The following is a 63,655-nucleotide window of genomic DNA, read 5'->3' as shown; positions in this document are numbered from 1 at the left end:
AAAGCTATATTTTCATGTTACATTTAATTGAGAATTCAGGATGGTCATTTTGAACTCATTGACAATTTCAGGAATATTCCAGAAACACTCAGGTCTGGATCATCATAAATTTTTTACACCTGAAATTTATTTTTCGTACAGCTACAATAGTATATTAATATGCTAACATTTTTCAAATAAAACTCGGAACAGCTTTGGTTCTCCACTATATAATTTAATATATACTATTTAGATTTCTATAAATTGTATGAAGATAAATTCTTTATAAATGTTGTCTGTTATCGTTTTCTTTATTTGGGAGCTAGAAAGTTATCATTCCTCGATAAAAATTATCATGACTTTCATGAGAAGAAATGTTGGCCACTTTCTTTTACTTCGTGAGAATGAGCAACTTATGAATGGACTATATTCGTATTATCTTGAAAGATCCTGATCCAAAAGGATGATAGTCCTTCGATATCTTGGTGAGTCAGTCCTTGCTCACTAAAGAAACAGACTCCGAGGATTTAATATAGAAACTCTTTCCGAAGAATAAAACCTATTATGTTGTTACCTAAACCTTGTTCTAGTAGTAACATTGACTAATAGAATGATTCGTTTTAATGAATTTAAATCCAAATTGTAATTCAAAGACTACTAGAGAGAGGAGATACGGTTCTTATATTTTTACTTCATTGATATCAGATATGTATATTACCGTTTATTATTGTAAATCAGTGTAGATTGTGGTGAATGTATTCAATATTAATAATAATATTGTACAATACAATTAGACAATCACATTTTTATGAAGGTTGAAGAACATTTTCAATATTACGAATGAAATTAATCATCCTTATGATCCCCATATACAATTTTTGAATCCTTTATTCTCTTTAGTTTTTATAAAACTTATCTTTATATCTTTTTGAAAATTATCCTTTACTGCAGAAACTAGTTGTTTTGTCATGCAGTTGAAAATTTGTCCGAAATATAAAATATCCGATTGATATACTTAAATTATAAGTATTCTTTGACTCAAAGTGGTTCTTCCAAAGATGAATTGGAACAATAATATCTAAGCAAGAGAAAATGATAAATCTCACGACACCTCACACAACAAGCTACTCATCGGACATAATAAAATCACCTCATGACGTCTCAAATAATAATGAATAATAAAATTAAAGGACTTGTGTCAACATGTAACTGAGTGTATATAAAGTGTATCTGTATGAAATTTCTTTGCTTCTGTTTACAATTATGCAGGCTATTTGAATGACGTCACAGAGGAGTCAATTGAGGAAAAAAATAAAATATATAAATGGATAAAATTAATATGTTAAAATTATAAATAATTGTATTAGTACATCATATAATAGTATTTTATTTTCTTAGCAGACAATTTTATTTGTGAAATGTTTTACCCTCCAACGATTACGGTGCTAAAATTAGTTAAAAAAATAGATTAAAAGTTGTTTAAATAAAAAAAAATAGTTTAGTACATACATTTTCAAATAAATATAATATAAATCAATAAAATATTAAAAATAAGTGGATATTATGCACTAAATATGAAATGCTCATTTGAAAACATCAACTTGTGATTTTGACTCTCCTCTCTAGATATATATAAATATATATATATATATATGTCTTGGGAAATCAAGTTTTCCAAAGCATCCTACTTTTATATAATAGAGAATAGTTAGTAATACAGAACAACAATAGTTATTTAACTAATTATAGGAATGATTTTGAAGTCTCTACTCGCCTGACAAGAATCTCAATAACGAAATAGCATTTGAAAGTCCAAAATAAAACCAAATGAATTAAATAATCGTAATATAATTTTGATACATTTTAAATATTGTCTTTAATCAAACAACTTATAATTAGCTTGTATGGCATACAGTTAGTGATTTATCACAGATTTTCGAAAGAGTAATATTCCAATATACTAGAAAGCAATTTAGCTACTTAGAAGGGGATTCCTGAGTAAATAAGTTTGGAAATTGCAACGACATTTAAATATTCTAATAAAATCTACAGAAGTTAATAAGTCAGTTATATTTTTTTAACACATAATCACTTAATAGTTACCATAACTATTTGTAAGCAATATCAGAATAGAATATGCATTGCAGAAGACAAAACTATCAAAAAATAACAGCCACATCATCTGTAAAGTCTGTAATAATCTTCCACTAGTTTTCCAATCACAAAATGGACTCCCAAGTAATTAAGATGAAGGATGATAACAATCCATGTTCAAAAGATCAGAAGACGTATTGATTATCCAAATGGGAAAAATATGAATTCCTAGGAACAGAAAGGATGGGTGGATGCGGAGGAATATATCCGAATCCTTCATACGAAAGATTCATCAAAATAACAATAAATTAGAAATAAATGTCGGGTTGTAAGGTTCGAGCGACGGACTTATCGGTTTTAGCAAAATTAGGTTCGGATGGTGGGCTTTCGGGCTCAGGCCTAGACCGAATCCACCTCTAGAGTGGACAAACGAGCGGTAATTAATCCTTGATTATAATCAATGGACAATATCATAGTCAAATTTGTTGTCCGTTTACGTCAAACAGCGCCAAGAGGTCCAATGTTCAATCCACGAGTCTATCGAGGCCAAGAGGGATGTATTTCCACGTAGTTCACAACTTTTTTGTCCTTATTCGGCTTTAGTTGAGTATAATTAACACTTATCAACAGAGTAACATTGAACTTGGGTCAGTTGTGACGGCATCAAAAAGTTGCCAGCAAACGTCAACCAGACTGCGTTGTAAGTTTATTGTCGACACACATAATATATATAGTCACTTTGGTCTGAAGTCCTTCTATAGATAGTATTATTTGACCGGATAATCTTAATTATTATTCAGGAAGGTGTATTATTTTTCCGCAATGATCACTGGTACCGTGTCTACTAACGAATATTACTTATGAATTAAATATTAACAACGCTCATCCCTTGTTATCCTGTATTGCAACTCTCCTCGTCTCCCCTAGATGTTAAGTATGTAGTGATGTTACGTCACAATATACTTAATTGATTTATCGAATCCATTTGCATCCACATATTATTTGCGTTTTATAAATAGCCCCATTTGCAAATTTGAATAGTTTTTATTTACATTTCCATATTGAAAATGTTGTTAAACGTATTCGTAAATTTTTAACTTTGATATGCTCATTCTTGTATCTGAATTTTTAGATATTCGATACATCACTGATGTATGCATACATCTTACATATTCGCATTTTAGAAATCCATGAATTGTTTTCGATCACATCTAATGTACGTGATTATCTCGTGAGTTCAATCTATACTTTCATAGATCTCTGCTCTTTGTATACGTATTATAATTTATTATCAAAGTATGTACATTATGAACTGAAAATTATGATGAAAAGTCACATCTGTAGAAAAGTATACATACCAAACTCTCAAATGAAAATTGTGTGTACTATAATATGTAATTAAAAATATAACTGTCCCGTTTTATAACTTTTTTTTTTCAATTTACTAACTATTAATTGATACTGTTCTAAAAAATAAATCATCACTCAAGAGCAAAATTGTTATTGGAGTGTAGCAATTAGACTCTATTCAAGGATGAAGACTGGTCCATTGGCACAGGGGATTATACAAGGACTTAAAACTAAACATAATTTATTTTGTATTACACTGTTTAGAAAAAGGCCAAATAAAGGCTCGTCCTAAAAAAAAAATATTGAGAACTCAATTCTAAAAAAACAACGTCATTAATTTAACTAATTATTTAATAAAAAAGGAAAGCCTTTTAGTATTTTTGGGAAAATGAAAAAGCCCAATATTTTATTTTTTGACAAAAGGTTATCACATATTAGGGTCAGAATTATTTTTTTAATCTACCACTGTCTTCGATAGAGATATATTTTCTGGTTCATAGCTTTGTTAATACGAATTCAAATTAGCTCTTGTAAGGCTGTAAACAATTCCAGGTGATATTCCAGACTATTCGAGGCACAGGTTGTGCTACAAATGAAAATTGTATTCTGTTCACAGGCAATTTGAGAATTGAATTACTAAAATGAAAAGATATTGAAAAAAACATAGTATGGTATAACAAAACGATTATATTGATGTATACCTAAATATTAGCTAAAACATAGTCAGCAAATTTTAAACATCCTAGCTTGAATACATCTGTTCAATTAAAATTAAAGATTAAAACATCTTTACTTTAATACTGATTCTCTTGGTAATATATAAGTCTGCAAAAATATTTTCTGCTCAATATCTCTAAGTAAGCAATAAATGAAAAATTATTTTTCCCCAGTTTCATTATCTTAAAACCCGTTGAGTTGTGAGGAAGCCAAAGATGATTATATTTGAATGTGAATACTACAATCAAATGTGGGATGTCCGGGATAAAAGAGCGGATCATTTACCTCTTATGGGAAGTATTTGGCCAACTGTGTTTCTTTGCATAGCTTATACTTATTTTTCCAAAGTATGGGGTCCAAATTATATGAAAAATCGACAAGCCATGGAATTTAAAGGTTTGATGAACCTGTACAACACAGTTCAAGTTGTTTCATGTATGATAATGTGGATTAATACATGGAAAGGTGGATGGTTTAAGGAGTACAATTGGTGTAAGTTTAGTTTGTTGAAATTTGTTAAATTGTACGTGAGTGTTATTGTGTGGATCAGAGGCGCAGAAAATTTTTTAAACAGGAGGGGCATTTTAGGATGTCCTCACATAAATGATGTAAAATTTGCGGAAACTTTCTGTGTTTATAAAAAATCTTTAGGGGAAAGAGGACCTAGAGCCCGTTTTACCGTGGGCAAGGCCTAGGGAAAAGATAAATGTGCGGGCCCGTTCCTTTTTTTTAATTTTAATTTTTTTAATGACTTTTAAAAAAAGCTTTATTAATTTATGAACAATTCTATAATTTCCGGGCTACTATTTGTGGGCAAATGACTCAAATACCCTTCCCCTCCTAACACCTTGTAACTTCACAAACGGCACCCATGGTATATATAGATAAAGTATGCAATGAGGAAGTAAATTTATATTCTGATTCTAATATAAAATTATGTATTAAACCTTAGGATTTTGTACCAGTAGCAAGATCATACAGTTTACAATTTGTACATCTCATAACGTCATTTTTAATTATAAAAATATTCATTTTAGACTAGTAATTCCTTATTATAACTACGTATTTCACATATGCTCGTAGATATATTTACGAGTGATGGAACTATGGACCCAGAAAGTATGTACCCCAGAATACTTATCAATTTGTAATGTTTATCGAAAATTACTCCATTAACTTTTTGAAAATACAATTCAATTCCATTTAGGGCATTCAAGGCTGGTTTTACAGTGAGCGGAGCCAATGGCAAATATAAATGTGCAAGACTTTTATTCTTAAATTTTGACCTTTATTGTATCACGCAACTTTTCATACGAAATGACAAAGATAAATAAGAACCCAAATAAACTGTTAATCCGTCAATTCTGGACCATTTCTTCCCAACTATTGAACTATTATTTAATAACTATACAGAAGTGTCTACAGTTTAACAATAATTCATTCTAACAAACACTGATTAGGGGAAAGAAGCAAAAATATCGGTAACGGACAATAATATTCACTGTATTAGTATATTTTGTGTTAGTGAGGTAACGCCGTGATGAATTTAATTTCAAATGTATTTTTCTTAAATAAATAAACTTCGAATCTTTTTTTTAAGAAAGTAATTTATAATCTCTGTTAATTAAAAAAGAAAATGCAGAGCACTTTTTTACTGTCGAGTTGACATTTCAATATCATTTTTGAATATTTAACAATTTATTTTCATATGATTTTTTTAGGAAACGAAAAATTTATGTTCTATTTTTAAAAAAAATGTATCTATATATAACCTGTCTGGCCGCTATTTCTTATAGTCAAGCTCGAGGGCGGGGCATGTTCCCCCGTGGCCTCTCTGTCTACTAACGTCCCTGATTTCATTATAATTATGATAAGTACAAGGACCTCTTTAATACAAGGGCTTACCTGGGTTGAATCCCTGGGCCAACCAAGTTTAGCAGGGGGCGTCTGCAGGATTGTATTTAGGAGGGGGCTTAATTTCTGAAAAAAAATTAAAGTTAGTATTTTTGCAGCGGGTCTGAAATCCTTTTCCTATTTCCTTCGTAGGGAAGCAATAATTTGTGGATGATAGAGAAAAAAAATTCTTGATTTGGGGCCCACACCCTTCCAACGTCCCTATTTAGGGACCCACGTATGAGTTGAAAATTTATTTATCCCCTTCCAGGGCCTACAAATCTTTTCCTCTGCGGGGCCTGTAATCAGGCTGAGGGGCTTTGCATGTACAAGTTAAATCCAAAACTTTACACAAACATTATATATGAACAATAGTTATAATAAAATTATAAATATTTTACAGTATGCCAAAATGTTGATCGAAATCCAGATCCAAATAGTTCTGGAATGCTAATGCTTATGACTTGTTATTATTTTTACCTCAGCAAAATCCTAGACTTTGTCGACACGATATTCTTTGTTATACGCAAGAAAAATAATCAAATCACAAATCTCCACGTGATTCATCATGCAATTATGCCTGTTTACACATGGATAGGAGTTCGATGGATCCCTGGTGGCCAGGAAACTTTTCTTGCTCTTATCAATGCATTTATTCACGTCCTCATGTATAGCTATTACTTCCTCTCATCTTTAGGACCAAAAGTCAAGCCTTTTCTTTGGTGGAAAAAGTATCTCACGTCACTTCAAATGCTCCAATTCATACTCATAGGCATTAAATCTACTTTAGTCGTATCTGGAGTTGTAAGCTGTGGTTATCCTTGGCAATGGTCTCTTGTCACTCTGATTCTTATGGTTATGTTTTATCATTTATTCAATGAATTTTATAAGTCTGCTTACTTCGCTAGTAAGGCAAAGCAAAACGGTTTAAAATCTAACTAAAAGTTTTATTCAAATACATAGTATATCATAAACCCAATGAATATGTCAATATTATTTTAATACCTACTTTTCCATTTGAGTCATTGTTAAAATGTAAAGAGTTAATTGAGTCTACTTTATCAAATTTGAAATATAGAATATAATATTTTGAAGGTGCCTAGTTATTTACCAAATATTTTGAGGATGAATATTAGATTGTTCCTAAAGTTTTGTAATAGTCTATATAGACAGAGGATTAAAATCTCATTTCATTACCATTACAACGGCGTTCCCTTAAATTGAACTGGTAGGAAAATTAATTTACATCAAACTAGTGGCATGATGTTGATTTGTTTATTTCATGTAACACTAAGATGTAACATTCTTTCTTTTACGGCATAGAAATAAGGAATAATAAAATAAGAAATATTACCTCCAAATTTTATTCATTAAAATAATTTATGTTCAACTACATATCATATTTGCAATATACCATGGACCGTGAGATGGGGGGTAAATTTCAAACAATTGCAGTCAGTATTTTTATTTGTGTTATAAATTATTTTAGGAGGGTAATGGGCATACCCTCCTTCCCCAATGAATATAGGGTAAATACTTATAATTTTTGAGTAGAATTTAATTATAAAATTTCGATTTCTAATCAATTTCCAAATCAATTATTTTGTTGTTTACTTGTAACCTACTAGTATATCGAAGTGTGCTTAATGACAACTGAACGTAATTGGTATTTTTTGGTACATAAGTATATCCTTTAATTCAGTTTTCTTACCATAAAAACTGATCCAATTTGAGTATAAGGATTCACTCAATTTTAAATTTCTAATTTTTCATGGGCATCATACGCTAAGCAATAGTTCAGTCTCCCACTGTTTTACCACAAAGGTTAATGTCAAATTAGTAACTAAAGTAATTAGTACTTAGGATCGAAGGAGTTCTTGAATAATGAATAGACTTATGAAAAACTCATGGGCTTATTAAACAAACTACTTGCATCCCCAGACATGGAACAAGCAACCCAACAGAAGGAGATGTTCACCTTGCCTTCTGTGGCAAAATGTGAGTTCGGCCCTCTATAATCAAATCTTCAAGTCGAATTGCCATACTGTTCCATGTCCCAAGTATTTTAGAGCTCTGTCTACTGTAATTACCGTAGAGACTGGACCCCCGTCATATATATTTAAATATCTTGAAACAAAGAACAATCACCTTAACAGCAGAGAGCGTAATATCAATTCATATAATCGATTAGGTCTACTCGGCAAAAAGAGTCGAGTTTGTTAGAGTTCAGTTCTTGCACTGCGAGAACAACCAAAAAACTTAAACGGTCCTTATATTTATGATCAAATCTGTTAGAGGAAACTACATGGATGTAGTAGCACTTATACCGGTTGCCAAATTAAATGCTGAATTTCTCTACAGCAAATATACTCTAATTATGGAAACTCTCCACGAAATTGGATTTATCGTGGGGGCCGTATTAGTTGATAACCACCTAGTCAACAGGAAGTTATTAACACATTTTCTTTGTGGTGGTGAGCTCCAGACTTCAATTACTCATCCACACAACATCAATAGAAAATTTCATGTCATCTTCAACCCTGCTGCAGTCTAGGAAAGATTTCATAAATTATCTTTAACGTGATGGGCAAAAATTTGGTTTATAACTCAATGACAGTATCCGACAGGAAAGCAGAAAAAGATCAACTGAAAACAAGCTCAAATCTAGAAAGGTTGCCAAACTTCAATCTGATAATGTTTTAGTTATGAACATTATTTTTTCTGATGTTTGCTTCTATTTTTGAAATTGTCTTATTATATTTATAGACTTTAACTCTTACAATCTGCATTGAAAACCCGTATTAACATATTTGTGAACTTCTTCAAAGCACGCATTCTCTAGTTTGTTTTCCAGGTACTTAAGACGTCCATGGTTTTGAGGAGAGAAAGAATAATGCTTATGACGTTCCAATAGATTAGCTACAATCAGTTGTGAAAAGAGAGGAAAGCAAAAACAATATAAACAAGGACATTTGCTACTCCAATGTTGATCCCCATTTCTACTCTTAGTCTAACAAGGACTTACAATTATATCTCTGCAACAAATCCTCAGGGTTACGCATAAAAAGCTTGCTGTTCGTAAGTGCTCATAAAAGATTGGATTGTAATTGAATTTATTTAGGAAAGGATGCTCACTACTCAAGAATGGAATAATACTGACAACTGCTCAGGAAAATACCAATTACAAATTCATCAATATTTATTTGATGTGACATCGCATTCCCCTTAGTGGGAACGACTTAAATTCCACGAACTAAAGAAAATTAAAAAATAAGCTTTACCTTATAATGTACATGCATACCTATATTGGAATATTCATGATCTATGTGAGATAAGTAATGCTATTTTTTCGTCAAAATATATACTCGCATTTAAACATACATTTACAAATATTGTAAGTAAAAAATGCAAAAAAAAAAAAAAAACAAACAAACAGTTTCTCGCTGAAATGCACATTTTAAAATATGTAACAATTCAAGTTATCTAAATTTGACTTACATATCCTAGGAGGTTGTTTACGTTTATGTTTCTATTTCTGAATTTGATTAAACTCTAGAGAATTGTTGAGTCGCTCTCAGATTTGAATGATTTTTGGCACACAAGCTCAAATGTATAAGTTGACTAAGTGTGCCAAATTTCAGCACATCATTCTAAGGTGATCATGAGATATAGATACTCGTCCAAGTACCTTTTTGGACCAAAATTACGATTTTTTTACGGGACGCAACTGTTTCTTGTATATTATTTGATCCAAAAGAAATTACCTCTTGAAATTTGGTATTTGACTATTTTAAAGTGTGAGGATTCTAAAAAGGAAGCCAAAACTATAATACTTAAATGTTTGATGACCTCAATTTTGATTTTAATAAAAAAAGAAATGAAAAATTGAAATATACCGGCAAGTACTTGATCAAGAATAAACTAAATTGCCCAATTCTTACGATAATGAAACTTTGGCAATGTGTTTTACATATGTAGGGGTATCATTGTGCTATAAATCAGCTTGGCTTTTTTATAATAGCCCTCAGGATGAAATTTCAAAGTTTTGATACTTTTCTATGTAAATTTGGTTAATTTTACGTACATGTTGAGTACTTTTGGATATTTAAACACCTCAGTATTCAAACTAGTTTATAAATTAAATATCTAAATTAGAATTTATATATTTTTTGCTAACGACGCTTATGATATCTAGATAATATCTTATTTTTATTCTTCTTTAAATATGAAGTTCTTTTAAAATGATAATTTTATAGATTTATTTATTGAATTTAATTAAAAAATGGTGTACTTAGCATGCCTCCTTTTCTTTCTTGTTTACATAATTAATTTGTCATCTGGTCGCATATGTGAAGGGATTGACATGGATAATTGCTGTATTGGAAAGGCTTTAAATGATAATTGTCATAAAGAAACATATGTGAAAAAATGTGTTCTCAAAAGTACAGATAAATTCAATGAAGAAACCTTGAGATTTTACAAATTACAAGTAATATAAAATTTATTATAAACATGTGCCTCCAACATGAGCATGTATTCTTAAAAAGATAAGCTAGTAAGCAGACAAGTTGTTGTGCCCCCTATGAAAAGCATAACAAGAGGAAAAAGAAAAGAAAAGCCACACAGTGCTTGAGAGAGATTTCAATAGATCTGTCAAAAAGACTGCATCAATCTAAGATTGTAACTATCCTGGTCAAAAGTTATGTACAAACTGCCGGAGCTTGTGTAAACAAAACGCTTTACATGATCCAGAAACATTTATGGATAGTGATCAAAATGGTCATAGTGATTCTGACTTTACTGATGAGGATGTTGAGAAAGAACAATTGAATAAAACACTGAAAGAATTGGAACTCTTTCCTCTAAAGCTTCATCAGGTACCACAAAATTCCTGGGTCAATAAAGGGAAGAGGAAATTAGAACAGGTGAAAAATAAGCTTACTGAAAAAGAAGAAAAACTTGCAAACTCATTATCTGAAGTCCTCCTAGAACCAACAAAGGATATTACTATTGATTTAGAGGGCTGTGATAATAACTTCCAGTTGAAGGAAAAAGGTAAAATTTTGGTGTATTGGTTGGTTTAATCATAGAAAAACTGAATACATCAAATCGAAGAGAGAAAATTGAATTATTGACAATGGTACTCCTTTTGTGGTCTGCTGAAAAGGTTATGAAGACATTCCCGAATATCACTAACCATATGGTACCTAATTCATGACAATTTTTGAAGGAAAAGGGTATTTTGGCAGTTCCAAATGAAAAGAAAGGAAAGCAGCTTGCAGTAACAACAATGACACAAATGAAAAATTTCTATTGCAACGATGAGTATAGTAGGATTAGGCAAGGCAAAAACGATAAAGTCAGTATCTCAAAGAATGTATATCAGCAAAAAAGATTTATTCTTTGTCACTTGAAGGAACTTTATCCTGAATTCTGTACTAAGCATCCTAATATATCTATTGGTTTTTCCAAATTTTATAGTCTCCGTCCAAAATGGTGCATCTTGGTTGGCCTCTGGGCCGCATTCTGTTTTTGTGTGTACGTCCCATTAAAACACGAACTTTTTAGTTAATGCTGCAAAGATAGAGCAGAGTGTTTGTGATCTTACAGAAATGATAGTTTGCAGTAGAGAGTCTCGCGAATGTATCGATGTCAAAATTGCCCAGGTGTCGATCGATTGCGAATTTTTTTTAAAACCTAACTAATTGGTGATCATGAAGAGGAGGAGGAGATCAACATAACTTTCAAACTTTGGACCTCAACTAATAGGACTGAATTAGTTACAAGAATAGAAACTGTAAAATACTTTATTGAAATTTTGATTGACCATCTAGATAAATTGACAGTACACTCTTGTGTTGTGCGGTCTCAAGCAGGTCACCACAGAAATTTGAAAGAAAACCTTAACATTAATAAGGTTATTGTTTTAGTGGATTTTGCAGAGAACTACACATTCCTTGTAGAGGACGAAATTCAGGGAATGCATTGGAACAAGTCACAATGTACTTTACAACCGATTGTAGTTTACTACATGAAAGAAAGAGAACTCGAAAGGGGTTCAATGTGTATAATTTCTGATGACCGAGCCCATGATATAGAAATGGTCCACGAAGCGATGAGAGACTGTAAATTTTACAAAGTATTTTCTACTTAAAAACCATCAGTATGCCCATTACTATTCTGATGGATGTGCAGGTCAGTATAAGAACTGTAAACATTTTTTTAACCCTTGCCAACATTTTGATGACCTTGGTGTTAGATGTTCCTGGTCATTCTTTGCTACAAGTCAAGGTAAGCCACCTTGTGATAGAGTTGGTGGAACTATGAAAAGACTGGCAGCAAGAGGTAGTCTGTTGCGACCATTACAAGATAAAATACTTGCCCAATTAGTTTCATCAACTTCTGCAGAGAGGAGATAACAGATATCACGTCTGTTTATCTGGATAAGAGGGATGCGGATCATGTGCAAGAAAAAAATGAAGAAGAGGTATATGAATGCAAATACCATTCCAGGTACAAGGAGCTTCCCCTATTTTAACCTATCTCTGGCAGTAAAATTGGTGTCTTTCAGAAGAATCTGAGTACTGTATTCAGTTTGATTTCACTTGTCCCCCTAGAGTTGTTTCAGTCAAAATATCCCAATTTGCTGCTTGCACTTATAACAATAGATTGGTGTGGTTATGGATGAAGACTATGGAAATAAAGATGCAAAAAAAAGTTTTCCCCGTCGTTATTCTCCATCTCCCTTTTATCATTGGCCTCCTAGAGTTGATATTTGTTGGGTTCCCAATAACAATGTTATATGTACGGTAAGAGCACCAATATGAAATAGGACGATACTACCAAATCTCAAAAATGACAAACAAAATATTTTTAAATTATATCAAGCTTTATACACATGTAATAATAAATACTAGAAACTAGTCAAATTTTATTTTAAGTTGTCAACTTCTAATCAATATTATGAATTACTGAAGGTTTTCATTTGTAAATCTATTTAAATCATAAAATAGATTTAAGATATAAATACGTACGTAAAATTAACCAAATTTCCTTAGAAAAGTATCAAAACTTTGAAATCCCACTTTGAGGGCTATGATAAAAAATCCAAGCTGATTTTTAGCACAATGATACCCCTACATATGTAGAACACATTGGCAAAGTTTCATTATCGTAAGACTTGGGCAATTTTTTTATTCTTGATCAAGTACTTCCCAGTATATTTCAATTTTTCACTTTTTTTTTATTAAAATCAAAATTGAGGTCATCAGACATTTAAATATTATATTTTTAACTTCATTTTTGGAATTCTCACACTTTAAAATAGTAAAAATACCAAACTTCAAGAGGTAATCTCTTTTGGATAAAAAAAATATACAAGAAACAGTAGCGTCCCGTAAAAATACATGAAAGCGACGTTCAAAATTGTGGTACAAAAAGGGGCTTGGACAAATATCAATATTTCATGTACACCTTAGAATTATGTGCTGAAATTTGGCATACTTAGTCAACTTATGTATTTGAGCTTGTGCGCCAAAAATCATTAAATCTGAGAGGGTGGGGTGACGTATTTTGTTTTTTTGGGTTGATTTGACATGGAATGACCCGGATTTTCTATCGATCTGTGAGTAGTTCTTCTTGCCTCTACTCAGCTTCTGGGATGCATAGGCAATATGACTGTCCTCTCCATTCACCAGATGGTACAAAACGGCTATATTGCCAATAAGTGATGCGTCATTTATAGAGGAACAAGGGCGAAGCTGGATAATAGTAGACAAAGATAGGTTCATTAGTTAATATTTTTTTGATTTTACTAAAACTCACCTTAGCCTCATCCATCCACGTAAGTCCACACCTTCCCGTGTAAGTACATGTAGAGGAGTGGCGATCAATGAGAGATCATTAATGAATTGGCTGTACAACTGAAGAAGTCTGAGGAATACTCGTATTTGACCACAGAGACTATAGGAGATACCCATTTAGCAGGCTTGATTTTTTATAGTTCTTTCTTGACCTTATCCTCGAAAGTAACAGGGGTAGGACAGTCACCTAGATAGTGAGGTAATACCTCGCCTTTTATGTTGATCGTTGCTTGTGTAGGAGTGACATTTTAGGCTCCATACTCCAGGAAAATATGATTGAATTTAGTGTTGAGTTCCTTGAGGTCAGGCTTTATAGGTTGGACTTGATTGCAGAATAGTGTAGGCTTATGTATGAGACAAGACTAAGGTCCAGACCGGCCTGTGAGCCGAGGATAGGCTGCTCGAAGTCTGTAATGAGGAAGGTAAGAGTTTTGAGGGTAGAACTCTTCAGACTAAGTTGAAGATAAACAGGGCCACAGATGGGAATTTTGATGGCACCAAAAACAGCAATATGACTCCATATGTAGGGTGGACTTTGTCTGGGACGAGTCGACTAGGGACAATATTGACGTTGGCTCCCATATCGAATAAGAAGGTGACCCATTTATCATCGAGCCTTGCTCTGACAAAAGCTCTCTTTGATCTGTTAGGGTGGGCGAGTTTACATAACTCCGCCACAACCATTTAATTCTGCCCACTCCTGCAGCAAGGAACGAAGTGGTTTGGGCCCCCACATTTGGAGCGGGTCTTTCTAATAGCTGGACAATGGGACTTAAGAGTAAGGTTCATCGAGTTGCAAAACTTACACTTAATAGTCTTTCTTTTCCCATTTCTCGAGAGTGATTCTTGCTACAGAATTGAGCAAATGTCCCAGTTGAACTACTTCATCAAGTTTGAAGAACCTCATCTAGAACACGAGCTGCCTAAGTTTAGTTGAAGTAGTGTTTTTAATAATTGACCAAACTATCGAATCGTCTTCGCACGGAGAATTCCATGAGGAGTAAGCTAATTCGCAAAAGCGTCCTTGAACATAGAGTTGATCGACAAAATCGTCTTTTCACTGAGGCGATACCTCTCAAAATGGACGGACTATATGTGAAAAGGCATCGTTTAGCGACCAAAGTACCAATTTATGCGAGTCTTTTCCCCCTACAGGGATGACTTCCAGGGTCTGAGGTGTTCCTTCAGGATCTGAACCAAGTAAGCTTTTCTCTTGCCAACGAGCTCTTCATTGCTTGTAGCTACATCCATAAGGAGGCACACTGTCTTGAGTTCGGCAAACGTAAGGTGCGGGAGTACCTTCTTCATATTCGTCGCCAGATTTGGTGTTTATAAGCCAATCATAGGATATACCTAAGGGGTTATAATCCTATACTTGTCCCCAGATGTGGTGTTTATAAATCAATAGGCAGATATACCCAAGAAGATTTAATATGAGGGGTTTGGATCCTATGCTTGTTGCCGAAAGAAAAAAATGTAGAGAACATTGTTAATTGAAAATGTCGAGGTACAACGTGTAGTTGGACAGAAAAGGTATTATATGCTTATTTAAAATCATGACGTGAATACACAACAGATTATTATATAACAAGAAAATATATTCCATACAGAACATGACATCTCCTACTCCCCTTCCACCTTACTTAGCATAAGTATAGTCTGGTACGACACATAATAAAAACGCATAATAAGCTTCTTTGAAACCTCAATAATTAATTTCAAAATTGGTTAGTAATTCAGAAACTAATGAAGAACTATAATATAAAAAAAAATGAATACAAGAAATATAGTTTATTTAGAAGTTTTATCGAAAATGTGACACACACAAGAGGGCTGAGTTCTCAAATAAATAGAATTATATCGAATATCTATTATTCATCTGTAAATGTAATTAATTTGTCATTTATGAATGACATATAATTACTCCTGCTAAATGAGCTTCTACAAAACTTAAGATTAATCTAATACAAGTAAATGGAGAGAAGTTATTTCATTGATTTCTCTCAGTAGTGGGAGCAATATATATATATTTTTTTGTTATTTATATTCAAAGAAGTGTTGACAACAGTTTTTACTTACCTTTATCGGAAATCATGAACCAAAATAAAATCATTTCATTTATGTCTATTCATTTCTTATTTCTAAGTGACGAGATTCTTGCAAATGGTGTTGAAAAGGTAAAGATTGTAAACACTTCAATTTTGGTCTTAAAAGTTAACTCAATTATTAGAAAAATGTAACTTACGAGTGCGTATACATAATATGTATTAATAAATGCTAACGAATATGAATCCCTAATAGATTCATTTTCGGTTTTTTTTTTCATTCTTGGATCTTTTGATTTATAACCTCCGCGTGAATTAATAAAACAATATTAAATGGTGTAAGATACATATGCCGACATATATATCTTAACACAAGCCATTTTGCTGTAGGAAGAAACCTAGAGTCAGGCTTCGATTTGAAAAACCTATACTGGTCGACACCATTATAATTTTTGTAATACCGAACAAATTATGTTTGGACCGGTCTTGTAGTAAAATAGATTTTAAAAATCAAGACATTGCTCTACAGTTTAAGACCACAGTATGGACTGAAAATAAGGTTTAAAGCCAAAAAGAAAATCAAATCTTTCTCAGATCGAGTTTCAACACTTGTAATAATTTGTTTAAGTCATTTTGCTTCGATAATATATCGTTCCAATACATAAGTAATTGAGGTATAACCTTCGTTATTGTGTATTTTTGATTGAATTATCGTTAGAGAAATGACTTTAAGGTCAATTTTAGTAGTTTGATGCGAATATACCGGACACAATCTCAGCCATCTATGAATATTTTGTTATAAATTAAGCAATTTTTTAAATATTTTTAATCGATTTTCAAAATATACTTTATTTGTTTTCTTTTATGTTGTGATAACTCCAGAAATCAAAATTTAAAAAAAGTAATGCTTTTAAAAGGACTTAACATAAAAAATGAACTATCTAACCTAGAATTTACTTTTCTTATAATAATTAACATTCAAAACTAAAGTACCTCTCATCTTAAGTTATACCTACGTATGGGATTTGATATGGCATATTTTATAATTTTCAATTAAATAGATTGATCTTGATATTACCAACATTATGACATTTCAACCAAATATGGATCTGGAGGATGATAAAGCTATATTCAATGCCAATGCTGTATCTTTCCATCCAAGAACTACACATTTAGACCTTATGTTATTTTCTTTTTCTTTTTGCTTCGGCTATACAATTGATTTCTTAAAGACACAAAACTTATTCCAAGGTGGACCCTTTGGTTTTAAAATCATTGATCCCATTGAGGGCACTGGTTTCCTACAATTGAAAAATGGAAAAAGTTATCTATTTGAAGCGAATGAAACAATTCATCCTGCAATTTGGCATGGTGTTTGCATTAGTAAAGTGCCAATTAATGAAGGTAATACAATTTGTGACTTACTTTTAATGAACCTATGTGTTTAGTAGTGATGTACTGGTTGTCGTTTTTTCAAAACTCAAGGTTTCCACTTCTTTTGAATCTTGTAACCCAACCCCACCTAGTACTTTTTATCTAAGAGACTACTTACTGTTGTAAAATATTTTAATGAATTTTTAAGAATAAATCTCATTTGCACTTATATTATTTAATTCAGACCAACTTGAGCTTTGAACAGCATAAGTTACTAACTTTTGTTTTTTCAGTTCAATCCATGTTCCTGCATTCCTATTTTAAAAAAAATTCAAATTAAATGATATTTTCAAAAAAAAAAGTTCTTTTCACTTCAAATTCAAAGTTATTTTTTTCTTTCTTCCACAAAATATGTGCTTAGAAACGTGGAAAAGAGTGAATTTGAATAAGTTTATTGAACATTATGTGAGAATTGAGAGTCCAGGTAGGGAGAAATATTTTCCTAGCAAGAAATATGTTTTTGAATTTTTAAATAAAATAACTTGTTACAAAATAAACAATTTGAATTTTTTTGCGACTGCTGGTTGATAAGTGTGAAAACATAACCTAAGCGGAGGGCTAAAAGTGAAACCACTCATCATTAGTGTGTAGGTGTATAGATTATGAAAAAATGTAATTCTTAAAATTAACATGATTTTATATTTATAAATTGTCAAAATATTTTTTGTCGTTGTACTTATTTTAGGACAAGGGAGTAACATCAGATTATTTCATGATAAGAAAAAAAGTTTTAGACCTTGAGTTTCCGGACGAACCCTACAATACAATATTGGCCGAGTTTTATCAAATCGTATTTGGAATTGGCTCTATGTTACTTCGGTCCACAGTTGTAGAAGATTGTGTCTTTGGTGGCACAATCTCTTATATATGTTTAACACCTAGAGCTCTTTTAACAGAAGAAATATTGAAATTTACATCGACATGTCAACCCATTATTCAATGTAATTTAATGAATATGGACAAGATAAACTTTATTTATTATTCAAAGAATTCATCTGTTAGGGTGGTAAGAATAATTTATATTCCTTTAATGTATGTATGTAATAGATACATGTATCGTATAGTATTTCATTATGCTTGAAATGAAAACATACACATTGAAATGACAACTACTATATATTTACTTTAAATGGTGATGAATAACTTCGTGGTGATATGTTTTAGCTTTTAAGTTCAAAATAAACTTATTAATTAGTATAAACTTTTGTGAAAATGATCAAATCGAAATATGAATTAATTTCGAACCAAAAAGTTATTTTGAAATAGCTTCGTTAGAGGTAGTACGGACAGTTTCTTCAGAGATATTGGCCCAATCCCGGATGAAGGCACACTTCAGAGTGTCTTTGGCCAGAAGGATGGATCACAAAGAAAATTCTAAGTGATTCAGGTCACAGCTGTTTGGAGGTCACATACTATTTCCCCAAAAAGCCCTTAAAATTTGCTTTTCACCAATCCTGAACACTTTTTGCAGTGTGAGAGGGTGCCCCATTTTGACTGAAAATATAAGGGGTATTTACCATAGGTATGTGTCCTGAAGCCAGGGAAGATGTTGTCGATCAACATGCCTTTGTAGATGTGTTGGTTTATCTTCAACCCTTCTCAATCAGATTATGGGAATATTCTTCTTGTTTGACATAATAGGGGCCCAGACCATGACACTGAGCGGCTTCGGCACCAGATGATAAGGTGCACCTATGCGATGCTATCAATCATCTTGCCTAAAACAATATCATTTTGGGTGTTGTAGATGACTTCAATGGTGAAAAACTTTGTCTATGCTTCCTCTGCCCTAGTTCCTTTTCGTCTCTGCCATGTGACCCGGGAAAAGGGTGGCTATTTTAAAGAAAAGTTTTTTTAAATTAATTTATATTACAATTTGATTATTTTCAAAAAAGTTTTTGCTAAGTAATTTATAAACTAAAATATATTTTCCCGAACTTATACATCACCCTGTACCTGCAGGTAAAAAATTATTTTCTTCATATCTTTTTTATAGATGAAGCAATACAGCGTTAAAGTTTGCTCGCAATATAGGATCGCAAAAATACACATAAATAAATATGAGAATCAAGATCGAGCAAACAAAGTTTGTAAGCTCATTAAAGGATTTATTACCAGACCCCCTCTTGGATCGAGTAAGAACTTATTTTGGACAAGTTTACGTAAGCACAATTTATCCATGCTTGAAGGGGATATAGATATAAATACAATAACGTGGGAATTAGGACAGCCCAATGGTAGAATGGACCAAGCATGTATTGTTTACGTATCATCAAAAAATATATACCATGACATGGAATGCAATCAAAAGATGGAATTTTATTGCGAGGTCGTCAAGTTTGGCTACTTTGTTCTTCGTGGAGTGTGTGATGATAACTTGGAGATTGAGTCATATTACTATTTAAATGGGGATAAAAAATTAGAAAATATGATTTTTAATGGGTTCAAAAACAATATAATTGATTATAAAAATAATACTTGGAGAATTACCTCAATTTCCAATCCAAATAAGATTTTAGCCTTTTATAATGGAACTAAATATTTTCCAGTTGGTTTGAATAATTGGTACGTTACAGGAAATTGTAGAGGAGAATTTAAGACCGAGTCAAAAACTTCACTCAAATTATCAAAGGTTTGTATACATATTATATATAATGTATTATTAAGTAAAGTTTGCAAAAGATATCAATTACCAATTTATATAGGTCATACCAAAAAAAAAAAAAAAAAAAAAAAAAGTGAAACCAAACTAGTCTCGGAATAAAAACATTTCATTCTAAGATGTTAACAAATATATTTCATATTTAATAAATTTATTTTCTTTAAATTATTTTTTTTATAATTTTTTTTCTATTTTGACATTTTATAACAATTGGTTGGCAGTCATATTTTTAAATCTTTTGGAAATATTTAGCTCTCATATTCTTAAAATAAGCATTTGGATAAAACATAATCACGGACAAATTTTGAACAATTTGGAAATAGTTTTAGAGGTCGCCCACAGCCTTGAAGTTTAAAAAATTTACGGGTTTTTTTTATATATTTTTTTTTATGAGTAAAATATTTAATTTCACTGTATAAATTTGTCCATATTCTAGATAAATTTTTATATTGTTATAAAAATAACCCTAATACCTATGGATTCGCTTTAATTAAGGATTATATTTCTTTTTAAGTGTGATGAAAATAAGGAATTCACTTGTAATGATGGAGATTGCATTAGTATAGGTCGTATTTGTGATAATTTCCAAGATTGTAAAGATGAGAGCGACGAAAAATATTGTTCTAATATCGAAATGATTAATTATAAAAAGGAATTTGCTCCATCTCAACAAGACAACTATGAAAAATTACCTATTCAGATTAATTTTTCTCTTCACTCCATCAGAACAATGCAGGAGCTTGAAAATATATTTACGATTTTGTTTCGTGTTCAGTTGGAATGGGAAGATCCTCGCCTCAATTTTATGCGGCTAAAATCAAACAAACCAAGCATACTTACTGAAAAAGAAAAAACTGAAATTTGGATACCCATGGTAATATTTTTGAATGTGGCAGGGAATATTTCATCTATTCTTGTGGACCGATTTGCTCGGGTCACCATTCAAAAGAAATATTTATCCGTAGGAAAATTGAGTCCAAAGTCTAGAATATACGAGACCTTCAATTTTAATGGAAATGAGGCAAGAATACAATACAGTCGGCACTTTGAGTTCCCACTTCATTGTAACTTTATGTTTGAATTTTACCCATTTGATACACAAATTTGTAAAATCGAGGTAGCTCTGTTCTCACGAGTACAAAAGAAGGCAATGTTGACTCTGATGAATGGGGAAAACAGTGTTATAAATGATTTGGACAGTACTAATCATCTACAGTTTTATATAGCAGAGATGTTTACGAAAGTTGAGACAGTTTCAAGGAATAAGAAAGTTGTTGTATATATTGTGTTTAAGCGATTACTTACAAATATTTTAGTCACAACCTACCTTCCCACATTTTTCCTTCAAATTGTTTCTCTTATTACACTCTTCACCTCAGAGGAGAAATTTGAAACAACTGTCATGGTTACACTCACATCAACTCTGGTCATGTACACCCTTTACCAAAGCGTGTCTACTTCCTTACCCAAGACAGCCTACAACAAAATGATTGACTATTGGCTATTTTTCTCCTTGATCATGCCCTTTTTTGTGTTTGTTCTGGAAATTCTTATTGAACTAATGAATCAAAGTCTAAAGACCAATCCAACTTCATTTAAAAAATCCTTAAAAGCCTTCTTGATCAATAGAGGGAAATTAATCATAGTTGCAACAACAATTATATTCGATGCGTACTACTGGATTCATAATATTAGTAAATATCAACATTTTACTTATAAGTAAATTAAAAAAATGACATTACTATGTATGTGAACTATTGAAAGGATTGTAAACATTTGTTTCCGTACTGTTCATATAAATATATACTTTAAAAAAAATAAAATGGAGATTTTTGTACATGATTACATTCGTATAGCTACTTTTATGATAGGGTTAAATACACATTACATAAAAACAAACCTTTTTAAAACCTATTTAAGATTCTAAATCACATTAATGTATTTTTATATATATTTTAGAAGATAAAATCTGAAAGACAATGATGATAATGAGACATTAATTTACACATATATAAAATTTAATATAAAATCAAACATTTTTAAATGTTTAATAGATACAGATTTCAAATATTTGTGAACAAATATACATATAATTCTTAATGAAATTAACATTGTCAGCTACGTATAAAGTTCTATTGAGAAAAAACGCACCAATATAAAAGAGTTGTTACAGATCTTACAATACTCCTTCTCGAAACTGCTTTAAGGTATCACTAAATGAAATTATAATTGTAAAGATTCAAAAATTCGAATCAATCATCAATTATATTTTTATCATAATTTTAACTATATAAATTACATTTTTTAACTACTTTACTATTAATAAAAACTTGATTTAAATTAAACAACATTGGTGAGCCCTAAGTCTTCGAGTAGGAAATATGGTCTCTTGAGGATTTTTCTTATGCTACAAATACTCTCAAAAAACCACATAGAATACTTTTTTTTCATTTAAATTATTATTTTTTGGTTGAGCTTTAAAACTGGTTAGTTATACCCAAAGCATGAAGCTCTTATAGACGTAATTACTATATAAACTTTAGTTTGGAGTCATTTTATTTACATAAGAAGTGCAGGAAGCAAACATATTTTATTACATTATTTAAAAATATAGAGCCCTTAATCATTACTTTACTCCTTTTCCCGAACATGACTGACCTAGTGATACATAATCTGAGGCTAATCACTTCGGGGCCCAAAGAAGTTGCTAGCTCACATGTTTACAAGTATCTCCTTAAATTTAGCTTGATTTTACATTATAAGTATTTACCATCTGACTTTAAATGTAATCAGGATTACAGGAGTCGGTCCATAAAATGTCCCACTCGGACTCCAGTATTTTGAATGTCACCGACTCTGACTCCAACACACATTATTATTTTTAATAATATGCTTTATAGCCAATATTAGTACAATTGAGTCATTTGAGTCTATAAACTTTAAATATAGTTTTAATTTATAGCTATATTATGTATTAGTTATATGAAAAAAATAATTGTCTTTTGTATAAAGAAATATTTGGAATATAAGATATTTAACAAGATGAACAAGAAATGAAATGGATCTAAATCTATCCATTGCTAATACATTTATAAGTTTCAAAAAATAATTAATTTACTCGTAACCGAGGAACGACAATATACACAATATAACTCCAAAAGGTTTCACTTTTCTCTGATGACATTGACTATTCACAAATCTAATTAATTAACTAGCACAGCTAGTGGCTATGCTTTACCCAACATAAAAATTTAGAGTTTAGAGGTGTTTGGGGATTGTGATCGTATGGCCTATATAGCACGTTTTAAATTTGTAAAGTAAACGTTTAAACGGAGTTGTTAATTTAGTTAACATAATAAGTTTAATAAATTAATATCTTTAATTTATAAGCATTTAGACAATAACCTTACGAACACTCAATATCAGGTTTTTTTTTAATTTAAATAATTTTTGTAGCCGGAATCAGAGTCAGTATAAATTATGCAAATTCTGACTTCGATTTCACCAAGAAGGTACCGCCTCCGACTCTGCAGCCCTGAATGCAATACAGATTTTAATGAAATATTTAGCAAGATAAATAAGAAATGAATAGAGCTGTAGAAAATTACTTAACCTTACCGAACCTATAATATATATATTTCATACACGAACTATCAGTAATCTAGTGATATGCAAAAATTTGAAGTGAGACATTCCATAGAGAGTAATCAATGCACACAACAATTGATAATTAATGAATTGAACACACAATATAAAATCTATAATTTTTTAATATATATTTCAGAAAACCTCCGAGTTAATAATAATTATACCCATAATATAGAAAAAAAATGTGATAATAATTTGAGACAACAAGACATTGATGTCATTTATTTTTCCCCTTGTCATGTTTTATGAGTTCAAAAATGCACAGAACGTTCATTTTTTCGAATCGACCCGACTTAATATGGAAAATATCCTCAATTATCTATATTTTCCTTATAAATTGAATTGACTTTCAACAGTTTCCTTTATATCATTTCTTACTTTATTTAAGACGGAATTTCAGGAATGTATTATAATTTTGTTCCACTTTCTTAGTAAATTCTTAATATATCTAATACTTGTGGTATCCAAATCTTTTGGAATGATATCTCATTATCCAACATACATTCAAGCTTTGCAAAAAACTTCTTGCAAAATCAGTGTTTCAAAAAATTGAAATTAAATGATAATTTATATCCCAACAGCGAATACAAGGAACTCTCCCGAATGTTACTTTATTTCTACATTATGATTTTTTTTTTTCTAGATTGATTTCTTTTTGCAATTTTTCTGCTATTGAAAATATAGAAATCTTGACTGTACTTGAACTCCAAAATATAAAGGACTTTATTTCTTTCTGTACTGCTTCAGCAAAGTTTTGAAAATGACACTCTAATGTACAATATACCTTTTGATTGAAATATAACATTGAAATAAAGAAAAGAAAATACAAAAAAATCAAGGGTACTTTTGTAAGGGAATCAAGACTTACAATGCATGAACAACCCCCTCAATTATGGATGTTTTATAATGGTATTCAAAGAATCTGTGGCTTATAGGTAGCCAATTTTAGTTTGTCTTTCTCCGTATCCCTTCGTTATCACATTTTTTATTTATAATTGTAAAATCTTGAGCCTTATGACACTTCACTGACTTAAGTCCAGTAGCGGATCCAGAATTGTTTTTTTTTTAAGTGCGGCAAAGGAGAGGCAGGATTTCAAGACCGGTTATTAAATACCGTCATTTCAAACAATGCTTTACATTTTTCTAAAAATTTTAAAATACAAAGCCGTTCAAGGACAATCATCTGTAATAACTTGCCTATTGGTCGTGTATAAAATATGTACTTTAGGTAAGAGTTCAATTTTCTAAATTCCCATTCATTTTTATTGCTAAATGTTTAATTAAAATATAGATTTCATTTAAGGGAAGATCAAAGTGTCTGCAGTGTGGGGTGAGAGGATATAGTTACTGTAGCCCCCCACTGAGATCTGTATATCTTTATATAAAATTATCGTCAAGACTAAAAAAAATATTGTTAAGCTTATACAACAAAAAATCTTTATATTTTCAAAAAAATTCCTTGCCATTTGGGCATTTAAAAAAAAACCTATTTGTTTACCCCCCCAAGAAAAAAAAAAATCCAGTGTAAAATCAACTAAATTCAGAAACATGATTGTAAACATGTAAAAGAAAGAAGTCTCACACATCTTATCAATTATACAATAAGATCTCTTGATTTGAACCAAATGGAGCTATTGTGGGAACATTTAGACAGAAAAGTTCGGGAAAAGTGCCCCACAAATAATTGAAACATTTTGAAGAATGCTTAGAAGGATATCACACCTGCCTATCTTGAAAAACTAGCAGCAATAATGCCAAAAGTATGTAAAGCTGTTATAGCGGCAAAGGGAGTATTTTTTTATGAAGCTAAAAATTAAACCAAAGTACTTTGATTTTGTTTTTTTACAAATAATTGGTTATACCCATATTGAACCTCAATTAGTTTTCATTTAAATAGCCTAATTATTATGTCACCTGATGATAAAACCATAGGTGGTTAGAAAAAAAAGTAAAATTCCTGCTTTTTTTTTCTAAACTTTTTCTAGCCATTGTTTATAGGCAAAGTTATTACAGTGGCTAATTTTCTGGTTGACAAATAGGATACAGTGTGTTGTGATCAAGTCTCTGAGCCTTGTGACGTTGCTTCATCTGCTCCGTAAGGCAATGTACATGCACTTTTTTTGACGTTTATATTAAAGATTTAGTGGATTTTTTTTTGGAAATATATATTTTTATACATAGATGATAAGAAAAACTTCTACTTTAATTTAAATTCTGTTGTTGATATTTATACTAAACTTCTTAACTGCAGTGTTACTTGGAATATATCTATAAATGTTAATAAATATGTCCTACTTCCTTTCACGGAATTATAGTTCATCCACTCAATTGTTAACCATAAAAGGACCTTTGGAACATATACGTTCCATTACAAACAAATGTGGATGTATACAGAAATACCTTGTTGAAAAAAAGTTTCACAACTGAAGTATCAGCGTACTATTCCATATATTATCACTCACTCACTCATTTTATTAATAAAAAGGCATATGTTGCGTCTTGCATCATTGTTTACAATGTAAGGAATGACAGTAGAGCTCAGGTGCATCTTATTCTACTAATTTGTATATTTATTCCCCTTTTAAGTAAGCTATGGACAAGAAAGAATTATAATAATAGGTATATAATAAAATGGATTATTTTTAGGCTGAGCTATTAATTGGTACGTATAAATGATATTTGGAGGAAATATATTAATAATACAAAAAATTGGTAAACACATGCTCCATTTCAATAATAAGTTAATTATTTTTTTTCTCCTAGTTATTTAATAAATGAAGCATATTAATGTTAAAAACAAATTAGAAATATTATGAAATTTGTTAGAAAATAATTTAGGTCTGAAGAGTAAAGGTGGTAGATACTTAAATTGACATCTCTCATGATTTGAGACTTATGTAGCATATACATTACATTATAAGGAAAGTCCATCAAAAATTGGGAATAATTGAAAGAAGTTTCAAAACACATAACCCTTCGTTTATGGTGAAAACTTATTAATTTTCTTTTCTTTTAATCTTAATGAATGGATCTAAAAACTGGAACTAACCATAGTTTTTAATCATAAATTGGCTAATCTTTCATCTGTGAAGTCAGCGATTTTGAGTAAATTTGAGGAAGGGAAAAGGTGGGAAATTTCAACATAGACCATTCAGGCGTGAAGCAATGTGAGCAACCTTTTTCTTCTGGCCTCCCTCTTCCAAATTGTTTGTATTGTAAGAAACTTTTTTACAAAAGTTGCTGTAGAACATTGGGAATAAAACAAATGATCGGAACATTTTACTTTCGCTTACTAATTATCGGTATTATTCATTAATATAACATTTATTTTCAGTTGTTACCTGATTCAAGGAGAGTGCTCCCTGCCTTAATATATGTTTTTATTTATCAAAGTTGTCTTGAATATTTATTTATTTATTTTTCTTCTCCCTATCCTATTACAAAGTCAATGGAGTTCAAAAGTTAATTTGTGTTGTCGAAGATTAAGAAATAACTTGTGGGAAAGGATATCTTGTCTCAGACGAGACTACAGGTAAATCCAGACATTACTTACATTTTCATGGACTCAGAACCACAAAATTACAGAGTATGAGGAGTCATGCTTGACATGAACACTGAAAAGTTGTACTTGAATACAACTCTGAGTATTGAATCTTTACTCTGTTCTATAATTATGTTTAGTATTTAATTTTTGTAATGATTAATTACCAATTATTTTTTTAATATGAAGAGGATCTAGATAAAGATGTAAAATAATTAATGGGAGTTATGAATATAAATAGATACGAATATAATAAAAAATATGTATATCATAATGTTTGGTTTATTATATTGGTTGTACAATGTAGGTTTTATTTATCATAACCCCGACGACCTCATTCGTCAGTATACATTTAAGTTAATGTTTTTTCCACTTAGATAAGACTACAAGTTGAGCCAGAGATGACTTATTTTCCCATCAAACCGGAGCATGATAACTTGGACTCTGAACCAGAAAGACCCTGAGTATGAGGAACGAACTTTACCTGAACACTGAAAAGGTGGACTCAAATACAGTTCTGTATATTAGATCTAATGGATCTTTACTCTTTTCTTCAATTATATTTTTTATATTCTATATAGAATGAGTATTTAATCATTATTTGAAGAATATTAACAGGATATTTTGCAGGAATGGGCAACTGGTGGCCACTCACAGCCCTCGTCTTCCCTCAATGTAGCTAGCAAATAGATCAATAACAATAAATAATAATTAAAAATAATGGTCATGTTACCCTCCAATGTTAGTCCTGAAAAAAAAATTGTCCCTCTTTATCATGGTTGTCATCCCAGATCTATAATGAAGATGCAAAATAAGTAATGATAATTATTAATATTGGTATATATGTGTATAGTTTTATATCTTAATATTTGGTTTCTTATCTTGATTGTACTATGTTGGCTTTAATTATGATAACCTCTAAGAAAATGTGTAGCTGCCTCATTCATCATTACACATTTAAGTAGTGAGTACAAATCCCCCTATAACAGAGGTTTTATATACCATGAATGGATAAAGTTATCGTTGTTGATTTATTGATTACATCACTACTTTCATCCATGCCATTGAGACTAAATTGAAGTGCTCGGTGATTAATCAATCGTTTTCGATCATCATAATTAAGAAATAAAACTTTTACTTCAGATATATGAGAGGTTGATATGTTCAAAGTAAATAGAAAAGAGCGTTATAAGTATATTCAGATCATGAGCGAGACATGCAACATCATTGGAAAATGTTGGCTGAGATTATGGGGCGCTTTTATACAATAAGCTGCACCATCAATCATGAAAACCTTTAGTCTCTTGCCACAGAAATTGGAATCCAAAACGTTGTTAAGACTTTTTACTTCAATACCTGTAATAGTTCTATTGTCAACCTTCTGAGCATTTCCGAATTTATTAAATATGGGCTACCTATCAATACTACAGTCATACATCATATTTTTGTCTAATACAAGAAGATTATCATTACCTGCAGGCTGCATGCTCCTGTTAATCTTTGACAACAGTACTTTACTTTGTTACGACATTGAATTTTTGATGGGGTAGCAGGAAGGAATAGCTTAGTATAAAGTTTCATGAATTTTACAAGATCTGGATGACTATCAATATGGAGTTGGACAGTGCAGGAGACATGCATCTTGTTCCTATTCGGTATAAAATTAAATGAACCAGGACTTAATTCAATTATGTTCTTTGAATAAGGGTTCAAATTATTATTATAAATATAAATGTTATTATACTGCTGAAACACGAACGTTCTAAAAGGGTTGCTACCAAAATCACAAAGGGCACATGACAAACTTCTGCAAGCCTTTTATCTTTCATTATTAGCAAAAAATAAATTAAACTTAATATACATGTAGAGATTGACTGTTCTCCTCTGAAGGACTTTAGCATTTAATAATGATGATTGAAGATTTTACTAGAATAAAGCCAGTCAGTTTTGTGCATCTAAGGGAGTAAGAGTTGTTATAGCAAAAAACAAACTGGGGGCACCGACGTAATGGCTAAACGAGGCTGGGTTGTAGAAGTCCATCAAGTGACACCGCAAGTTAAAATTATCCTCTTTTGGCTGCAAACCCAATTGCTGATTTAGCCGACTTGAGGCTCCATTTGTATTATGTAAGGTCTCAGTCGCTTTCATCTTCAAAAAGAGTAAGTTGTGACATTGTTAATTATGTAATTCTCAGTTCCCTGATCCTCATCCAGAGGATGAATTTTGCCAACGACCCTGTCAACAAGTCAACCATGGGATATGTACTACGGGAACTCCTTGTCTTTACCCTGACGAGGAAGAAATTATTAAAAATGAAATATCGTCGTTACTTTCGGCAGGAATCATTCGGAGATCCAATTGTACGTCACTTATCCATCTCGTTGAGAAGAAGGATTGCTCTTGCTGTATGGTGGAGGATTATAGACAAATGAATATTCTGACACTCCTGGATAGTCATCCAATGCATCATATCCATTATTTCTTAAGGAGAATTGGATAAAGTAAGTTTTTCAGTAAATTAGATCTTGGACGGGCCTATTACCAAGTACCAATGTCCAATGATGATGCCAAGAAACGGCAGTATATACGTGCGTTGACTTTATGAATTTGTCAGGATACCCTTTGGGCTACGTAAAGCGTCAAATGTGTTTCAAAGGCTAATTGATTCTCCTTTCAGCCAAATGAGCTATGTTTTTGGCTATCTACGATATTATGATAGTTTCGACCACAGAGAAGGAATACCATAATAATTAAGCAAGTCCTTCAAGTATGGAAAGTATTGTTTCGAAAAGTGTGAATTTTGTAAATCAAGTATCGAATTCTTGGGGCATGTTATCAGTGAAAAGGGAATCCACCCAGTCGAATCAAAATTAAAGCAATTACGAATAGTCAACCGACCTGAAAAAGCCAAAGACCTTTATAAGCTCATTGGAATGGTGAATTACTACATAACGTTTATTCATAATTTGGGAATAATATTTGGACCTTTGTACAAGATACTACCTGAGACTAAGAGTTCATTTGTTGAGTGGGTTGAGGAAGAAAACATTGCTTTAGTGCGTGGCCGAAGATCATTATATCTCAATTCAAGAAAAAAATACTCTTTTAAATTATTAGTTTAAAAAACATATGTATTGTGCAATAGAAATTAAATGAACTTGATTAGGTGATTAAAAAGAAATTAGAAAAATATTTGAAAGGTGTATCATTGAAAAAAAAAGTGGTAGTGATATTTTTTATGCTTATTTCATAACAATCTTGATCTAAAATGAGAATTTTCAACAAAAACTATCTCACAATTGTTTTTATGTACGACTACATACTACGAAGGTTTTGGATAAATAAAATGAATTTAGGTTATAAAGTTTTTACGAAGAAAAAAGGTCAAAATAAGACCAAATTTATCCTAACATAACCTGTCTATCTACTTCAAGTAATAAATTCGGCATTGTTAATAATTTGGGACACATAATTTGTAAATATGGATATAATTTCAATTTGATGTCACGATCTTTACTTCCTATCGGAGAGGTTTGATTGTCACATATCTTAGGTTTCTTATGTGTTCTTCTAGATGAATTATCGGCATTGGAGTTACTTTTATAAGAAGAGGCTTCATCATATGTCTCAGTCCTTCATTCAGAGACTTTAATTTCATCAACGAAAGATGATGTTTGCTTTATCGTTATCAGATTGGTTTCCGTTGAAGTCTTCCTCACGTCTTAGTATTTGTAGAGCCGCCATCTTGAGACCCTGTGTATTTTCTATCAAGGGGAAGTTGTCTTGAAGCACTGTCTGCTTGTCTGGATTTAAGTTGTGAGGGGTTGGATATCTGCGTTTTTATTCAAATTTCTGCTTCAGAGGCCTTCATGACATATTTTAAAGTAACGACCCCGAACTTGAGCCACGAACTCCCTCCAAGAACATTCTTTAATCCTTTTGTGTCGATTAAAAACTGTCTGTAGACAGTTGATCATAAATAAAGGGAATTTCCATGCTATTAAACTTTTTAACTATGTCAATTGGGTCCTTATAACCAATGATTGCTTTACGTGGACCCATTTCTGCGCTGATATGGGAAATACTGTAAGATAGAATACCCATTTTGTGGATTGCAACCTCCACAACATCATAGCCTAGAAATGCATTCAAATCCAGAATAGGGTTATCGGGATTTTTCACCTCTAATTGGAAGAAGCGCCAGGTATTTCTAGGAGATGCAATTAAGATATCGCAGCACTTATGCCACTTGTTCACACTTCACACACCTATAAACTATCTCTCAGAAAAAGGAGCTAAATCCCTAATATATTGTACAGTGTAGGACCACAAGTAATCTCAAGGCGGGCGTGCACCTTAAAGTTCTGCCATATCGTGAACCAGGGTCGTCAAGCCTACCATCTGACCCCTCTTACCTTCCATTGTAGCTTGACTGTTTTGTGAAGTACATAAAGTGCATATCAAGGTAACTATATATATAGGTGAGGCAGCAAGGAAATTATACGTTTGTGATTTTTTCATAATCAAGAGAAGAAGAAAAATTTAATGACGTCACTGTTGAGGCACATAGGATACTGTCCTATATAATTGTACAGTAATAATTTTAAAATCCATACTTAATTTATTGTAAGGCAACACAAATTAAGTAAATAAATAAAATTAAAATTAATTTATAGTACAAAATGTTAAACTTAGGACAATGCCAAAAAGTATAAAAATCACATATATTATTAACTTATATTGATATTAATATCAATAAAAGTAAATCATTTCCAATACATATTTCGATTGCTATGATACTTGACGATATCCTTGCTTGATACTTTATAGAATAATAATATAAATTTCAGAACTAATTATTTAAAAAGTCTAACATAAACTTGCATATTAATAAAAATTAACTATCTGTATGTAAGCTTGTATCAATATGCTTTATGTATTTTCTCTAATTTGCCATTTTATTACATTATATAGGTGTGGTGAATAAAAGAATAGCCATAAGTAAAAATTATAACATACATATTTTTTTACATACATATACATGAATAATAAATATCAATTTTTAAATTGACCAATCTGTTTAAGTTTTCTCAGAGTAGTACTTGCGTTCTTCAGTTTGAACTTTTTATTAAGGTTATTTACTCTAATTCTTCTTCTTGTTTTCACAAAGGATATGATGACTTCTTTAGGCCAGTTAGGATATACTTCAATTAGATGGTTATGTCGCTCTTCAAATAAGTTTTGGGTGTTTGTCAATTGCATCTTGATCATGCTCAATTTTGACAAAAAAAAGTCCCTCATTATTGATTTAGCCGCTATTTTTCTATGATTGTCATCATTTAGCTCCTTTTCGACAGTTGGATTTCCTTAGACAAGTTTATAATTTTTTCCAATTAAAATTACTTTGAACCTTCTGAGGGCTTTCACGGGGGATGGATGAGTATTGTTTCCTATGATGGCACGAATCTGTGAGAATACATTCTCCAGAAATCTTCATTTAGATGAGTGATTAAAATGAATTTCATTCCATTATCCTTGATACTTTGACATAATGATTTTGTTGAACGAGTGAAGATGAAAATTCCCTTTTGAAATGGGAGCTGAAGTTTTTCCTCGTCACTTTCATGGACAAAACTAACCGTTCTATTTCGTTCAATGCATGCATCTGTTCTTCCATGATCTAATAAATAATTTGAGCAAATGAGGACAGTCAGAAGGGAAGGCATAAATTTAGCATTTTTTATCCACAGGATTTTCAATTGAAAAAATGATTAATGATTTGTTGCATAAATCAAAAACACTGGCTTTGATTAAAATGCAGGCTTGCTCAAGCCTTTTCAATGATGAAGAACAGCAATTTCATTTTCATATGTGTGTCGAATTTCACATATATTGTTTGCTTCCACGCATCACCATTGCACCCAGTATTTTTTTCTTAGGTACAAATATTTGATTAAGTTTAGAAGACATTTCAAGCGTCCTTCTAACTTCTATCTCATCGAAACAAAGATCCACCCTACACTATTGATATTCTTCTGAAATACTATTTTTTTCAAAGATAATTTTGATGCTATCTTTGAGGAAGCCAGGATCGCACTTAAAATCTTGTAAAAAAATGTCTTGAGTCTCGCGACTGGGCAGTGGAAGAAGTTTCCTGGAACGTAAATATTCAAAGGCTCCAGAACTAATACTTTGTAAGATGAGGGCAGTGGCTACATCCTCTTTTGAGTATTCTCAATTAAAATTCTTTAAGGGATCTGTAATTCTTCTTACTTGGATTTTGGAGTGGCTCTTTTCTAGTGCGGTCCTTATTAAATTCTGTTTAAACTTCTTTGAGTTTAGTATGTTGCACTTGGTTTTGTACCGACACAATTCCCTTTTCGTCAAAGAAAGTTTTTTTGCAATTTTTCGCATTTGCACTCACATAACAGAGGCCCATTTGCTTCCTCACGCTGGACTCCTTTTTTCGAAACTATAAATGTGAATCTGAGTGCTTTGTGTCTTGATAAAATGCTCAGTTGGCACTCAGTGATCCCACTACAAACTTCCATGAACCCTTCATCATCAGTGTCTGTTTCTGAGTCCTTACTGATTTCCTGGACCTTAATTGCTTGCAATAGTTGTTTCACAAGCTCTTTCCTTTCGCGAGTTTACTTAGAAATATCTCGGGAAGATTTGGATTCATCTACACCAGGAGGAGCAAAGGGAGTATGGAGTGAGGGGACTGCATCATTTTATAATTTCTTCCTGTCCTTTAAGTCAAGAAGCTCAGGGTGCCAATTCCACTCTAAATCATTAGATGGAAAAGGTCTATCACAAATCTTAGCATTCTTGATATTAATTGGATCTTTTCTCATGCAGACTGAGATCCAAAGACAACGGAGCATAAATTTTTTCTGAGGAAATGTAAAATACTGGGCATTCCGTGGATTAGAACAGGAGGGTATGGCACAAACACGCTTTGAACCTCTAGATGATGGCATTTCCGCTTAAAGGATCCATTAGTCATTTTCGCTTCAATTAAATTATCTGAACTGCCGCAACAGTGACGTCACTAAGTCAGCTGAGTCAGCTAACTCACGATCAGACAGCCTTAGAATATCCTTGTTCCCTCACTTTAATATAAATTCATCTTGGAGCAGATGCAGACTGCAGGTGTAGATTATAGATGGAAACATAATCCTTTACCTGCAAAAACTCGTAATTACCACCTAATAGTCAGCTAAGGTTGGCAACGAATCAATGTTTATAATTAGGAGCCACCACTAAATCGAACCTTACTCTTTACCAATGTAATATAGAGACCAAATCCTATTGTTAACTTTTTTTTAAAGATTAACATTAACTACACAATGATATAACTAAAGATCCCCCCTCGGAAGGGACTGACTGATGTTCTCCCAAAGTGAACTATTGAAACAACATCTAAAAAAGTATTTTACTCATACTGTTGTTGCTATCCTTGACAGTGAATAGCTTGAATAAGAAGAGCAAAATTCCATTCGGATACTTACAGAAATAAAAAGAATTCTTTGAGATGAATCGAGGTAAATGCCTGAGTGTTGAACTGCCCCCCTCCATTCAAATTTTCCACTCAATTGGTGCCCCATAACATTTGTAGAAGTCTAAGAATCTTTTACCCCTAGGCCAGCGAAGAGAGGACCTATGGGGGTTGATGAACGATCAGTTCGTTTAATAGATACAAGGATGGCTAATAGACCTTTTCAACTCCTTCCTCCTCGAAGGTAAACTCCGAAAGGAGTTCTTTAAATGAGGACCATTTTCATCCGCATAAAGAGTTCCCATAAGAGCTAGTCAGATTATAGGCCATTATATATTCCCCCTCATATCACAAGGATATACCAAATGATCCTGGGGACGAGGGAAGTTTCCAAGGACACCTTCAATTTGAATGAGTGCCTCCGATACTCCAAGACCTCTTTCTCAAGCTTGAACATCGCTTTCTTCGACATCAATAAAGACTTTTAAGGTATATCGAACGAAACTGTCGGAATTGCCCTTGAGAGGTTGGGTGTCCCCTCAAAAATGTATACTTATGTCTGTGTTTACCAGAAAAATGTCATCAAGGTTGCTTCATAGTGAGGTGGACTCTTTCTTTTGATCAGGCATCCTAGAAGGTGACCCTCTGTTTGAACTTATCTTTAACTTCGTTATGGACCAAGGTTAATAGAAATAGAAGCGTAGACCATCATGTAATCGGGCTTGCTAGAATTTTCAATCAGATGTATTGTTCCAACTGATGGGCAAGACAGGCAGATTTAAAAAAACACGTAACCACTCATAGGTTCCACTCTTGCTGTATGCTGATGACACAATCCTGTTGTCATGCAGTAATAACGACCTTCAATCATCCATTAACTTACACTTGGCTAGAGCCACTCAAGCTGGCCTTGTATCTAACCCTAGATAGGGCCAAAGCCTTTCTATCAAGTACAACTGTAATAACCAGTCGTTTGTTGTAAATTTAGAGAACACTATCGAGATAAACGACACCTCCATTAAACTGATCATGATTTCTGACTCGTACAAGTACCTAAGGGTCCCCTCTTTCTGGGATAGTATTTTTAAGTCCCGGGTAGAGATGGAGCGTCCAAATCCGATTTAAAAGAGTCGACTATGCCCCTATATGTTCGTTCCACTAACATATCATTTGTCGTAATCCTCTTATCCCTCTTTTAATGATCATTATCTTGCACACAGCTGGAAGGTACAGATATAGCTGTTTCCAATGACGTTAAAACCGAGTTCTTCCACGCCCGCATCTCTGACAGAAGTCTGGCTATATTCGAAATAACGTATAGTTTGAAGATCTCCAGGAACAAGTGGTCCTCTACCCTAATGAGATCAGATGACCCTATAATTAACCTTATTACAGTCCTTGAACCGAAAAAGTTTCCTATTAGGCAAATTGAAGTCAGAGGCACCTTCCTAACTGACGAACAACTTTCTCAAAACATGACAACAAGAGACCAATGTCTCACGAAAGGGTCATCTCCTCAATTTTGAAGTTGACAAATGTTAAATATAATGATGATGATGTGAAGTCTGCGTTTCACACATTTCTACAACTCCCCCCTGAGACAATGTCACTATCATTCCGTTCGTCGCCAACTGGAAGAGAATAATCTAAAAAAAAACTCATTTGTACTGCTAACTAAGTTCCTCAACATACCCCCAACTATTCCATCAGTTCGTACAGGTGAGAATTTATCATCTTCCCATAAAGTGTTCTTCAGATTGAGGGACCCTTAAGGAGGTTATATCACTCTACTCTTATGCCAGCCGCGACCTACCATACGGTGGGACCGGTTCTCTTTACTGGCATTTACTTAGATTATCGTTCAAATAGTCCATGTCGGTCTCTGGCACTCGATATTTTATCTTACTATTCTTAACAACACAAGACTACACGTTTTCAGGCTGCACTTGAGTTCTCTGGCCTCCCATTTCTAGTAAGGCCATAGAATAGTCATTCTAACTAGATAATAGCCTTACTATTTTGCCGTCCAGAGTCCCACTGAGAGTGTAAATGCACCAAATTGCCGTGAACTCACACAAAGTGGTACTTTAAAGCCTATTTTAGTGCTCTTATGTGTTCTAGTGTCAACATAAATACAACATTGCTTTTGTGTTGTGCCCCATTTTCTAAGTAAATTTCAGTTTATTTTAATACTTTACCGTATTTCTAACTATGTTAGCAACCTTCACACTTATTGACTTAGTCGTTACACTGAAAATAAGGATGTTTCAATCCCTATATTCATTTTCCTGTATTGCTATTCACCCTTTACCCCCGTATGTGACCTAATCACAGAACATTAAATTTTTTTGGAATTTTTTTTTTTTAAATTAAATTTTTTGATGAAGTTTCAAAAATACATAACTATTCCCAAAAAATTAAATTTTTTGGATTTTTTTTTTTAAATTCCAATTGAAACTTAATTCAGGGTGTAAAGGGTTAACTCCGGTACTCATCCTACTTTATTGAGCTTATTGGTCTCTCTAAGCTTAAGGCGACTGTTTTATTTGACATTCTTCTTTGTTATGCCTCCATATACATAGCTTACATGAGCAAATGATTTAAACCCACCAGTTCATACAAAATTAACATATTACAAATTTATACTTGATTCCATCGATTTACTGTGTTTGTCCTTTCTGGCCTCCTTGTCCCAGTAAGACCTTAGCCTAGATATGTATTGATCTAGCCTCCCAGACTTTTTCAGTGAGAGCAAATTCACCAAATTACCGCTAACCCACTTAAAATGGTACATCACTACCCATAGTAGTGTTTTGATGTGTTTTGTTGTCAACATAAACATAACATATCAGCCCGTCCAGGAACAGAAGGGACTATTCCATCCTCGTCGCCAGATGTTTTGACTTGAACGATGAAAGATAGAATGAAAGGTGTGAAGGAGAATTAGTATGTGTAAGACTTTATTACATCGTCACACTACCCTGCAGTATATAACCTGTCAGGATATTTATAGATAAATACAACTATCACCATACCTGAATATATTTATGTCCTCAAAAGAATGAGCGAGTTTTTGAAGTTGGTAATCAACATAAAACTAGAAGCTGACATCATTATTTCTTCATTCATGAAGAGAAAACATTTCAAAGTTCATAATCATTAATCATTTATAAATAAGTAACTTGAAATTACAAACATATTGGTTATTTTAATAAGTTTAAGAAATGTGTAAAGTTGCTTTGTCATGAAGTTTGAGATAAAGAATTAATTTAAAATTTGGTTTTGTAAGTACAATACTTCATTAAGTTTCTTGTCTTCGATAAATAAAGTTGTATCAAATTATTAAAAAATAAAATATCTCATAAGAAATAATTTAAAATCATCGATTACTGATAATGTTGGTAAAAATATATGGAGTTATAACGAGGATTCTAGATTTTTGACACGCCTTCTTTGTAATTATGGAACAATAGTTTTGAAGATGTTCAAAGTAGAACAACGCCGTAAAACCATCGTTCACTGTGGATGAAAATAGTTATGTAATAAAAAAAGTAAAAGATGCATTGAAGAATGAGTCCCATTTGTCAGAAATAATGTTTATTCAAGACAATTTGAATCCAATACAAGTAACCATTTAAGCATTGGAAAGGAGATTGCCACTACTCACAAGTGTAACCATCATTGAAAATGTATCCCTAGATTTTACACTTGAACCTTTCAAAACTAAATGTCTGGAGGTGATACAAAAAAACAAGGGATACATCGAATTGAGAGAATTGGCATCTGAAACCATCAATCAAGAAAGCGATTTTTTTAAATACAAAAATACTCCTATTGTTAACTGTGATTTTGACAGTTGTTTTCAGTAAGATATACCAAAAATGTCCTGTTTGACGGAGGGTTACGTCAAGGATATTATAATATTAAAATGGAATATTGATTTAGAAAATAGTTAAATGATAACACAAATCATAGAAGTATTATTATTATTATTTTCTTATGCTTTATTTATTTAATTTCATTTATTTTTAAGTAGTTAAATTTCATATTGGAACACCTATAAAATGAAGGATAAAGTTATAATAGGTATGTATTATTTTTAAAATTAAACTAAATATTTCTAATTATTTATTAATATTATTATATTTAGAACACTTATGGAGCCATTCAACTATCTTCATAGTAAATGAAATGTTCCATTTGATTATCATATTCTTGACATGAGCCTTCGACAGACGGGATTTTTTTGGCACATTTATATACGACATCACGCTGGAAACTCTCTCGGAATCAAATTTAACGACAGAAGTGTCTTTGTATTTTAAAAGCTTGATATCGTGATTGATGGGTTCTAGTACAAATTCTCTAAATTCGATGTATCCCTATCGCCTATAGACATTATTTTTGAAAGGGTCGATTTTAATATCTTGGCATAGATTTTCTATGATAATTACACTTGGAAGTAGTAATAATTTATTTTTCAATGCTTTGTTGGTTACCTGGATTGGATTTAAATTGTATTGAATAAACATTATTTCTGAAAAAAGTGGAATATTCTTCAAAACCTATTTTGTTTTTTAGATTGCATCATTGTTTCCATATATAACAATAATATACTTTTGAACTGAATTGAAGCGCTTGGCGTAGTAGTCAATTGTTTTTGATCACCTGGATTGAAAAAAATATATTCGCTACAGAGATGATAAGTTTTTGTATTTTAAAAGAAATCAGGACAAAGCGTTGCTATTGGGTTCAGAGCAAAACAAGTGACATAATTTAAAAATGTTGTTTAGTATTTTCGGCTGCTTATATTTCATTGGAAATGAAAAAAACATTCATTCTTTCGTCTCTGTAATTGGAGACAAGAACGTAGATGATACTTTTTACAGCAACACTTGTAATTATTAGATACCTTCCAAATTAATTTAATAAGGACGACCCAAAAATAACTATCTAAAGGAACAACCAACACTGCTGACATGGACCGTTCTCGAGTGTCTATAGTTCCGTCTAATGCAAGAAATATATCCTTCTTCTCAATTTTTTTTATGCCTTGGTCAACACTATTTTACTTTGAGAATCCATTGACTCGGTGATGGAGAAGCAAGAGGTAATTAATTTTCCAGTGTAAACTTCCATGAACTTAACAAAATTTGGATGATTAACAATTTGGAATGGAATATTGCAAGATATAACAATTTTGGTTATATCTGTAGTAAAATTGGAATTAAATATATAGCTTGTATTCACTTCCAAATTCCTTTCGTGAATGTAGGTTTCACAGTGATGTTCTACTTTGAACATCTTGAGGACTATAGTTCCATAATTAAAAAGACGGTACGCCAAAAATCTATAATCCTCGTCGTAACTTCATATATTTTTACATAAATTATCAGCAATTAAATAATATTTAATTAAGTTATTTACCATTTAAAAGCTATTATATAAACATTAAATAATTTTGAGATACAATAATATTAATTAATTTTACATGTATTTTTATTTAAAACAAATTCTACTTTCTTCAATTGAAAAATAAATAATATTGGACTTGTATGTACAATGAAAAGTGTCTTTGAATAAACCGAATTGAAAAATTTCATTGAATATATATGTTATAAGTATGGAGAAATATATGGAGAGAAAAAATATTTCAACTTTTGTAAAGGAAGATTACTAACTATCAAATTAACATAAGAAAAAGATTTATTTTTTACTCAAACAGTAACAATTTCATTTATGTTTATATAAAACTCGGGTAAATATATGCCATTAATATAAATTTCAATAAAGTTTTTATAACTTTTTTGGTCTCACCGATGACAATAGAAGTGATTTTTGGGATACTTTATAATATCAAAGCGACTCTCGGCAATAACAATTCTGCAATTAAGAAAAACTCAATTATTATAGTATTTCACATTTTTACAATATAAATTAGCTATTAACCCTTGCATTATTAATAATAAAATAAAATTAGTTAAGAATTTATTGCTATTTACGATATACATTCTAATATATTACAGATATGCATACATTACAAAACTATACATACATACGGCAATTAATTAAATAATTAAAGTTATTATCAATCATTGGTTTCATAGCTTGGTATCTCTTATATGACAGAGATGGACATCTGTTAATAAGGTGGTTTGTGCTTTGTGGTTCTTCCATGCAAATATTACACATTACACTTTTATTTTCTATTTGCTGAGATCTGGAAAAAATGGTCCATGACCTATATCGGCTTGAACAAAAAAGTTTATGTCTTGACACGAAAGTTTAACACTTTTTTGTTTTGTTTTCTTCAACATAAGATGTATGTTTCATTCTTTGATCTTTCCTGTATCTGTTGCACCAAACTTCGAAGAAGAAGTCATCCACCGCCTATTTTATGTAGATAGGAGGCGCTCCAACGCACAAACAATTTTGACTTTCAGATCCAATTTTTGCAAGATAGTCTGTAGATTCGTTTCCTAAAATATCTGAAATGACCTTTGCACCAATCAAGATATATGTTTATATCACATTTTCCGATGTTTAACATTAATTTCTACTTCTTAATTGTATCACTTTTTGTAAGCGGATTTGGAATAGCAGCAATTGCCGATTGAGAATCCGATCGAATGGTTACGTTTATTTGATGAGGTTTCTTGGTTAGGAAGAGCTACCACTGATTGTATGATGGTGATGATTTCTGCTTGGAAGACCAATGCTTCGTTATTTTAATGATTCTGATGATTGATGAATTGATATGTAACCTTAAGTGATAGCCCATCCCGCACATGTGTTGCCTTTTTCATCTTTGGATCCGTTTGTATATATTAATGTATTAGGGTGTTCAACTTGACGGTTGTCAACCCAGATACGATTGCCGGTGATATAGTCACTTACTTTATTCGATTCAACTTGCAATTATTTTTGCAAAGGAAACGATGCCCACGACGCCTTGGAAGATCACCGACACCATTCCAGGTGCCCTGGAGAAAATTCCTTGTTCTCTATATAGACTTTGTTGCTTAAGCTTGTATGTACAGTTTGAGGTGAGTGATGCCCTACACTGCCTCTTTTCCTTTTGTTGCTATTGATCGGAGGGTATGAGTCATGCCAAAGAGTGATTCTATCTGAATTGTGGTTAATATCCTTATTCCACCTTTCTTTGCAAAATCAGTGTGCCCCCATACAAGACACCCATAGGTAATGATGGGTCTGACCATAACTTCGTAGACACAGATAACTTTATATGAGTTAACCCCCACTTTTGCCCTCTAACTGCCTTTGCCATGTTCAATATAAGGGAACATTTTGCAGCTTTTTCTTTCTGGTGTTCGATCCAATTGAGTCTTTACTGAAACACCACTCATAGTTACTTCATTTGTGTTGCTTATTTCATAACTTTTCTGCCCATATATAACCGCGGAAAGAATTTAGATCTTAATTTATATGCATTTCAGAAGACTATAGTACTTGATTTTGATGGATTAAAAGTGAAACCATTAGTTCTCTCCCATTCTATTACAAAATTTATAGCATCCTGCATCCCATTGACAAGAGTACTGGGATGTTTATCACTTATTAATAGAAATATCTGCGTAACTACATAATCTACATTATTAATTATATCAACGCAAGCTATGTAACATAAACGTGTCGATGACTTAGGATTCGTTCGATAAACAGTAGTTTTTTTTAACCATACAATCAACTTTCTCCATTCAATTGTTCAGAGCATTACCATTATAGGACAAAACACCAATGATCCACACTGGGTCGTTTTCATCTTATTTGAAAAAGTGTTCATCCTTGATAAACACAAAGTAAGATAATGTATTAGTACTTTATTAATATTTAATACTAATGCATACAATAAGTGTAATAGAGAAACCTACCAATACACCATTGATGGACACGAAGTTTTGATACGGAGATATATAATACATGGTCATTTATTTATAAAGAGGTAAAGACAGTACTTTACAAACATAAACATATATACAAGACAATACGAGAAATAAGAGAATAAGAGGGAAGGAGACACCAATACATTACACTGGCATTGATTCAGCGAACAGCTCTTTTTTATACAGGGCTATTTCGGTAACAGGCACGTAAAATATGTGGCGTCGCTAGCAACTGTTACACAGGAAATTATAGTAGATACAACCAGGGCTGTAGCTAGAATATATACAGAGTGGGTAGTGCACAAAATTCCACCAAGGCCCCTAAAATATTATAGTTTCCCGACAAGCTTAGTAGCGGACCTGGGTCCATGTTCTACCCCACCCCTTCCCTCTTTTATTTACACCGTCTGGTACCTAAAATCTATTTTCCAGATCCATAAGAAGCCCTTACATATTTGGAACTCAGATACGGCTTTGTCACCTTGGCAAGTGAAAGAAATCATTAGAAAACACTGCAATTGCTCACACAAAAAAAAAAAACTCAAAAAATTAATTTATTGATTAAAACTAATTCATTTTTAATAATATATATATATTGTATTTTCTTTATATTTTCGAGTTAGGAACAAGAGGAAGAGCACAATAACAGAGACCGATTAGAAATACATTGCGTTCTCGGTTTGACTTTGTTGGTTCTGGGTTCTATTGGTTCAAGAACTGGATCCCCTCGAACCGCTAGACAAATAAGGGCACAACCTTGTATTTGGTTTTATTAAACTAAACGCCTTTCACTTTATACATTTTTTTAATCATATATATATATATCTTTATTTCTAAGATGTATTTACAAATATAAATGATATAAGTCAGCCATACTTACATAATATATGAATGTCAAAATAAAGATCAATAAAAAACAAGCCATAGCAATACTAATTTGTATTAAATTTAGAAATAATATGGTTATATGGGAAGTCAACAACATTTAAAAAAAATCGTTATCAAAATAATAAATATGGGAAAATTAAGGAAAATCAGACGACCCTGACAAATCAATAAGCTTTGGAAGTTTTGTAAAACCAATGCTCCAAATTTTTTTAATATTTTCCATATTTTGTGCTTTATCACTCTTCATCTCCATGACCAACAAAAGTCTCAAAAGATCCACTTTTATAATAAGAAGAACAAAAATATTTGTTTTTTGACTAGCATTCCCATCAGTGACCCTTGAAAAATTATGAGAGCGAATGGCATCAGATACCTCTTCCATAGTAGTTTTTTTCTGAGACAATGATTTACTCACGAAATGATTGTGTGCAAAGTGCAGTTCCTTTGCCTCAATTGGATTGATAAAGAGAGAGAAGACATCTAGGCCAATGGGTAATCTATCTGATGCTTCATCATAGACCTTGCAAAATGAAGACTCTAGGGACTTGTCCTTCTCATTTAAAAGCACATGTAGCTTCATAAAAAACTTTCTGGGAAAATTCTGATAGAGAACTTTGTTTTCTCGCACTAATGCTCCGCAGAGAACACCGTCATAGGCTCCAACACATTGAGTCAGAATAAAGGAGGATGTTTCAATGACTTCCAAGTCTGAAAAATCAAGATCGTCCTTGAAAAAGCCTCTCTCAGGATGACAATAGGAAGAAGCGTTACATAGAACAGCATTCAAGAATCGAGTAATTCGCCTCTTGAATTGATATGGATTCTCATTGAACCATTCATCAAAACGGGCTCCACGAAAAAATCGAAGCCTATCTAATATTTCTTCCATGAGATCCGTGACTCGCATTTCCGAATCGTCGTCAGGATGAGATATTTCTCCAACAATAAGTACAAATCTTCCATGTCGTAGGAGACGGAACTGGGATCCGTTCTGTAGGGATATTTTGGAGGGGAATCCAAAAGTAGAGAGACCAAATGTAGCCACGCCAATGAGCTGACCTGTCATTACAAGTACATGTTCTGGATTGTCTGAACGGTAGGAATAAATAACTGCTGATTCCAGAGGATCATCAATTTCGTTTAGACATCCCTCCAAATCATAGACATAGACTTCGCAGTCCTGGCGCGTCATTGCCACTAATGTTTCATACTGATACAACTATATATCCCCAGTCTCTTCATTATCATGTGAAATTCAATATTATCTTCTTTCCTATGTAGTATATGTGCGGTTTGGATTAGGGATGAAAATAGATCTCTCTCAGTTTTTACAACTGCAGTCCTCCTCTACATTATACATAGAACAAACTGATTGGAATGTCAAATATATACAAAGCTGTACACAAAATAAATTATTATAAATTTAAAAGTTAGTTACTCTTTCGTAAACTTTTTCAATCTATTTCATGAAATGAACTGTATTGTAACTGATAATCTTTGCAAGCCCCCTCATATTTCATTTAAGCGTTTCAAGCCAAAACGTCATTAACAAACAATAAATTATAACGATAATATATAAAATAAAATAGATGACAGATAAAATACTACTTTAGAATTTAAATTGTTGAGACACAATTTTGATAAAGATAGATTGTTTTAAAATTTCGAATCCACCTTTTTATAGTTGATACACATGGAGCCGGATAAAAGGCCACTTGACTGAATGTCTCTGTAACCTTTATGAGGAGAGAAACTTGAGTACTAGTCCCTGAATAATATCCTCTTAAAAAAGTAATATTTATTGACTATGTAATATTGGAAAACCTAATGATCATACCCAAGTCTTTAAGTGAAGAAACTAGTGTCAGACAAAATAGTTGCGAACCATCCAAAGCTACTACCCCCGTTGTTGTGACCATTTAAGCACTTATTTTTGCCATTTAATGAGTTGTGTATCATAATTTTTGATAATTTTAGCTAAAATAGAATCATATTTTATGGTTAGTTTTAAAAAAAAATGAATACTTACTGTTAAATGGTACAAAATTCAGAGTTCCATTTCGAAATTAGCAAATATTTTATACTTTTTACTGATAACTTTGATCGTAATTTGGTATGGATGACTCAAAACATGCTGAAAATGATCTCAACTTCACAATTTAGAATGGGGGAATTTCTATAAATGACATAATTACAAACATCCTCCATTAATTTAATTAGGGTTCCTCGAGAAGGAATGGGTTTACCCGTGTATTTCTCTATAAATTTTTTGATCGTAGGATGATTAGCAATAAATAAGGGTATATTACATGCAATAAGCATCTTTGTGAGATCAAAGTTAAAGTCTGACTTGATGTATTCATCATTACTTTGATTTTATAGATGAATATCCATGCTCTTGATATGAGATGAGGATAATGAGTGGCGTTTAATTCTAGACAGGGGACTAAAGCCATATTTATATCGACAAATCCGACAAGCCATCTGTTTCTCGTCCGGTAAGTATTTCCAAATTCCTGGGCCTCCATTTCCAGAAATCCAGAAAGAAAGAGACGTTATTTTAGGCATTTTATTCAGTTCCCTATCGACTATTATTATCTAATAATATACTAATATAAAGGTGGGAATGATAAAGTTCTTGATAGAAGTAGATGTATATTATTTAATCAATGATGCTAATATTCAATATATTAATATGAATTATAATATAATAGGTGTAAATAATAAAGAGAGTGATTGTTGAAGCCATGACCTACGCCTTGCTCACACTCTAAAATTTATGTGGGTAAAGAAGAAATTAATTTATTCTTATATGTTTTCATTTCTGAATTTCCTACGAAAGAGAAGAGGCCTGAGTTTTTAATTATACATTTATGATTTATTGAGTGTTATTATAATAGATGTATAATTTAAGTTACAATGACCAATTATTGCCAAAGGTGGGAACTTGGACTCTATAGTTTAATATCAAATGTATATTTTTATATTAATTATATATGAAAAAATAAAAAAGAATAAACATCATAATCTTTGAACTATAATTAACAAATTATTGGATAACAAAAATCCATGTTATAAAGATATTTTCTAGTTAAGCTAAGTCCGTCTTTCGGACTTCAAATGAGCATCTCTAAAAAAGTGAAATATATTAGATAATATAATAACTCCTTATTATATTTCCAAATAATCACTAAACAGTATTTCTAGTTAAGAAAAAAAAGTTTATGGGCACCAATACATTTTCAGCTATTGATCACGTGGGTCCTACTTTCGCTACATGGTTTAAAGCTTTAGGTTTGTCCTTTCTAAACTTTCTTTAAAAATAATATTTTTACAGTATAATCTAGATTCAGAGCCAAATTTCGAAGTGAATTAACTATTTTGATAAACATTAAAGGTATGGATTTTTGAGTATATAAGGTATAATAGTAATTCCACGTGTACGAGTCCGTAACTAATAATTAATTCGAAGGAATAGATGAGATCCAGGTTATAAAAATATTAATTGATTTATTATCACGAACAAAAATGTGGTTCTTCTTTGAACGAAAGGAAAAAGGAAGTCCTGATAAAAATAACAAAAAGGAATAAATAGGGGTTGGTCACTGAACGCCACAAGAGTTCCCCCCCTAAAATTACGGAGTAATAAGTACAATAATTACAATTAACACATATTATTATATTGAGCAAATTTAACCCTACGACCAGATCTTGTTGTGATCGTTGGAACCTTATTTTGATCTTTGGTATTGGATTCTGTTCTTCTGGGTATCGATGGTTTCGTTCTTTTATACTTTTTAGTAGATGAATTGTTGAATATGGATGGATCTGGAGCATATTTTGCTGGCTTAAGTCTTTCTATGGATACTACGTCTTGTTTTCCAGATAAATATTCAACTCTGAACGTATGACTATTTCTGGATATGACTTTCGCTGGACCGGTGTAAGGGGCTTCTAAGGGACCTTTGACACGATCTACACGAATCCATACATATTCGGTAGTTAGAATATCTTTTGGAACATATGATAACTTTGAGGAATGATTTGTACCACCTGAAAGAATTCCAAAATCCAAATTATTAAAATACACTTTTAAATTTGTTATATATTCATGGTCCACAATATTAGGTAAACTTTTTTTATCATCAACGAAATTACTAGGTATCATAATTTCCGAACCAGTCAAAGCAGTAAACGGTGGTATTGAATTTGCTGAAGGGATCATCCTGAGACCAAGAATCACAATAGGCAAAGCAAAATACCATTTAGTGTTTTTAGCTTTCAATGCAGACTTTATGACCCTATGCACTCTTTCTATCATTCCATTAGTTTGGGGATGGTACGACGTCGTACGTAGTCTATGAAAACCAACCATAAGTGATAGTTGATGGAACAATTCAGACTCAAACTGTTTACCACGATCAGTAATTACATATAATGGTACTCCAAATCGAGAAATCCATACGTATATAAAAGCATTTGCAATAGCAGAGGCAGTTATATCAGTCAATGGACAAACTTCAATCCATCGAGAAGCTCTGTCAATACATGTTAGTATGTACCTATACGGTAAAAGCGAAGATTGTCCCGGAATTTCTACAGGTGGTAGAGGACCCACAATATCCAAATGAATAGTTTGAAATCTACCACCGGCATAAAATGGTTGAATATCAGTCTTTATATGACGACCCACTTTCGACTTTTGACAATTCACACAATCCGCCGCCCATGCTTTTATTTCCTTATCCATAGATGGCCAAAAATAACGCGACTTAATAATCAATGCTGTTGATTTTCCACTTGGATGTGATAAATTGTGAAACCAACCAAAAATATCCTTATGAAGCGAAGCTGGAACATAAGGACGAGGAGAGGGAGTTGATATTTCGCAAATTAATTCCATCCCATCTGAAATTTTTATTTTTTAAATTGATGTTTAAACTCATCATAATATTTTACAAACTCTTCTTCTTCTGATAAAGCGATGGTTTGAGCATTTGAAATTCTAGGTAAATCAATAGATACAGGAATTTGTTCTACACTTGCGATTGGACGTGATAAATAGTCAGCGACTATATTGTCTTTACCTCTGATATATTGAATGTCCTGGACGAATTCGGTAATTAATGACAAATGACGTTGTTGACGATCTGACTTGGCTAATTTTTGGCTTTTAAATGCTGATTCAAGAGGTTTATGGTCAGTAAAAATTGTCACATTTTGACCTTCAATTAAGTACTTGAAATGTAATACAGATAAATAGGCTCCTAATAACTCGCGATCGAAGGTTGAATATTTAAGTTGAGCTTGACTTATCTTCTTAGAGAAAAATCCAATGGGAGATGGCTTGTCATCTACAATTTGATGAAGAACGGCTCCCACTGCATGATTTGAAGCGTCTGTAATTAAATGAAATATATTACACTTTGGGTTTAGAAAAGGTAAACAACAAATATTATCCAAAGTGTTTTTCATATCCTCAAACGATGATATTTCTTTCTGAGTCCAAACTAAATCCATTTTAACATCTGATAAACGTATTAATTCTGTTAAAGGTAAAACTAAATTAGCAAAATTGGGTATAAGATGCCTATAAAATCCAATCATTCCTAAGAATCGCCTCAATTCTGAAGGGGATACTGGTTTCTTGAATGCTTTGATAACTGACAACTTATTTTTACATGGTATAATTCCATCTGGAGTTATTGTGACTCCAAGAAAATCAATATTTTCTTTTAAAAATTCACATTTATCTTCCGAAACACGCAGTTTAAATTGATTTAAAGTCTTGAGGACAGTTTCTACATGTTGTAAATGTTCTTCTTTAGTTGTACTAAATATCAAAATATCATCTAAATAAGTGAATGTAAATGTGAATTTGCCCAAAATTTTATTCATAAATCTTTGAAACGAAGATCCTGCATTTCTCAAACCAAAAGGCATATAATTAAATTCATACAAACCAAAAGGAGTTGTAATAGCCGTTTTGAGTTTATCTTCTTCATTGACAGGAATATTGTAATAGGCTTGACAAAGGTCGATTTTACTGAATATTTTTGAGCCATGAAGACGAGTAGCAATATCATTCATATGAGGAAGTGGATATTTATCAGGAATTGTTTTAGCATTTAAAGCTCGGTAATCTCCGACCATTCTCCACTCTCCTGGTTGTTTCTTCTTCACAAAATGTAAAGGTGTTGCCCAAGACGAACTAGAGGGTCGAATAATTCCAGCTTCAAGAAGAGAGTTTAATTTCTCCTGACAAATCCTTGTCTTTTCAGGAGAAAGACGACGAAATTTGAATGTACATGAAGGAGAACTTCCAGTATCTATCCGATGATGTACGTCTGGAGGAATATCGATCGGGGCGTTATTAGGACGAGATACTGTTAAATAAGGATATTTCATAAAAATATTTTTAATACAAGACTCAGATGTTTCAAACGTTTGATTGATAGCAAATATGCCATTCTTTGATAAGAGAATACCTGCAGTTAAGTTACCAGTTTTAGGGTCGGACAAAGTTCCATTTTTGCAGTCAATCACAAATTCGTAATGGTGAAGAAAATCAATTCCTATTATAGGATTAGTTACATCAGCTACAACAAAAGTCCATGGATAATTCCTGCGTAATGTTTTAATTCCAATTACACAAGTTAACTCTCCAAATACTTGAATTATTTTTCCATTAGCCGCGACAAGCTTTACAGGTGACGGATTGAGAGAAGTAATCAAAACTTTTGAAATTGGTAATAGTGATATTGTAGCCCCTGTATCGATTAAAATTTCCACCTTTACCAAATTATTGATTTGAGCTGCGACTTTGATAAAGGGCAAGGAGTTCGCCGCTAAACTCACTTGCCTTTCCTGTTTTCCGAACGAATAGGAGAAAAAGGGCGTGATGAAGGCTCTATATTTAAATTCGATCTTGATTTTGGAAATATGCACCATTTCTTACAAGAGCGTGCAGCATGTCCATAAAAGAGATGTGCTCTACATACTTTAGGACGTTGATCTGGATAATATGGAGTCAGAGTCAAAGATTTGAATTCTCGATTATGATCTCTATCTGAAGTAGATGATGAGTATGAAATCACCCGGTTAACTGATTTAATATTAATCATTTCATGCAATTGATCAGCCAATTTGCCTAACTGTTCCAAAGAATCTTCAGATCTTGAGACCAAAACAGGCAAAATTTCTGGATGAGCGGCGTTTAAAAATTTATGCTTTACCATATCTTCAGGAATAGAAATCTTCTGAGCTGTTTCGCTTAGAGATTTAAGATATTCTGACGGTTTTCCAATCATCATCGTGCTTCCAATTAATTCGTCGAAAAGTTGACTTTTAGACTTTTCAAAAATGTCAAGAATTTCGGTTTTCAACTTGTCATAGGAGTTGGATGTTCTTGTTTCTTTCCCGACTTTTCGTGCCACGCTGTGAGGGAGTCCTGTTATTGCGTATAAAAATTTTGTCGAGTCAACAGTGATATTATTTAATATAAATGGAGATTCCAAGATGTCGAAAAAAAAAGAAGGATCCTCGATACTAAAATCGGGAGTCCTGATAGCGACTTTAGAAATTGAATTATCTCCACGCTTTTCCTCTGTTATTTCCTTCATAATAATATAATTTTTACAACCTGTTTTCCGCTGCCACCAATATGGATTTTTGAGTATATAAGGTATAATAGTAATTCCACGTGTACGAGTCCGTAACTAATAATTAATTCGAAGGAATAGATGAGATCCAGGTTATAAAAATATTAATTGATTTATTATCACGAATAAAAATGTGGTTCTTCTTTGAACGAAAGGAAAAAGGAAGTCCTGATAAAAATAACAAAAAGGAATAAATAGGGGTTGGTCACTGAACGCCACAAAGGCAATAAATACTTGATAAAAAACATTCCACCATTCATCAAATAAATTATTTAATAAGTTGTCTTCAATATATTTCCTACAAGGTATGCCTAATTATACAAAAATCAAATATTAAGAACGATCTTATTTGGAAGCAAATATTTTTTCAATTCTTTATGTTTTAACTAAAACTATATAATAAACCTTTTAATACAACTTAAAAGGTTGGTTGTCAAAAAAAAAGGTTAATTTTGATGAATTTTACAAGTTTAGCTGTCTTATAGATTATTTAAGAAATAAACATTGTAAAGTTGTGTAACAAAATTATGTTCTCAATTAAATATAGTTAAGTCAATTATTTGGCTGATTGTAATAAGTAATAAATTTGATTATGACAAGGAAATTTACCTCAATATAAATATTTTTCAAATCCAATATATTTAATTAGTATTTATTACGGATCAAGAAGTTTAATTGGCCTACTTATATCTAATTTTGATTTTTTTCACGCCAACTTTTTTATTACTTATATATTAAAGTTGAACCTTAAAATAATTAATATAACTCGACTTTTTTTTGACAGTAAATCTGTTGAAGTCTAGAGAGTCAACCAAATTTTTCATTGAAACTCAATTATAAAGTTATAACAGTTATTGGCGCTGGACACTGTTATGTTTCAGATTTTTAACTCAATACGTCTCCCATTGTTGGAAAAAACTATTAATGTATGTCTTCTCATTCGAAGCCTAAAAATCTCTTAAATGCGATTTGGCTTAGAAATACCTTTCTTTTTTACTTTCGTAGGCGCGAACAATGAGTCCCAATTTTTCTCTTCCAAGCTTGATACACTTCGGCTTCGGTGTATTTAGCATAGTATGTGTGTGTTTTATACTTTGGTCTTTTTTGATACCGATAACACAAATATTGATAATAGAATTACCTTCTTTATGTAGCTTGGAGACGTTCCATTTTTTGTAAATAAAAAAAAAATAAAAAAATAATTAAGTCAAGGTATGAATTCAAACCTTCAAGAGGTAAATAGATCTTGTAAATCTTAATTAATGACAAAATATCTTCTACAAAACTTTGAACGAGATTAATATGGATATAACTCGTGTCTGAGCTCTAAAAAAGATAAGCTTAATTTTTAATAATAATTTATATTAATATAAATAACGCTAATGGATTCACGTTTAATCTCCTTTAATTATTGTTCCACCTAGGAGAACAAAATATACATACGTACTTAGATCAATATTCGTCATAAGCGTATCTTCTACTACCACTCTTTTTAAATAGTTATTTTTCTTGATTTATTATTATTTTTGTTGTATTTTAATAATTTTATAAATCTATTTTGTAATTTTTAATGATATAATGATTCGAAAAACCAGGAACAATTAAAAAATAAAAAAATAAAGAAAAAATTATGAAACAACGGAACCTTCATTTATTTTTTCATTCAACCTTTTCATAATTTTTTTCTATCAAGGAATTTGTGTTTGACTTTTCTTTTTTTCAATTTTTTTCCTAATTAAATGAACCTTATTTCGAAGAGAGAAAACCCCACAAAAAATACATTTTGGAACCACATTAATTACTAATTTGCTTCAGAAAATTCCTTTTCTTATAGGGCTCCTACCAATAGGACAAACAATCCCCTGGACCCTATAACCTCAATCATTATTATTGAGAAGTATAGTTTGTAAATCATAGAGAGCCAAAGTAATAATTGAATGTTATGGTTGTTTGTAGCGGTTGTTGAACAATGAAACTTTCAAGTTCGAATCAAAAAGTAATTATGAGTTCCATAAATCATACAAATTTACATTGAGTTTTAGTGGGTTATTTATACGATAAATTTAGGGATCGATTATATTGAACGAGTATGTACATGATGTTATAATTGACTTTGGATAACGGATTTGCGGATAACTCCTTAATTACGGTGAAATAGAGTCATGGATATCCAAAATAAATAGGTTAATTATATGTGTTTTTACATTACAAAAGTCAAATTGAATCATTCAAAATATTCTTAAGTAATATCAACGTCATAATTGTAATGGAAAGTTTCAAAATACTTTTTTAAAAAGATTTGTCGTAGTTTTAATTTTTTCTCAACATCACATGGGATTTTTAGCAACTATTTCATTTTTTTTACATCTAATTCCCATGAAGTTATTATTAGGACTGATGAGTTATTTACTCACGGAGTCGGTTTAAAACACAGAAAATATGCATATCTATGATTTGGAGTTACAAAAATAACTGCAGATTTATAGCAGGGATCTCTAAATATTATAAATCCAACCTCAAGAAACTATTTGAATCATACTCTAGAAATTAAATTTAAATTGTCAGTCCTGAAAGTAATAAATCAACATAGACAATTTCATCAAAATTACACAAATCTAATAATAATCAGTTATTCTTAATCCCTTGTGATCAAATTAGAACACATAATTACTTATACAACGTTTTTAAGGCCTATGACGAGTCAGAAAGAGTTTCATTGAAAATTCACTAACAAAGCAAGAACGACATTAGAACACTGAGATAGTTTTCTGGCCTGAAACGCTCAATTAATGCCAATACTAGATAATTGAGTAATCATTTAGTAAAAAAGTTGTATAAGTAATAACCTTATATCTTCCAATTAAATCACAAGTACTCTGAAATGGAGTTTTGGGGGTGGCGATGTATGATAATCGTGTCCCTTTTGGATTGTTCTATCTTTACGAACAATGATTCACTATTTTATTTACATTACTTATTTACAACTAATCACAAAAAATATTGATCATAATTGAAGTAATTATTTGGTAGTTTTATCGTGAAGCCTCTGAATTGTACTATTTTACCTGGTTGTAGGGCTCTTAGCCCCCAACCAACTCCCCCCGTTCGTTAACCCCTCACTAACTTTCTCCTTTTACCCCCAGCAATTAACCGCCCGAACCATCTACCTCCCCAAATAAATAAATGGTTCGACCTCATAGATTCTCAATACAATTTTTATTCATTTAACAATTCCCCTTTGCCTGAACTTCTATTTGAAAATAAAAAATCTGGATATAGGTAAATAAATCCAGTCTTAATTATGTTCCTGTGAGTTGTCAGCGATTGTAATCAGGGTATATAACTATTATTTATCAAATTAGGAAAACATTCAATACTGATGCGTATTTAAAGATTATGAAGGATAAAGTGAAGCCCTGGTTGAACAATATAGCTGATATAAGGTCATTATGTGTTCAAACAGGATTCAATTCTAGGTCATAAAACCAAAAGAACCCTCGTATGGATGAAGGTAAATATTTTTTATTTTTGTTAGCCTGAAACATGGTATCTAACTCATTTGACATTAACCCTTATTGTCAAGGTTAAATTACAAATATAACTTTTTGTATATTATGGCAACTCCATTGCAACATTAAGAAGTTTTGTGCCATGATCTCCACTCTGGAACTTATTCCTGACTGCAATTTCTTTCCTACATTACCTGGAGTTTGTAATTAGGATGAAAGGTATATTTATATGAAAAGTTTAACAAATCTTTAGTATTGTTTTTTTCCTAATGATATTAAATTATACTTACTTATTTGTGTAAATTTATCATAAATAAATATATAAATATATATTTATTAACATGTCATTTTTTATTGTAGTCTTGATAAATTTATATCAACTTTATTTGAATAATACATATGTACTATGTTAATAATAATAATTATTATTATTTTAAATCCTCCTATGCTTCATTATTATGATGTGTACTACGTTTATAAAAAACAAAAAAAAGATTCAAGATATCAATAGATAAAAAAATGTCCATGATTTAAGGATAGAATAATTTGTTAATTTTTAAATGAATAATCATAATTTTTTATAAACATAGAATCATTCAAAATTTACATTTTATTTATGTATTTTATCAATAAAATATATAATTTAATTTAATAACTAAATAGTTTTAATAAGTTTTGGAGTATTGAATTATAGTATATATTACGTTTCTTTCTATATTTTGATAATTAATAATTTTATAGTTATTTTACAATTATTACAATATATTTCCATTATTATTTTAATATTTTTATATAAATAAAATTTTATATTTCAATTATATTTTTAGGAGGATTTCAATATAAAGGTAAATACTAATGTTTTATTATAAAATTGAGCACATTAATTATTTTACATTGAGCATGGGGCTTAAATTGATTTAAATAAAGTTAATTTATTTAATAAAATAATTATTAAAAGAGAAAATTGATGGCACATTCATTGAGAACAAATTTTATTTCTTGTATTCATTATGGTTCTTCTACAAACTTTATTTTTTTTGCATGACTATTATAATTTGTGGGCTATAAAAGATCCGTTATATGCTTTTCCACTGCCAGAAACACTTTTTTATTACTTAATGAAGATATTTTTACAAGCAGAACCATATTATGGTAAATATTATAGCTTGAGTAACTACAGTGATCAAAAAGAAAAAAAAATGTTTTAGTGGCTTAAAGTCTTGATTAATTAATTAAAGTATACTTTTGTTGAATAAAGAATGATTTCGTTAATAATAAAGCGTGTTAAAAATTTACATCAGTGTATGAAAAATTAAAATTTCATAGACATTACGATAATTTAAAAAAATATATTTAAATTGTAATAAATGCATACCTATTTGATGGTAAATAAAAATAATATGTTGAATCATCCAATTAAGATAAAATAATCTGTAGTTAACCAAAGGGTAGTATGTGAGAACAAGTAATGATAAATTGTATGGTGGCCTTTTCTGATGAAATATTACTATACTACTAAAATATTTAAACAAATGTAACTTTTGAGCAGAATGGATTCTGAAATCTTTATTGAGGAAGTCCGTAAATGCACTTGTTTATGTAATATTAAATCAAAAGAATACCGAACCAAAACTAGAAATATGAATTGTTGGAATTTTATCACGGATAAAATTATGGAAGCGGAAAAAACAGGAAGCATTTTAAAAAAGCTAGCTTTATAGAAACGATGAGCAGAGAATGATAACTTCGAAAATTATAGCCTGCTGAACGACTATGTTAGTTAGATCGAAGATCAAATTTGAGACATTTCCAGCCCTGGAGAGCTGAAGCAAGCAATTACCATGCACTTAAAAGAGCTTGCAATGTCTCTCGATGAATATTTAATCACCACAGAGTCATATCCAGCATGGGTGTGTAATGTTCCACGAACGCCACTTAAAGACGGAAGCAACGGACCGGAGTAAAGTCAATAAGAACACCTTTGGATTGGGGGTACAGTCATACACTAAAACATATATTCTGTAAGGGATTACATTTAAAAGGATGTAGATACATTTGACTATTAAAATATACAAACTCGTAAAACACAAGGTACCTACCTATCTATTTAAAACAAATCCCTACGTCATGATTTAAAAGTAAATAAAAGACAATACATAACAGGGTGAGACAGCCTTTCAGGCTTAGGCTAGCGACACCAAACGTGAAAGATAGATATCTCGATGAAATTGTTGAACTTCAGTAGAACTATCTTCAACAGCAAATCTTCAGATCAAAAATACTGTCAACGTTTTGGTGTCAGCAAATTGTACCATAACCCCTTATTGCAAAGAAATTCTTGTAGATACTCCTACTTTTTGTCACAATAAATGTTTGTGAGCAATTATTTTAGAGGATGGTTGATATAAAAACGCAGAAAGGCATTATTAATTTTGTGCAATAAAAAAATATATACTTATGTTCTGACGAAATTATTTTAATTTTCCAATCATGAAGGGTTTCGGTGAATGCACTAATAAAGTTTGCAGGATAAGGTTATGAACCACTGATGTAGAGAGTCGACATGGGTACACTATGAAACAATGAAATTAATAAATAATATAAATTCTTATAACAAGTAATTATTACTAATAATTATAATTTATTTAAATTTTTTCTTGATGAAATAAGTGCATTTACAAATTTTAAAATAATAAACATTGAAAATGAAGATGTGGAAGAGGTTCAAATAGAAAATGTTAGATCAAATTAAGTGAAGCCTCCTGGTTAAATTAATTAAATTACTTTCATACTACTTAATGTAGATATATTGTATATGACATAATTTAATATTTATTTTTGGCTGTTTCAATTAGAACTTTTATTTTATTGGATTTATAAAATAGACTAACTTTATTCTAATAAAATCTATAAACATTATAATGAAACACTAAAATCCTTAGGGGAGAACTGGTTTTAGCTTGGGATTCCGAGCTATGAGAGTAGAAATTATAGAATAAAAAAAAAACCTATAATGATAATTAAATAGAAACTATTGAGACATATAGGCAGCTTTCCATATAATGATGGATTACTTTGTTGGAGTTCCTCTCCTATTTAGAGGGAAGTAGTCTTGGTACTTTTCTAAAATTTCGAATGGACCTTCATATGGAGTATCAAGTGGTCGCTTTATAGTAGCACTCATTATGAACAATTTATTCGCTTGACGTAGCTTCTTCTCCTCGTATGAAATTTCATCATTAACCAAAATATGATGACTACGCCTAGGATCCCTACTTGTGTTCTCACGTCCAAACATATCCAGCAGAGATAGAGATATTATTTCTTCTCCGACTACTTCTTGGGGCGGAGAAACACCAGTATCACTTCTAAGAGTCGTTCTCAGATCGAATAACACTCTTTGTAGTAAGGAAGGTCGCTCTTTTCATATTTTCGAAAATCAAAAACCGGTAGTGTTTTTTTTAGTGTGTTTTTTTCAAGTAGGTTTCCAAAAAGAAACTTTCAAGATGATAGAATAAACCTAAGTATTGTATATAAATGTATGTTAACCCTAGTGTGGTACTTTAGTCTTAGAATACCAAAGATAAGTATATATAGGCAGTGCATTATAGAACAGGGACAGAAGTGGGATACAGTATTCTGGATAATGGAGGAGGAAACAGTTACGTATACCTTGACTCCAAAGGGGGCTATGAATCCAATTATATCGTCTCCAGTTCCTTTTGTAGTGAGAGGAGATACAGCCTATAATTAGGAACGGCTCAAAATGAAGTTTGATATATATATGAATTGTTTTCAAGATATTAGAGATTTTGAAGGCATTGGTATTCCTTTCAAAAGTAGGACAGGAGGTGTTAGAAATATAAAGATATTTTGAACTATCAAACGCCGAGAGAAGTTGTCAGTGGAAAGTTAGAGGAATATTTTAGTCCAAAAAAGAATGTGAAATATGAGTCCAATATGTTCTAGTCTGTAGGAAAAGGAGAGACAGAAGGTTGAGAGGACTTCTATTTGCGGATTAGGCGAATGTCTGCTAATTGTGAATTTGCGTCTCAGCAGGAGAGACAATTGAGGTACAAATTGGAGTTCTCTATACAGGACTCTCAAGAAGATTTTAAAAATACACTCCGTTCTAGCGCAGAACTGACCTTAGATCTATGCATAAAGGTAATGAGACTATATGATAAACAATATAAAAAACAATTAAGGGAAATGAGGTGCATATCCCAAGAAATGGACAGTCTCAAAAGGGATAAGACAAAAAGTAACTCCAAGTAAAAACAATGGAAAAGGTGAGAACAGCAAGAAGTCCAGATTGGAATCTAATAGAAATGGAAGGCAAGAAGCAATCCAATGGGCCGAATCTGTAGCAGGCAAAATTCCAATAACTGTGTATGATTTAGTAGAAGAGAAAGTAAAAAAATTAGAAAATTGCGCTAAAATTGAAAAAGTTATTGACCCAACGGAATGGTGTTCGCCTATTGTATTTCTAAAGAAGGCTGTAGAATAAGTTTGTGTTTAGATGATCAAAAACTGAATAAATATATTCGGATTCCTAGTTATCTAATAGGTTTGTGTCACAGCATAATAGCTCAAATAAGAGTAGGTTATTTTTCAAATTTGGATGTAGTTATGGGATTCCACATAATCGTTTACAGGAAGAGAGTAGGTTCTTCACTGTATTAATCACCCCCATAGGGAGATATAAATTTAATCATCTTTTGTTCAAAATTTCAAGTAAAGACACTTATCGATAAATTAATTAAAGATGATATTATTGAACGAGTCTCTAACCTGACTGAATGGATAAGTCCTGCATTTTTCGTCAAAAAAGAAGAAGGAAAGGGAGTCCGATTAGTAGTTGATTGGACACGTCTTATCAAATATGTCAAACGTTCAATACATCATTTCCAACATGTGAAGATTTAATGCAGAGTATCAAGCCTAATTCGAAATTTTTTGCAAAAATGGATTGTGTTCGTGGCTATTTCCAAATCCCCTTGGAGGAGGAAAACAAGAATCTCACTACGTTTCTTTTACCAGATGGTAAATTTCGATTTACACGCGTACCTATAGGCTTAAATGCCAGTTCGGATGACTTGGGTTCTTATTCCCATCATATAATTGAAAAGGTATTTGATGTTAAGGAGATAGTTGACGATATCCATATTCAAGGACCTGATGAAGAAACTCTATTTCATTGGACACATCAAATTTTAATAGAATGTAGAAATAAAAATGTAAAGATTTGTATAAAAAAATTTGTATATGGACTATGTGTTAACTTTGCTGGTTATTCCGTTTCTATTGAAGGTGTAAAACCAAATGAAGACAAGCTTGAGCTTATACGTAAATTTCCAAAATAAACAAAAAAATCCTATCAAGTTTAAGATCTTTTATGGCGCTTATCAATCAACTCTGACACTTCGTACCGGATTTAGCCCACATGACTACTGTTTTAAGATAATTGCTGAATAAAGATTGTAAATTTTTATGGCTAGAAGACCACACCGAGTCTTTTGAACAAGTAAAAAAAGCCTTGCTTAGTTCTAGGCTAATTGCCAATTATTTTAATCCGAAGTTGTATATTTAATTGTTATCAGATGCTTCACGTTTGAATGGAATAGGATTTGCTCTAGTACAACGAGATAACAACAACTGCTTAAAATTAATACAATATGGATCAAGAAGCTTAACTTCAACGGAATATTCTACTGTGGAACTTGAGTAATTGGCAGTGCAATGGACAGTTTTTCGTTGTAAGTTTTACTGATACGGTTCACCTAAATTTCTTATTCTTAGTGATCATCGTCCACTTGTTGGTTTGTTCAAAAAAGCAATTATGGATATCCCAAATAAACACCTACAACTTTTCACGCAGAAATTACAGCTTCGAATTGGAATGGGGTCCAGCTAAATCTCATAAGATAGCGGACGCTTTTTCAAGAGCTCTGGTGTTTGACCCACCTGAGGAGTCGGATGATGAGTTTTGAGGATAATACAGTGTTATGTAACAAAATTTGTACAGATCATAGTGTGCAACAATTGAGTAGTAAACGGCAGAGAATAATAAATGATATTACAGGCATTCAGGTCGGGAACAGAAATGAAGAAATCTCCAATCGACCACCCAGCAAGGCAACTCTCGTCAATCTGGAATCAATTATCTCTATTTGATGATGATGAATACACAATCCTCATTTATGACAACAATCGTATTATTGTTCCTTCGGCCGAGCGAGAAAAAATCTTACAATTAATTCATATACCTCATGCAGGCATTTGTAAAAACAAGGAAGACGACGCAACAACTCTACTTTTGGCCGAATATCAACAATGATATCAAAAACATGATAGAGAAAAATTTGACTCCTGTCAGAAATTTTTACCAAGTAAACCAGATGAACCAATCATTAATTCAGAAGCCGAATATGCAATGTCACATGTTACTTCCGATATCTTTGAGTATAGGGGTGTTCACTATACTCAATTAATTATCTACAGATGTTGTTACAAAAATTTTATTGTCGTGGTTTCATTAGTTCGGACTCCCAAATTATATTCGTACTGATGGGGGACCACTGTATAGAAGTGAATTTGATGAATTCTATGAAAAGTATATTATTATCCGTGAGATAAGTTCACCGCATAGTCCTCAAAGTAATGGCTTAGCAGAGCAAGGAGTTAAGTCAGTCAAATTAATAATCAAGAAAACAGATAAGACAAATATTGAACCGAAGTTAATTGCTAGGAGAAATAAACCCAGGGCAGATGGATTTAGTCAGGTACAAACGATGTTCAGCAGAAGACAACATGGTTATTTGCCAACACCACCTAATGCTTATGAAAAAATCAATTCAAGTGATGTTTATGAATAACTACCGAGAATTCAAAAGGAGATCCACTAGAGTTCGAGATTGGGAATATTGTATTGCCACAAAACCCTATTTCCAAAACTTTGGACACTGAAGCCGTGATTTAAGACATATGAGCTCATGGGAAATCATATATATTGATATAGAACAATCGTGAATTGATTCGAAATAGGAAGTTCCTAAGGCTAAACAAATTAGGAATATTGTCTGAGAATCCCAAATATGGAAAAGAAAACATGGACATAGAATGTTGAGGAAGAATGCCTGGAATAGAAAGGAAACTGTTAAATTTAATATTGATTTCTAAATTGTGTATATATATATATATTTTTGAAAAATTTGATGTATATCTCCTTAAAATCTTAGAAGGACATGAGAAATTGCGTGTTTATTTATGTATATTAAGTTGCGTTACATTTTATGGAAAGTAATTTCGTATATATTATCTTGTATAGATAATATAATAAAGAAGTAACTCGAGAAGTGAAGAATTATTCCTAAGTGCAAAAACCTAATCACTGCAATTAATTACAAATGTTCTTCCTGATATAACGGAATTGACGACACCACTTCACACTTTATTACAAAAATATGTTCGTTATGTATGGGACAAGCTGCATGAAGAATGTTTCAAAAAAATTCAAAGGGAACTTTTTAAAGTTGACGCGTTCGGAAGATATGACATAAAGAAAGAACATTGTGTAAATACAGATGTGTCTGCATATGGTTTAGCTACAGTGCTGTACCAGAAGGAAGGAGAAGATGGATCCCCATTATGCAAGTCAAACTCTGACGGAAGCTGAGAAGAGGTATAGAAAAGGAAACTCTGACGGTGGTTTTGGGCTGGCAAATATTTTGTCTGATTTAATTTGGGGGAAGAAATTTCAAATCGAGACGGATAAAAATTAATTAAAGTGTCTGTTGGAGGTAGACCATTACCTGATTTGCCTCGAAGAATGCAGAGATTTAAGCTACGTATTGAGAGGTACGATTATGTTATTATGTACATCCTGGGAGAAACACAACAGAGGATTTTTTCAGTAGAACAGGGAAGTGATTTTTTTATGTTTCAAAGAAAAGACTATCGTATAGTAGTGGACTATTACAGTAGATACATCAAAATGAAAGAGCTAAAGAGTCAAAAGTCCACATCAATAGTAGGAGTACTGAAGTCAGTATTTGGTAGACATGGTATTCCTGAGACGTTGGTCCCAGAGAATGGACCATGTTCTACGAGTCGGGGAACATCATTAAGTGTTTCGAAACAAAACTTGGAGAGAGTGGAGATTTTTGATGTACCAGAATATACAGAGAGGGATACATCAAAAAGAGAAATGGGAGAAGGGTGAGTGTAAAAATAGGAAAGACTACGTCAGAACTCTGGCACAAGAACGAAAGGTGGAGTTTTGACGGAAAAAAAAGATTAATTGTAAAAATTTGTATTTAAAAATAAAGTATATGTAAAAAAAAAGGAAATTGTTCTATATATACGTATGTTATCCCTAGCAGAGTACTTTAGTATTATAGTACCGTAGATATATATATGTATGGTTCTAGGACAATTGGCCAAAAACAGTTTCGTCGAAGGAAAATTTGTCGAACAGACAGTTCGCGGTAGGAGTATTTGAGACATTTGGCCGTAACATAATATTTAATGAATACTTTATTGACATATGGGATTGCATATTTTTATTCAATTAAAAAAGATTGTATGATAAATTGCCCGATTGTTATCGTTCATATGCTATATATGTCATATCAGTAAATTAATTAGTGTTCTTTTTTTGGAAATTGTTCCGTGACATATGCCTTCAAATTGTGTGGTTCCTTGTTGCCTATTGTTAAAACAACTAATCGAAAGCTCACTGTTGATAAAATAAAAATTTATTTGCGTAAATGTACAACATCAAATATGGAAATTCTTAAAAAATGGAAATCAGCTATACAAGGTAAATTTTCCTTAAGTCAGTTATTAGTGAGAATCAGAGGTTGTCTAGTTTTAGGTTAAGTTATAAAGATGCTATCTAACCTTAAATTAAGGTAATTAGATAAGAGTTTCTTTTAAATTTGGCTTAAGAAGGGCTCCAGATAC

The 63,655-nt window shown here is 31.8% G+C and overlaps 3 protein-coding genes and 1 long non-coding RNA gene across 7 annotated transcripts; 3 read left to right on the top strand and 1 right to left on the bottom strand.

Moving 5' to 3' along the window:
- The first annotated feature begins 4,219 nt into the window (after positions 1-4,219).
- LOC121116738 (very long chain fatty acid elongase AAEL008004) lies at positions 4,220-7,127 on the top strand. 2 transcript variants are annotated; one of them, XM_071887770.1, is made up of 3 exons: positions 4,220-4,235; positions 4,314-4,632; positions 6,437-7,127. In XM_071887770.1, the coding sequence occupies exons 2-3, from the start codon at positions 4,356-4,358 to the stop codon at positions 6,973-6,975; spliced, it is 816 nt and encodes a 271-aa protein (XP_071743871.1). In that variant the 5' UTR covers positions 4,220-4,235; positions 4,314-4,355; the 3' UTR covers positions 6,976-7,127. The 2 variants fall into 2 exon arrangements, with proteins under 2 accessions (XP_071743871.1, XP_040566962.1); XM_040711028.2 differs by lacking the exon at positions 4,220-4,235 and having other exon boundaries at positions 4,264-4,632.
- A 9,743-nt stretch (positions 7,128-16,870) lies between these two features.
- Positions 16,871-21,861, top strand: LOC121116739 (uncharacterized). Of its 2 annotated transcripts, XM_040711030.2 has the most exons (4): positions 16,871-17,344; positions 18,060-18,380; positions 19,371-20,006; positions 20,551-21,861. In XM_040711030.2, the coding sequence occupies exons 1-4, from the start codon at positions 17,255-17,257 to the stop codon at positions 21,757-21,759; spliced, it is 2,256 nt and encodes a 751-aa protein (XP_040566964.1). In that variant the 5' UTR covers positions 16,871-17,254; the 3' UTR covers positions 21,760-21,861. The 2 variants fall into 2 exon arrangements, with proteins under 2 accessions (XP_040566964.1, XP_071743870.1); XM_071887769.1 differs by lacking the exons at positions 16,871-17,344; positions 18,060-18,380 and adding an exon at positions 18,496-18,761.
- Positions 21,862-27,031: 5,170 nt separating this feature from the next.
- LOC139905064 (uncharacterized) lies at positions 27,032-30,411 on the top strand. The gene is made up of 3 exons (XR_011779535.1): positions 27,032-27,216; positions 27,603-27,739; positions 27,807-30,411. It is a non-coding gene; the product is annotated as an uncharacterized lncRNA (long non-coding RNA).
- A 13,019-nt stretch (positions 30,412-43,430) lies between these two features.
- On the bottom strand, positions 43,431-46,117 carry HPS4 (Hermansky-Pudlak syndrome 4 protein). Of its 2 annotated transcripts, XM_071887767.1 has the most exons (3): positions 45,548-46,117; positions 45,356-45,495; positions 43,431-45,300 (listed from the first exon to the last, which is right to left on the bottom strand). In XM_071887767.1, exon 3 carries the CDS (start codon positions 44,708-44,710, stop codon positions 43,655-43,657), a length of 1,056 nt encoding a protein of 351 aa, XP_071743868.1. In that variant the 5' UTR covers positions 44,711-45,300; positions 45,356-45,495; positions 45,548-46,117; the 3' UTR covers positions 43,431-43,654. The 2 variants fall into 2 exon arrangements, with proteins under 2 accessions (XP_071743868.1, XP_071743869.1); XM_071887768.1 differs by having other exon boundaries at positions 43,431-45,495.
- Between the last annotated feature and the right edge of the window lie 17,538 nt (positions 46,118-63,655).

This window comes from Lepeophtheirus salmonis, chromosome 4, assembly GCF_016086655.4.
Source record: "Lepeophtheirus salmonis chromosome 4, UVic_Lsal_1.4, whole genome shotgun sequence".
NCBI classification, from domain to species: Eukaryota; Metazoa; Arthropoda; class Copepoda; order Siphonostomatoida; family Caligidae; genus Lepeophtheirus; species Lepeophtheirus salmonis.
The sequence above is the reverse complement of the archived record's forward strand: the minus strand, read 5'-3'. Positions and strand labels throughout refer to the sequence as shown.

What these genes read in the sequence shown, in the direction of transcription:
- LOC121116739 (XM_040711030.2), top strand. Translation starts at nt 17,255, where the DNA reads ATGGAAAAAGTTATCTATTTGAAGCGAATGAAACAATTCATCCTGCAA. An exon ending in TAAAGTGCCAATTAATGAAG is followed by an intron (nt 17,345 to 18,059) that starts GTAATACAATTT and finishes TACTTATTTTAG; the next exon opens with GACAAGGGAGTAACATCAGA. An exon ending in CTTCACTCAAATTATCAAAG is followed by an intron (nt 20,007 to 20,550) that starts GTTTGTATACAT and finishes TTTCTTTTTAAG; the next exon opens with TGTGATGAAAATAAGGAATT.
- HPS4 (XM_071887768.1), bottom strand. Translation starts at nt 44,710, where the DNA reads ATGACGCGCCAGGACTGCGAAGTCTATGTCTATGATTTGGAGGGATGT.
- LOC121116738 (XM_071887770.1), top strand. Translation starts at nt 4,356, where the DNA reads ATGATTATATTTGAATGTGAATACTACAATCAAATGTGGGATGTCCGG. An exon ending in GTTTAAGGAGTACAATTGGT is followed by an intron (nt 4,633 to 6,436) that starts GTAAGTTTAGTT and finishes AATATTTTACAG; the next exon opens with TATGCCAAAATGTTGATCGA.